The sequence below is a fragment of the Chinchilla lanigera genome, unplaced genomic scaffold, assembly GCF_000276665.1.
Source record: "Chinchilla lanigera isolate Chin_1 unplaced genomic scaffold, ChiLan1.0 scaffold00140, whole genome shotgun sequence".
Lineage (NCBI taxonomy): Eukaryota > Metazoa > Chordata > Mammalia > Rodentia > Chinchillidae > Chinchilla > Chinchilla lanigera.
In genome coordinates, this window is record NW_004955541.1 from 3,332,543 (window position 1) to 3,395,049 (window position 62,507).

The following is a 62,507-nucleotide window of genomic DNA, read 5'->3' on the forward strand; positions in this document are numbered from 1 at the left end:
GCGCACCGGGCCTTCCCTCCCCGGCCCTGCCTCAGCGGGGACCCCTGCCCGGCCGGTCCCTTGCGCAGCTCGACCGCGGCGCCGGCGCCCGCCCCCCTGACCCTGCGCGCGGACTGGGCTGGAGCACCGAGCGTCCCGCATTCTGCCTCTCTCAGCCTCAGCCCTGGACACCCGGCGCGAGGGCTCCTGGCGTGGCGTCTGCGGCCCTCAGAGTACAGTTCACGCAGGTCCGCGTCCGCCAGTGACACCGCAGGACCCGAAGCGGGGAAGGACACAGAAGTGTCTCCGGGCTGTGGGGGCAGGGTGTGCCCGGCCGGAATCCGGACTGAATTGAACTGACTCGGATTCCTGGGCATAGTGGAGAGGAGAGGAGAGCGTGATGTGGAGAGGACCACCTTGCCTTTTCTGGTGTAAACCATCAGCGAGGACCAGAGACGAAGCCCTCGGAGGTTTTGAAGTCTGTTCAGAGTACTGAGTTTCACCGTTTACTTTTTTCAGTTCTTCCCTAGAGAACTGGCGTGCTAGAGCGTGGCGCTCAGTGCTCTTACCCAGAAGTTGATACCCGGCTGGGAGTACAAAGGCAGTTGTGTGTTTCTGGGCAAAGCTGGCCTCTCTCCAGCCCCGCGGGCCGTGGGTTTAGAAATTCCCTTGAGCAGCGCCTGGACAGAGGGCAGGGCACTCAATTCTAACTCCTCCTCCCCTAAGCCTCCCACCTCCACCCCCTGCTGTGACCCTTGCAAGTTGCTGTGCTTTGCACAGAAAGCACTGGTATGGCAGTGGGGGAAATGCTAAGTGTAGGGCCTCATGGTGTTATTACCACTTTATGCTTGGGTAAGCTGAGGCACAGGCTTGACCAAAATGACTTAGAAAGTGGCAGGTGGAATGGTCTGAACCGCTCTGGTACCCTGTCTTTCCAAGGCTGGCAAGGGGAGGGGTAGGTCCCAGGGTGCAGCCCTGGGCAGGGACCAGGAATCAGCCTTTCCACTTGAGGCTGTGTCCTTGCTGGGCCACACCAGCCCTGGAGATGAAGAATCGGCAAGGCTGTCTTCCGGCCTGGGCACCCTTGTGGGTGTGGGTCATCCATCTCTCCAGTCCCCAACGTAATTTTTGTCTCTTCTTCCTGGTCAGTGTAGCCCAGCCCAGCAGCATTACCTGGCTGTCAGAGGCAAGGCGGGTACTTTGTTGACCTTTAGGGAGCGGTACCAGCCTGTGGCACCAAGGAGCCAAATTTCATTTTCTGTTCAACATGGCCATAGGCTTGGCTCATGGAGGTGTCTCAGATAAGCAAGGCTTGTGACCCTCGGCCTTCTTTTTTAGATGAGCTCTGTTTCCTAGGCTGGTCTTGAACAGCTAGGTTCAAGTCATCCTCCCACCTCAGCCTCCTGATGCTGGGACTGTAGGGACTTGCTGCCTCTTTGAGAATTAAGAAAAAAGTATATGGAGCTGAAATTGCTCTTCTGTCTTTGAACTTCTGAATCAGCTAAAACTTTAGCCCAACCACTTCCCAGAGGTGGCCTAGCATTCTCTGGGGCTTGAGTGATCAGTGAGAAATGCACGTTGTTGCTTCCTGTAAGTAGCAGTCAGGAAAAGGCACACATCACCCTTGTCAGCACTTCGGTCTGTCATTGATGCCAACTGGATTTCTGAATATGCTTCCCTGGGCATTGAGCCCTTTGTACCAGTCCTCTCCCACAAAGTCTGGTTGGCCTAGGCAGTGATAAATATTTAAAGCAACTGAAAAACAACAGCCAGCTGGGCATGGTGGTGCAGCCTGTCATCCCAGTGCTCTGGGAGGGTGAGGCAGAAGGATCACAAATTCCAGCCCAGCCTGGGCAACTTGGTGAACTGAGGTTGTAGGTCACTGTGAAAGGCTTGGGTTTAATGCTCAGTGGTGCAAAGAAGCAGCCTTCCTAGCTTCATAACCTGCTTGTAAGCTTTTGTCTGTTTGTTTATTTGTTTACTTATTTATTGTCTTTTTGAGACAGGGTTTCACTATGTAGTTCAGGCTGGCCTTGAAGTCACTATGTAACCCACGCTGGCCTCAAACTCACCACAATCCTTCTGCCTCAGCCTCCTGAGTGATGGGATTACAGCTGTGCAGGATCAGTTTTTGTTTATTTGTTTGTATTTTTGTTTTGTTGAAGTGGGGAAATGGAGAGCATGTTAAAACGTGGAATTGTCTTTAAGAGGCCATATTAGAATTTCATAATGGGGAAGCCTTTTTAAAAGTCCATCCATCAGACTGTGCTGTCCCACACAAGACTACATCCTCAGACTCAGCCCACTCAATTGTTAGGCCCTGCAGAGCTCTTGGGGTGTTGGGGTTGCCCAGCCACTCTCCTCCAGGGACTGCATGTGCTGGTGCTTGCTTCCCTCTGCGGTGTAGGGGTCTGCCATCCTTGTAAGGTGCAGTGGGGTCTTCACAGCTCTTCTCCTTTTGCCCCTTTAACTCTGCTCACACTCACTCACACACAGGTATATTTTAATTTTTCTCTCTGGACAACTTTGTCTTTTGGCCCTGCAGATGGACCAGGGCCTCGTGCATGCTAAACGTGGGCTGTGCCACTGAGCTCTGCCCCAGCCTGGCCATGAGACCCTGGCAACCTGTGTCTGGCTCCATGGGTGCCCCTTACTCCAGGCCCCAATTCCATCTTGTGCCATGTGGACTCCAGGCCTTCCCAACACTGCTCCTGTTGCACCCCAACACAGAAACACTTCCAGGAAGTCTGCCTGGAACTGGACTGAGCACCCATGGAAGCTGCAGTTGTCTTTCTCCTCCTGACTCGAGCTGTGCTGAATAGCTGTTGTGAGATCTCAGAGTGATGGTGGCCCAAAGCCAGGAGCCAGGAACAGCTAGGGGACCCTGGGGAGGAATGCACCATGCCTGGGATAGAGAGCACAGCTATGGTCCACTGCTGTTTCTGTGTTGCCGTTACTGTGATGTCTGCCCTAGACTTGGACGCCTGCACTTTGTTCCCAGACCTAGTGCCCACATGGGAGCAGGAGTGGGACCTGGCTTCTGAGGGTTGTGCTGTCCCCCACTGCTGGCTGCCTGTGTTGCTGAGGCCCTAGTCCACCAGTAGCCAGTCTGTCTGTTTCAGCTGCTGTTATTTTTGTTTGTTTTGCAATACTGGAGGTGGAAAACAGGCCTTAACACTGAACTGTATCTCCCACCTTTTTTTGTTTTTCTTTTGGTTTTTGAGACAGGGTCACTATGAAGCCCAGGTTGGTCTGGAGCTTGGCAGACTCCTCTATACCTGGCTTCCTCCCACATTTCTTGACGGTTACTGGGTCCTGTCCCAAGTGTTCCAGGTGGAAAAAGGGAGCCAAAGGTCAGGGTGAGGCCTATGAGGTGTGGCAGGTGCTGGCTGCTGTGTGTGTAGTATGGTTGTGAGCTGGGTGGATCTGTAGATGGCTTTCCTGATTTAGTCTCCCAGATCAAGGCTCACCACAGGAAGACAGTCCTTTTTGTGCTTCTTTCTAGGACGCTGGGTCTGGGTCGGTATCCCCGGACACTCCAGTGTATGTGTGGCCAGGGAAACTGCCCCAGCCTGCCTAGCCCTGCATGATATGTTTGGGAGGCTTTTACTATAATGGGTCAGGGGGTGGGGTCCCTGTGTGCCTTGTGCTACCTTTCAGCCCTGGTCCTTCCCTGCCACTGTCCTGGCATCCATGAAGAATGTCTCCTCTCCCCGCTCGGACAGACTTGACTGTCTTTCATTTCAGCATGGGGCCATTGGAGTGGCGGTTACAGCCACTGTGTCCTGCCATAGTCCAGTCCTGGGATGTGGCCCCTTTAAGCAAATCCACTGAGATGAGGCTGTGATCACTAACTGACCCCTCAGAGATCTGGCCCTGGGGAGGCTGATGAGGGAAGAGATCTGCCTGGAAGCAATGGCCTGTTAATTAGGTGTATGGTTGTGGGGTTCAGGGCACTAAAGCGGGTGGTAGCACTGCAGTCTTCACCTCCCTCCCCCTTTCTGAGGATCCATTTATTCTGATGCATTTGCCTCCTGACTTTCCTGAGAGGGGAGAGCAGGGTGTAGCTCAGTGTAGAGCACTTGCCCACAATGCACAAAGCCCTGGGTTTGATTCCCAGAACCCCCCAAAAGTGCATGGATTTTCTGTGGCTTCTACAACAGGTTGCCACAAACTTGCTTTCTAAGTAGTGTGCATTTATGATCTTCCAGTTGAAGTGTCTAGAAACTCGAGCCATCCTCAACTGTAGGTCAGCACCCGTCTGCTCGGCCGTAGATCCCCCACCCTGTAACATAACATTCGTAAGCTCTGGGGATTAGAGCAGGGACAGCTTGGGGGACGAGGAGAGAGGCCAGAGGGTGGCAGGAGTGCGTGGACATGGTCTCTCTCAGCTTCACCCGAAGCATCTGGCCTCCCCCGTCTTCCAGCTGAGAGCCCAGGAATCTATTCCAAAGCTGCCCAGAGCCACAGATCCTCAGGCAAGTTGGGGTGGTCTTTCCCCCAGTGCTGTCACCCTTGCGGGTAGGGTCAGGGTTCCCTGGATTGCAGCTCTAGGGACTGGTCCCCCAGCTCTTGCTTGAGCGAGCACTTTCAGTGCCAAATGACTCTTCCGTCAGAGAGGTTGAGAGGGGCAGAGGCGTGTTCTGGTGTCAGCCCGAGCAAGGCTGGGGGCTGTCTAGTCGAGGGCTGTCTCAGCTGGGTGGTGTTGGAAAGGTCACCACCCTTTCTGGGTCTGGTAGACTGGGGGTGCTCACAGGGGGCTGGCACATAAAGTCACGGGGGTTACTGCCATTCCCGGCCCGGCCAGGCTGGGTCTGGCTGTGCTCAGCAGAGGCAGGAAGCAGGCCTGTGAGGGATGCACAGCGAGTGTCATGGGGTTTTCAGCCCCGTATCTGGGTCTCTCTCAGGTCTCAGGCTGGTGTCTGGAGAGGGGACAGTGTCCCGTGTGGGTGGTGAGTGTTCCCGAGAAAGGCGCTAACCTCAGCTCAATTAGCTTCTGCCTGGCTGGCTGGTGAGAGGATGCGGAAATGAAACACGAACTAAACTGCGGAGGCGGAGGCGGAGGCAGAGGCGGACACACCTGGGTCACTTTGACCCAAAGAGCTCTCTGTTTGCTAAACAAATACGGGACTTCTGACTCCTGTGGTTTCTCAGGGTGACTCTCCTGCAGGCCGATGCTTGGCAAGGGCTCTACTGAGCTTTAAAATCGTTTCCATAGCGAGTGTTTATAGAGAGTTTACTATGTGTCAGACACTAGGTGTATTTTCATTGAAACCATGCAGTGACCTTGGGGGCATGGGTGTCTTTTGTCCAAGAGGGAACCAATTTGATGTGCAAAGCCATGCAGGGTGTTTGACTCCCAGGTGCCCCGGCTCTCAGAGCCCCTCTCCACCTATGGGGGTGCAGGCTCTCTCTTGTGCTCTCCTGTGCCCTCTTGACACCATCCAAGAATCCTGCGTCCCTGTCCCCTGGCCTCCTTTAGCCACCCACGGCCTAAGCGCTTCCTGTGTACCAGCTCTCTAGGGCTGCAGGTGGATGTTTGTTCCCAAGGTGGAGTCTTGGATTGACGCAGCATGAAGGACACCATGTTTGCTTTCGTGGCTCCCCAGTGTCCTCTGGTCAGATTGTTTCTACAAGTCTTTGGCAAGACAGCAGCACATGACTTTGCAGGCTTGGCCCCATATGCAGACCAGCGAGGAAGCAAGAGGCGGTGATTATGAGAGGCAGCGTGGGTATCTTCCTGGGGTTGTGGCAATTCACTTGTCCCCAGGAGTGAGTGCTTTGTCCCTCCAGCCTGCTATGGCTGCATGGGAGCTCCTGAGAGCCCTGGTCCTGAGACACAGGCTGGGGGAGTGTGTGTCCCTTTTGGTCGTCACTCAGAGCTGGGGGGCCAGGACTGAGGGAGCGCAGTGGGCTGTGGGCTCACAGGACAGGGACAGTTGTGTTCCCTACCACACGAACCGCAGGGCTTCCCCTTGGCACCTCTTGTGCCACACCAAATCCTCTCCATGTCCCCGAGTGTAACACCCTGGAGTGTCTGTGTGTGGTACCTCACTTCCTCTTTGAGGTGACAGGAAAGTTAGTCTGGCTTCCATCCTACAGGGGAGGAAGTGAGATCATAGAGAGACACCTGGGGCCTGATTACCCCAAGTAGCAGGTGATGACCATCCTCCTTCTATGCACCTGTGGGGCATCTCCCCTGGGAGTTGGTTAGAGGAGCTGGGGTGCAGGGCCCCCCAGGCAGCTCTCCTCCAAGTGGAGTTGTCTTCTGAAATTATCCTCTTGTACTTCGTGACTGATGCCATTTCTGAGAGAACGCTCTGGCTTTCTGATTGATCTTCACTTGTGTTTTTTGTTTTTTGAGATGGGTCTCACTCTGTAGCCCAGGCTGGCCTCAAACTCACAGCAGTCCTCCTGCCTCAGCCTCCTGAGTGCTGGGATTACAGGCGTGAGCCACCGTGCCCAGCTTCATTTGTTTTTTTTTTGTTTGTTTGTTTTTTTGGTTTTTCTCCGGTACCGGGAACCGAACTCACGACCTTGCGCATGCCAGGTAGGCGCTTTTGCCGCTGAGCTAAATCCCCAGCCCCCCCAGCTTCATTTGTATTTTGTGCAGAATGCCGAAGTGGTTTCCTCTTGCCCAGGCCAGGCTGAGCTGCTGCAGAGGTGGCACCAAGTGGAGTCCTAGCCCTTACTTAGCAGAGCTTGTGGGTGACGGTGAAGAGTACCTGCTCCCTGCAACGTCCGTGTGCTTCTGTCTGTGCCCTTCTGCTCTTCCCTGGAGAGAACGTTTCAAATGAGCAAAAGTAGTTTGCCCAGCCCTACATGGCAGCTCCTGGGTGGATTGGTGAAGCTGTGGTGGGATCTGCAGTCTCAGCGGGTCTCTACTGCTGTGTGCTCGCTTTGAGCTCACGGGTAACTTTCCCCTCTGCCTGAGCCCCAGCTCTGCACCTGTATTGGTGGAGTCATGGCTTCTGCCCGGAGGAGGTGACTGTCTAGGCTGAAGCCTTCCTACTCATTTGTCAATGGGGTAGTGTGCACACAGTTCTTGCTCATCAAACCCAAAGACCTAATTACAAACCCTTACAAATTACGACGTAATTAGATTATGAACACTTAATGATGGCACAATTTTGTTGTTAACATACACACTGTTTAAGCCAGTGACAAAAGCATTAATGATATTACAAGAGAACCTGGAGGTGGCAGTACATACCTACAGTCCCGGCTTCTTAGGACGTTAAGGCAGGAGGATCCCAAGTTGGAGGCAAAATGAGAAATAAAAAGGGTTGGGCATGCTGGTGGACATCTGTAGTCCCAGTACTCTGGGAGGCTGAGGCAGGACAGTTACAAGTTCCAGCCTGAGCGACTTAGCAAGATCCTATCTCAAAATAAAAAATCAAAAAAAAAGAACTGGGGTTATAATTCAGTGTGAAGGCCCTGGTTTCAATCCTAGGTACTGCAAAATAAATAACATTTTTAAGGGCTTTTGTTTGTTTTGGTACCAGGAGTCAAACACAGGACCTTTGGCTTGCCAGGCAGGCACTTGTGTCACTGAGCTATATCCCTGGCCCACAATAAATAGCATTTTTAAAGAAAATGAAAGGGGCCAGGGACACAGCTCAGGGGCATAAGTGCCTGCCTGGCAAGTGGGAGGTTCTGTGTTCAATTCCTGGTACAAAAAAAAAAGAAAAAAAAGAAAAAAGAAAAAAAAGAAAATGAAAAAGGCTGAGGATGTAGCTCAGTGGCACAGTGCTTGCCAACTAAACTCAGAGTCCTGGTTTCTGTCCCCAGTACTGGAAAGAAAAATCCAGCAGGAAGCTTTCTGGTACCCAAGCACTGGACAGGACCTGTGCTCAGCCTGCAGAGAACCCACCCTGTCCCCACCCTGTCCTGCCTGGCCTTGGCTGTGGCACTGCCTCTTCCAGGAAGCACCTTCACTCCAGGTCTCTTTCTTGCCTGACTGCCCAGTCATGGGTCAGATGCCGGCTCTCACTGAGTACCCAAGGTGGGCTAGGGACACTGTGTCCCCACGCTGCACTGCCTACCGCTCAGTTAGTGACCTCACTGGTGTGGGGACCAGATCATTTTCCATTATTCTAATGAGCTGCAGTCTCCCTTTATCTCTGGCAATCTTCCTGTCTCCTGATGGCATTCTGGAAGTATTTGTACAGTGCACAGGTTCACTTAGCAGACAGTGTTGTGGTTTGTTTCTTCTTTCTTGCTGCACTCCAGAGAGAACTTCAGGCTGCAGTGGTCCCTGCGCTCACACAGAGGCAGGGTTGTGACAAGGGCAGCTTTCTTTTTTTTTTTTTTTTTTTTGTCTCTTTGAGACAGGGTCTCACTTTGCAGTTCAGGCTGGCCTTGAGCTCATTTTGTAGCCCAGGCTGGTCTTGAACTCACAATGATCCTCCTGCCTCAGCCTCCTGAGTGCTGGGATTACAGGTGTGTGCCACCATGCCTGGCTCAAGGGCAGTTTTCTGTCTCACTCTCTGGCATCTGGGAGGTTTGGGGCGTGGTGGCAGAGCAGAGTTGGGTTCCTGGCCCACCTCACCCTGGCACCACCACTCAGTAACCTGACATGGTGCCACCCTCCAGGCCTCCGACTCTTCGTCTGTGTGATGAATGCCAAGTGGTTCCTCCTAGGCTGTGTTTGTGTTACCTGGGGAGCCCTGTAAAGTGGGCACTCACTGGCCAGTGCCCACTTTCTTAAATAAAGTACAAGGTCTGGCCTCCCCTCTATTCTGACCTAGGGACTTGCTCAGCCTGGGGAGATGCCCAGCCAAGGAGCTATTGCCAGGGTGGTTTCTCCCAGCAAAGCCTGCCTTGCCAGTGACGTGGGGGCCTGTGCCCTCAGCACCTGGTCCAGCCCTGCATCCCAGGGGACATCAGCCCTCTGTGGGGTGGCGCTTGTCATTCTCAGTCCCTAGACCCAGCTGTCCTGCCCAGAGCTGGTGTCATCTGAGTGAACCATGTTCCTTCCCTTTGGGCATGGGTGGGGGTACCAGAGATCCACCTTAGGGCTTTGTGTGGGCTCCACCTTGAGCTGCTCCCACCCCTTTGCCTTCCCTTTGGGGACATTGGGGTTCTGTGCTCTCTTGAGGGAAAGGAGCTGGGAGGGAGCAGACAGCTCTGTGTTCGGGGCCTAGGGCTGCCAGCCATCTGACTCACTGTCTTCTCTTGCAGACCCCACAACCATGGTGGTGCCGCTGGCCAGCTCAGAAGCCCAGGTACTTTAAAACCATTTATTTTATCTATTTATGTTTGAGACAGGGCCTCACTGTGTCATTCAGGCTGGCCTTCAACTTGCTGTGTACCCAGGCTGGCTTCAGACACAAGATAGACCCTCGGCTTCAGGCTTCCGTGTGCAGAGCTAGCTTTAAAGAGAGTCTTTGTTTTTTGGAGACAGGGTCTTGCTAGGTAGTCCAGAATGACACTGAATTCAGGCTGTAGCCCAGGCTGGCCTCCAACTCATGGTGACCCTCCTGCCTCAGCCTCCCCAGTGCTGGGAGTATAGGTGTGCCCCACCACGCCCACCCTCAAGAGCCTTGAAGATGTTTTGGTACATGTTAAAACACCTGGATTGCTTAAGGTGAACTGCAAAAGCATATAAAGTTACAGTTGTTTCACCGAGGGAAGACACAGATAAAACAGTAGAAGGGCTTAACAGAGGGACTTGTGGAAGAATCCATGTGCACAGGACAAGGGCAAAGGCCCTGCAAGCTTCCCTGGTCACCAACCCCTGTCCTAAACCCAGAGGTGAGGGCACAGTGCTGTTGGGCCCACTCTTCCTCCATGGTTGGCTTCGAAGGACACAGAGCTTGGGGCAGGGGGCGCTTTTAGGGGCAGACAGGAAAACCAGGCCCAGGCCCGCGTCCAGGCCCCCACCCAGCCCAGGCCTTCGACCTCAGTAGCATGTGTTCCTGCGCCTCCTCCTCTACCCATTCTCCCTCCAGGCACCACCCAGAGCCTGACGTTTGACCTCCACTGTCTGAAATTCATGGTTGTACTAGAAAACCTGCTTGTATATTAGATACCCATGCCAAGGGTGGAGTGGACACATGATTGTTGTTGGGGACACAGAAACTACAGCAAAGCCAGTTCCAGGCTCTGTGCTGCGTTTTATCACCATCCATACTGCACCGCTGTGTGGCTGTCAGTCACCCTTTTCTACTGTTGCATGCTATTCTAGGCAGCTTTTTCCCAAGTCCTGGACTCTAGGGCAGAGAAGTCAGCTGGCTCCTATTGTCCAGTTTCCAAATAGAGGTGCAGCTGCTGCCTGCCACATGACTTTTCCAAATCGTCCCTGTTGTTAAGCATCTTAAAAACATTTATAGGGAACTTTGTCTGGGGGGGGGAGTCTGGTCTGGACCATTCTTCAGAGGCCTACAGGTGGACCTGAGAGCCCACCCCTGGGAGACCGGGCAGGGGCTCTGCCTAGTTCCTAATCTTGACTCTGGCTGTGTGGGTTCCAGGAGATGCACCCAGGCTCTGGGCTCCAGCCGGCTCCCAGGCCAGCCACACCTGCAGACTGCCGAGGCCAGTGTAAGTAGAGCTGCAGCCTGTAGGCCGCACCAGAGTCCCGAGCCTGGCCAGCTGCCCAGACCTGTCCTTACGGGAAAGAAGCATTTTGTGCCTTTCAGAGTTCCCCGTGGCCAGGCAGAGGAGAGCTTTCACCAACAGAACTGTCAGCTGCCAGATAGCTGAGTGCAAGCCAGCCTTTGCCTCATAGCTGGCTCGGGCCAGTGGCAGGGAAGCGGGGCATGGCGCTCAGGCCCTGGCTGTACAGGGCAGTGGGCACCTTCCTGTTTGGTTTCTACCAGGGCACCCAGCAGCGCTACCACACACCTAGGGCCAGCGCGGAGCTGCAGCGGACCTTGAGGGTGTGAAATCCCCTCCCCATACCTAACCCTGACCTTGCTCTTTCCTGGAAGAAGAATGGACAGGGACGTGTGTGACCTGTGGCTTTTGGCATCCTTCCCGCCACTGTGGCACTCTGGAGAGGCACTGCCCCAGGGGACCCCGCCTTGGCAGGGCCTCTGACTCTCATTCTGGGTGTGAGAAGATCCGTTGCCCCTCTTGTCAGCCACACAGAGATCACCAGGCATGGCCTCTGGCCTTGGCTCCTGTGGCAGCCTCGCTCTTGCACCCTCCCAAGCCCAGGCTCCAGAGTCTTGCGGGGTGATTCCTAAGACATGGGCTGTGCTTAAGAGCCTGTTCCCCTGCTGGGCGCTGGCTCTCACCACCTGTGCTTGCTGTGCCCTGCTCAGGCCAGGTTCCTGGGCTCCTGGTGGGGACCCAGGAAATGGGAGGAGAGGCCACTCAGCAGGTGCACTCAGGAAGTGACAGTGCCCAGAAGAGGCTGTGGCTCCATCTGCCACACAGCGCTGCTGCCCTGGTTGCAGGGCACAAAGGTTAGGGGCGACACAGACAGGTCCCAGGCCTATCATTCATGGCCAGCTGTGGCCCAGGGATGGGTGTCCCCATGCCTGTGTTCTCTACCTAGGGAAGGGGCTGTGTCTGTGGGATGTTACCAACTAAGCAGATAAGTTATGAAGAGGCCTCTGCAGGTGGCTGGCAAAGAGAGCTGTTACCCTGTGTGCATGCATCTTTCCGACCCTTGTCATAAAAGGCAGGTATGAAGCCTAGCCTGGTGGTCCACCTGTACCTGTCATTCCAGCTCCCTGGGAAGCTGAGGCAGGAGGATTGGAAGTTTGAGCCCAGCCTGAGCAACTCAGCAACTTATTGAGACCCTGTCTCAAAACACACACACACACACACACACACACACACGCACACGCACACACACACACACGCACACACACACGCACACACACACACACACACACACGTATGTGTTCAAAAGTGCTGGGGATGTAACTCAGTAGAAAAGCCCTGGGTTCAATCTCCAGTACCCCCAAAGCGAAAGTATGAGAACCCTTGGAAATAAACAGCACCGCACTAATCAGGAGCGTGGCCTTGCCCTGCGCTCAGCTGGCCGTGGAGCAGAAAAGCCCGTGTTTCCAGCTGAGGAGACCTGTGCTTCTGAGGGAGCTGTGTGAGAGGGGCCGGGAAAGTTAGTGAAGGCAGCACTGGGGTGAACATGGTGCCATGGCCAGGGCCCTGATTGGGAAGTGTTGCCAAGCATGGTGGTGCACACATGTAATCCCAGCACTTGAGAGGCTGAGGCAGGAGGATTTCACGGGTTTGAGGCCAGACTGGGCTACATAGTGAGTTCAAGGCCAGCCTGAACTACACAGTGAGACCCTGTCTCAAAAAGGAAAGAAAGAAGTTGAGAAATACTGAGTGAAGGGACCTCTACTGTGGGACCTCACAGATTTTTTTGTTGTTGTTTTTGGTCTTTTTGAGATGGTCTCGCTATGCAGTTCAGGCTGGCCTTGAGCCCACTGTGTATCCCAGGCTGGCCTTGAACTCGCAACAACCCTCCTGCCTCAGTCTCCCGAGTGCTGGGATTATGGGTGTGTGCCACCACACTCAGGTCCTCATGGATTTTTTTTTCCTCATGAATTTTTAATTACTTAAAAAATACTTATTAAGGAGACCTTTAAGCACTTATAAAGTAAGCAGAATGGTACCATGGGCTCTCAGCACTAGTCCCATGGGTCACCAAGTCCTGACCTGTATGCTGAGTGCTTCTGAAATCCTTCTACCACCCATGCAGGTTAGGTTTATGAAAAGTTACATGCATTTAAAAAGATGTGAGATGTCTTTTTTTTAAAAGAAAAATTGGGGACTGAACCCAGAGCCCTCACAGTGAACCATATCCCCTGCCTTTTTAATTTTTTATTTGAGACAGTGTCTCTAAGTCACTACATTACCCAGGCTGGACTCAATCTTGTGATCCTTTTGCTTCAGCCTCCTATAGCGCTGGGACTAGAGGCACAGGCCATCATACCCAGCTGAGACATCTTTTTTTTTTTTTTTTTTTTTAGATAGGGTCTTACTGTATAGTTCAGGGTGGCCTCAAATTCATGGCTGTCCTCCTGACTCAGCCTCCCAACTGCTAGGATTACAGGTGTCTACCACCATACCCAGCAGCGAGATAGCAGTTTTTACAAGTGTCAAATTTAAGACTTACATGAGTTAGTTGGCTTTCTGTTACTATAACAAACACTTTAGATCATCAGAAAGAGGAAAGATTTATGTTGGTTCATGATTTTAGAGATTTCAGTCTGTTTCCAGGTGGCCCTGTTGCTGGACCTGTGGTGGAACAGGACATCGTGAACAGGGCCATGGTGGGGAGGAGAGAGGAGGAAGGCACGGGGTTCTGCTGTCCCTTACCACGTCCTGGCCACTGCCCCAGGGACCTGGAAATGGGCGCCATCTTAGCCTCCCCTTCCAGGGATGTTTGCAAGGCAGTGGAGTGAGGCTCAGAGACAGAGCCGTGTGGCATGTGTGAGGCCCTGACCCCACCCTAGCACCCCACAGAGGACCCAGACTCTAGTGGGAATGCAGCTGTGGTCTCTTGTCCTCCTCAGTTGGAGCTCATGGCTGTGACACAGTGAGGCTGCTGTTTGCTCAGTGTGTCTGTCTCTTCTACTCAGCTCTCCTGCAGCCTATACCACGCCACCGACCGCAGAGTCCAGGCAGAGCTGCCCGGCCACCAGAGTTGCCTTCCTGCCCCACCCAGCCCTCTCTGGGAGCTGCTGGCATCTTCCTGTCACTTTGGCTAGGTTTCTCTTGCTTGGAGGTTCATGTAAGGAGAGCCATGCAGGATGAAGGCGCTTTGTCTGCCTCTGTCTGGGTAGTGGTGTGACTCACGCCCTTGTTTGTCCCTTTTTCCTGCTCCATTCCATAGGCACCCGTCATGGTTACACCCACCAGCTGAAGAACGCCTGTACTGTTTCCAGGTTTGGGTGTTTCTCCCTGGTAAATACTGAGAGAATAGATGCTGAGTCAGGTGGAAGATGCATTTTTTCATTATAAGAATCTGCCAGGAGGGCTGGGCGTGGTGGTACATGCCTGTAATCCCAGCAATCAGGAAGCTGAAGCAAGAGGATCCTTGTGAGTTCGAGACCAGCCTGGGCTACAAAGTGAGCTCAAGGCCAGCCTGAACTGCATAGTGAGACCCTGTCTCAAAAGGACCAAAAATAAATAAATAAATAAATGAATAAAAGAATCTGTCAGGAGAGGGGCATGGTAGTACACACCTGTAATCCCAGTCCTTGGAAGAAAGACAAGAAGGCAAGAAGATCACTTTGAGTTTCAGGCCCGCCTGGGCTCCACAGTGAGACCCTAACTCAAAATACAAAAAAAAAAAAAAAAAAATCCTCCACATTGTTTTTCAAAGTGGCTGATAGTTTTGAGTGTCACCATGTGTCTGTTTCTGTGTCACTATGAGAAGCTGGGCCGCTGCCCCCTTCCAGCCTCTCCCCCCGAGCAACATGCCCCTGGCTGGATGCTCAGGCTTGACACCACCCCTGTCCCTCAGATGGTGCAGTCACTGGGCTTTGCCATCTACCGCGCCCTGGACTGGGGGCTGGACGAGAGTGAGGAGCGCGAGCTCAGCCCGCAGCTGGAGCAGCTCATCGACCTTATGGCCAACAGCGACTGCGATGATGGCGGCTGTGGGGCAGCAGATGAGGGCTACGGGGGCCCTGAGGAGGAGGAGGAAGCGGCCGAGGGTGTCCCCCGTGCTGTGCACACCTTTGCCCAGGCTATGCGGCTGTGCGCAGCGCGCCTCACTGACCCCCGGGGTGCACAGGCCCACTACCAGGCCGTGTGTCGTGCCCTCTTCGTGGAGACCCTGGAGCTGCGTGCCTTCCTGGCCCGGGTCCGTGAGGCCAAGGAGGTGAGTGACACGGGGTGAGGAGAGCAGAGGGCATCATGGGGCCCAGGGAGGGGTAGAGCCACTGCCGAGGTTTGTGTGGGTGCTAGCAACCGTGTCCATCTTTCCACCTGCCCACTGTGGGGAGGCCTCCATCATGAGATTCATTCTGTCATTCTGGGCAGCCCTGTGCTAAAGCCTCATGCACTAGCCTCATACCTCCTTTTTACCAGGTTTTCAGAGGAAGGGAATAGGGGCCCAGTGTCTATAACTAGTTCCCAGCCTCTGCCTCCCAACCAGCACTCCAAACCCCATAGGTTATTTATCCTCCCTAATCCCACTTTTAAGTCTGGAAGAGGGGAACACCAGGCTTCTGGCTTAGCACCCCAACCAACTAACCCCATCCTGAAAATACTGTGCTAGCAACTCTTGTGCCTGCCCCTGTCCTGACCACAGATGCTCCAAAGCATATGGGCCAGGCCCCCATGAAATCAGGATATAAGCCTCAGACCATACAAGTACCTAGTGTCAAATAGGCTCAGTGTCATGCATGCTCAGACCCTGACAGCACCAGACCCATGTGGGATCTGAATCACACAGGCTCAGATCCTCACAGGATGAGACCCATAGAAGCTTAGAATCACTGAGGCTCAGGGCTATAGAGGCCTGGACCCATGCAGGTCCTGCTCACACAGACCCTGATACACACAAACCTGGATCCAACAGGCCAAGGGCTATGCAGGCCCAAACCAAACAGGTACAGACCCACAGGCCCAGAGTCACACAGCCCCTGACCCACACAGGCTCAGAAATGCTAGGCTCTGGGCCACAGAGGCTTAGAACCACAGAGGTCTAAGTCCACACAGGCCCTGACCCATACTGTCCCTGATCCTGACAGGTAGAGGATACATAGGCCCAGATTCACACAGACCCACCCAGGACAACACAGGCCTTGACCCACCCATGCCCTGGCCCACAAGGCCCAGGGATGCACAGGTCCAGGTTCACAGAGGCTCAGATCACACAGGGCATTCTTATCTGGTCAGTGGGCCCGTTCCTTCAGCAGAACACATCATTCCCCAGACAGTGGGGCTCTTACTTTAGTGGGGAGGCATCCTCACACACACGACAAGGCTCTTACTGAACAGGGATTCTCAGCTGCTCTGCAACCATAGATGCTAATGTTCAGGGAGTTGGCATGAAAGCAGACAGAAGGGTCCCTTGGGGCACAGTGCTCACCCAGCAGGCATTTTACATGAAGCAGCCTGATCAGGTTAGATGTGGACTCAGGCAGGCTGGGAGTGTGCCCGTGCCTGTTGCCACAGGAGCTAGCTTGTCCCCACAGGGACTCTTACTAGAATCCCACACCTTCCGCAGCTCTGCGTTGCCAGGGTCACCAGGGCAGTTTGCCAGCGGTGTTGGGTGACTGCCAGAGCACCTGTCTTTGTGTTGGTGGGGGTGGCTGTGTGCTAAAGGGCAGGTGCCCTCTTGGGTGGGTTAGGGGAATAGGGGCCCCAGCACCCGAAGTAGTTCACCCAGTGTCTTCCTGATGTCAGCATAGAGCAGTCAGCGTCCCTGACACCTACCCTCTGACCCTGTCACTATGACTCCCAGGCCCTGCTGGTATCCCATGCCCACTCATCCTGCCTGTGCCTTGGGTCTGTGGACCTGGCACACGCTGGCCCAGACCTCCGCAGACCAGCTGTGGGCCGAGGCTGGATCGCTTGTTCCTGGCTGGGACCCTGCATGAAGGCACAGCAGGGCTATGGAGCGGGTGGGCAAGCCTGCCAGAGCTGAGAGCAGCAGGAAACGCGGCACTCTGCACAGAGGGTGCCTGCACCTGCGTGTGCCATGGGGACACAGCGCCTCCTGGTGGACGTGGGCCACTGGCACAGTGACCCCACGGGACTTGGCCTGTGGTAGGTCCCCTGCCCAGGACTAGCCACCAGAGAACAGTAGCCAGGCACCCTGTGTGGCTCCAAGGCAGACTGTGCTTTCCCTGGGGGCCTTCCTGAGCCCCCGTGCTGGGGTTGATTCACCTGCATGTCTGTGTGGCTGGCTGAGCAGCAGTGGAGTGGCGGGGGAATTCATCCTTGTTACCCTCCTGCCTCCCTGGACTAACCAGCTGTGTGGTCCCAGATGCTGCAGAGGCTGGGAGAGGATGAGCCGCAGATACAGAAGCCACTGGCTGAGCTCGACAACCTGGGACACACAGACTGGGTAAGACTCGGCCCACCTGCCACACCCAGGGTGAGCACCAGGCAGCTGTGGTGCCTGTGGGCTGACGGCCATTCCTTTTCCTCTGGGCCAGGCCCGGCTGTGGGTGCAGCTCATGCGGGAGCTTCGCCACGGGGTGAAGCTCAAGAAGGTGCAGGAGCAGGAGTTCAACCCCCTGCCCACCGAGTTCCAGCTCACACCCTTTGAGATGCTGATGCAGGACATCCGTGCCAGGAACTACAAGCTGCGCAAGGTCATGGTGAGCCTGCCCAGCCCTTGCCTCACTGAGGCTGGCAGGGGCTGTGGGGTAGGGACAGGCAGGTATGGTCCTGATCCTGCTGCTCTGTGTCCCACAGGGGACACAGTGACAAAGGCAGGGAGAAGGTTGTGGAAGGCTGGAGTGGCCCTGAGAGGGGACCATTCAAGGCAAGAGTGCGGCATCTTACATGTCTCACCTGCACCAGCTTTGTTCTTAGCATTTTATGTCTGTTTTTCTTCTGGAGACAGGGTCTTGCTATGTGGTTCAGCTGGCCTTGAACTCACTATGTAGTCCAGGCTGGCCCCAAACTTAAGATCCTCCTCCCTCAGCCTCCTGAGTGCTGGGATGACAGGTGTGCGCCACCATGCCCAGCTTCTTGGCGTTTTAGTGGGCCAGTCCCCCTCATTGTTATGACAGTCCTGTGAGATGGGCACCCCCAGCCACACTTCCCAGAAGAACCTGAGGTACAGGAGGCGTGGTGATTGGCTTGAGAATGCTGCAGGCATGCACCTGCCATGCACCTGTCCTGGAGCCATGACAGAGAGGATGGGTTTGAAGACCAGGACCTTGGAGCCCTTGGTCCTCAGCCTAGCTGCCCCCTCTGTGGTCCACCTGCAGGTGGATGGGGACATCCCTCCCAGGGTGAAGAAGGATGCACATGAGCTCATCCTGGACTTTATCCGTTCCCGGCCTCCCCTGAAACAGGTACTGGCTCTAAACATCCACCCCCAGGGGACCTGGATCCTGGTCCTGCCCTCTGCTTCCACAGGAGGCTACCCAGCTCTCTGGCTTGCAGGCTGGAAGACTGGCCTTGGCCTTGACCTGGCTTGGCACAGTGTGGCTGGGGTCTTCTCTGGGAAGAGCGGTGTTGGCACAGGTGCCCACCAAGCCCCAGGGCAGCACCTCCTCCCAGCAGGTGGGGGTGGCAGTGAGCACCCTGGACTCCAGGTAGGCCCCTGCTACCACCTGCATCCCCTTGCCCCTTGGCTCATCACTTCCTTGCAGGTCTCTGAGCGCCAGCTTCGCCCACTGCCGCAGAAGCAAAGGACCCTGCATGAGAGGATTCTGGAGGAGATCAAGCAGGAGCGCAGACTGCGGCCTGTAGGGGCCCAGCAGCTGGGCACTCGGGGTAAGCAAGGGGAGGGCATGACAGAGGGAGGAGATTCCTACTTCCCCTGGCCATGTCACAGACCAGGGGTGATGTCCGCCCCATAAGCCCCTGCAACCATGAAAGACCCGGGCATTGTGGTTTTTGCAGGGTAGACCAGGCCCTTGTAAGTGAGAGGCAGATGAGGAGGAAGGGATCTTGTATGCTGGCTTTGACCTGAGTTTGCTATTCTGCATTTTGCACAGCCTAATGACAAATCTAAGCATTTGGGAGAATAAAAAATAAAGCAGTGTTTTTAGGTGGGGAAAACCAGGCATTTATTCAGATGTCAAAGGCCTGATCTTCCTTGAAGAACAGAGGAAAAATTCCAGTCCCACTTCTGCTCTGCCTCTGGGAGGTGAGGTGGTTCCCTCCATCTGGCTGGAGTTCAGTGGCTGACTGGCCTCAGCTTCCCCTTCTGTCCCAATGGTGCATGTGGAGCTCTCACTCACTCTCTTGTCCACCGCAGGCTTTGGCTCTCTGCCCTGCATCCTCAACGCCTGCTCGGGGGACGTCAAGTCCACTTCCTGTATCAATCTGTCTGTCACGGATGTTGGGAGTGGCACTCAGCGCCCACGGCCGCGGGTCCTGCTCAAGGCACCCACACTGGCTGAGATGGAGGAGATGAGTACCTCTGAGGTCAGAGCCACGAAGACCCTGAGGAGGCAGAGCAGGGGCGGGTCAAGAAGGGCTGGCAAAGCCAGGGGCCAGGCAAGCTGGGAGGGGGCAGGTGGAACAACCCCTTCCCCATCTCAGCTGTCAGAAGTGACCATGGGATACTCAGCCAGCAGCCTGGAGCCAGCTCTTCTCACAGGTGTACCAAAGAAGGCTTCACATGGCTGTGATCCCTCATCCCACTGCCCAGCAAATGAGCAGTCCTTGGCTGGAGGGCAGGGTAGTCACATCGGGGTCCCTTGGCCACCATGGCTGCTGAGTACTGCCTTCGCCTCCTCTTGGTGGCAGCTATTTCTCGGCTTCCTCCTGCACCCGGTCTGTCCTCCCCTGGTCCTGGAAGGCCTCAGGATGGCTCGAGTATTGAGGCACTTGCCATAAACTGTCCCGGCACGGTAGGGCAGAGCCAGACATGGTGGTACACACCTATAATCCAAGCACTTTGTCAGGCTGAGGCAAGAGGATTACAAGTTTAAGCAAAGCCTGAGCAATTTAGCAAAGACCTTGTCTCAAAACTAAAAAAATAAGAGAATGGCTGGTGATATAGCTCAGTAGAAAGGCCCTGGGTTCCATCTCCAGGACCACCAAAAACAAAAAAAAGAAAAATGGGAGGACAGCCCAGGACTCTGTAGACCCAAAAGTGCCCCAAGTCCAGCCCTCAGTCCAGGGTGGCAGGAGGTGGGGGCAGCGTGGTCAGGGTGAGCTGTGTCTGGCTTGTCTGCAGGAAGAGGAGTCTCCATGTGGGGAGGTGACACTGAAACGGGATCGCTCCTTCTCAGAGCACGACCTGGCCCAGCTGCGGAGTGAGGTGGCCTCCGCCCTGCAGCCAGCTGCTCCACCCCGGGAAGGGCCAGGACTGCCCCGGCCGCGGGCAGGCAGTATGCACACCTGGAGGCCCAGCGCCTGGGACCAGGGCAAGTGCGCCTTGCATCCCTGCTGCCCTGCCCTCAGATCCTACCATGGCACTGTGTCCTCTGTGGGATTATGGGTCCCAGCCTGCAGCAGCACCTGGGGGTGGGAGGGGGTGTGGGCAAGCAGGGTATATGGTCATCTCGCCATCATAGGCAGGTGCCACCCCTTCCCAGTGGAGAACCTTTTTACTAAATAAGCATCTATGTTCATTGTAAACCATTCTCTGAGGAACTTACATCCCGTTCCCCTTACTCAGGGATCACTGTTGTTGCCATACTGGGAGGCCAGGTGCCAGACCCTGGCTGGGCCTCTCCTCTGTGTGGGCACTAGAATCCCTTGCAGGTGGGGTGTCCACGCCAGAACCCAAACCATCACCAGTGGCCATTCCATTGCTTCTTTCCCAGCAGGGAGCTAAGACCACATAGTGTCTGTGGCCATGCAGGAAGTGCCCCCAGACTGCCTGTAGGGCTGGCACCCACCCATCAGGCATCCAGGCCTCTGTCTGCCTGTGAGCTACCCTGAGCAACTTCTCTTCCAGTGCCATGGGCCAGACCAGGCCAACTCTAAATTTCACTGATGCCTCAGGTGCCCCCATCTGCGGCCTCCCAGAGATTCAAGACCTGGGATGGAAGCCCCTCCTCCCCCTACCGTGCAGCATCTGAGGAGGAGGGTGTTCCTGCGAGGTGCCTATGGTGTCCTTGGAGCTGGCTTTCCTTTGGGCCTCCAACATGGGCTCGAGGCAACAGGCAGTGAACTGTGCAGACCCCGTCGGGGACATGCTTTCCACCCTAAAGTACACACTGGCCCTTGTCCAGCGCTCTCCTCTCAGCACTCCTGCAGGGCTCCTCAGGCCTGTGCTCTTCCTCTAGGCTCCTGTCCTGTGGGTGTCCAGCCCCAGCCTGACCCTGGGACCCCCACGCTCAGCAGCCTGAGCTCTGCAGACAGACCTGAAGCCTCTGTGCCAGATGCCAGGCACCTGTGGCTGGTGAGTGGTGGCGGGGGCCTCCCCAGTGCCTTTGTTTCTCCCTCAGGTCTAAAGTCTGAGAAGGACCTTGCAAGTGCTGAAGCCCCAGGGTGGCTCTGGGGCAACATGGGCAGGAGGAGTGTGGCAGAGACTTGACTCTGGTCAAGACGACTCTGGTTGAGACTGCCACCAAAGTGCCAGTCCCCTTAGCTGTGAACTCTGTCTGCTCTGTGACTGAGAACTGACACCTGCTACCTCCTTGAGGTTCCACAGGGACTGAAGTCTGAGTATACGGCTCTCACCAGGCAGGTGACAGGAGGACCCATGGGTATGTGGGTGTCAGCGGTGGTTGGCATCACCGTTGCTCTGATGCTTCAGTAAGAGGCTCAGGGCAGACAGTGTTAGACACTTTGAAGAGCACAAGTTCTGTGTAAAGATGAGGTGGTGTTCATCTCAGACGGTGGGTGACTGTGCCTCTTTTAGCTCTGGATTAGTTATTTGTTCCTGCATTAAAGCCACCTCACGATTTGGCATCTTAAAGTAACAAACACTTATCTCACACGGTTCCTGAGAGTTAGGAGCCCTTCTGGGCTGTGAGGCTGCAGTGGGGTCAGTGGAGGCTGGTGGGCACTGGAGGTGGCTGCTGCCCCTCATGGCCATGGCAGAAGGCTCAGCCCCATCACATGGCTCTGTGGCGTTTGCTCGAGTGACCCCCTCATCTTGGCAGCTGGTGTCACTCAGAGCACAAGTGGAACAAAGTCGCAGGTGGACACGCATTACTGCTCATTCTGTCACCAAGTCTAGCCCACTCCCAAGGGGAGGGGGATGGGGAGCAGCTACTGGCTGAGGAACTGGTGGCAGGTTTTAAAATCTGCAAGTCTCCTAAGTGACTTCTCAGCTTAGACATCTTGGAAATGCTTTCTGAGAAGTTTGGCCACCAGTACCAGAGATTCCCACAGCCTTGTCCTGCCTCGACACGTGCTTACCAGACAGCAGTGTATTAGTGATTTATGTGTATGGCCTTGGTGGAGCTGAAACACAGAAGAGAAAAAAGAGGCTTAGGAAGATACAGCTTCAAGCTCTGTGCCAGTCCTGGGAGGTAAAACTCAACAGGAGGCCAGGCAGGTCTGGGAGCTCTGGTGTGAGGCCTCCTGCGTAGTCTAGTCCAGGGTCAGGTCTGCAAGGCAGAGCTCAGAGTTGAAGGCTTCCCAAGGGAGTGCAGATTGGAGATGGACTCTGTTCAGCTCTGATCAGCCATGGTGTGTGTTCAGGTGGGAATGCAGAAGGGGAGTTCGTGGCATGTGGCTAGTGGGGCTGGGGCAGATGGGGGCTGCATGGGTGGGGAACCCTCCTCAGAGAGCGCCGGATGATGCCAGGTGTCTGTCTGGGCTGGGATCTCTAGGGGACGAGGGGGCTTGCAGGGCAACCTGCCCGCCTCTGCCCCTGCCCCTGCTACCCAGGAGTTCAGCCATCCCGCGGAGAGTCTGGCCCTGACAGTGGAGGAGGTGGTGGATGTGCGCCGTGTGTTGGTGAAGGCTGAGATGGAGAAATTCGTCCAGGACAAGGAGCTGTTTAGCAGCCTGAAGCGGGGGAAGGTGAGGCACCTGGACAGGTAGGCCTGGGGTGCCAGCTGCACTTGGAGCACGCAGCACTCTAGCCAGGCCTTTCCTTCCAGGTTTGCTGCTGCTGCCGGGCCCGATTCTCACTCTTCTCCTGGCCACCCACCTGTCTCTTCTGCAAGAGGTGAGCCTCACATGGGCACTGTGGCCACAAGTGAGTGGGGGTGGGGAGGGGGCAGGAAGATGCAGCAGACCCCTATGACTGTGGGAATGTTTATCACACACCATTGCTGTGTGTGTTGAGTCTTTCAGTGCAGTGGAGGAATGAAATTTTTTTTCAGTCCAGAGGCCTCATATTTTATGCCTATTAAGTCATGAATTTAGACATTCCAGCATCAGGCTCCTTTTCCTTTTGAGATGGGGTCTCACTAAGCATTAAGTTGCCCAGGCTGTCCTCAAACTTGTGATCTTCCCACCTCAGCCTCCCAAGTAGCTGAGATTAAAGCCTATGAACCTGAAGCTTACTGTCAGATGGTTTTCTTAGGGATTTGGATCTGGCTGAGTGGCAGAGCACTTGGGCCCTGGGTTTGATCCACAGCACGATAACAACAGTGAAACATACACACACACACCACACAATGTCCTCACAAAGCACAGTTCTCTGGGTGGAGCAGGCTGCAGCTTCAGTTGAATCCAAGACCTTTTTGTTTGGTTTCCTTTTTCTGATCGTTGTTCTGGACACCACCTTGACTGCCGAGCTTGATATGCTCAGTACATGCATGCATTCTCTTGGGGAATCTCGCTGTTGACCCATTTGCTGACAGCAGTGGTGACACTGTTGATGCTCACAGCTTTGCCAGGGTGATGTGTGTAGGGCATTCCTTCTTCCCACTCCTTTGATTTCTCCAGTGTCTCCTTTCCTGGAGATCTGCATGTATGGGGATATTTTCTCAGATGTATGTTTTCTAAGAGGCCTGGAGGATGTGTGTCAGGGCCTCTCCACTTCCCCTTTGTGATAGCCATTCTGGAAAATTCCTAGAAGATGGGGGTGCCAGCCAAAATGAATGTTTACAGCTGGAATTTTAAGTGTTATTTAAATTAATTTAAATAGCTAAGGAACTCCCACTTTCAGCTAAATGGAGTAACAGGAACCTGCAGCTGAAATAGCCAAAAATCCAAAACCCAAAAGATATGAAACAATGGTTTTTAAGACACTGGCCATCAGCAGCTCTAGGAAGCAGACCAGGAGTCCATGCTGGCCTGGAGAGTGTCCAGGATATGTGCACAAGAGGCCAGGGTACTGGGGCTCTCTGTGAAAGTTCCAGGGGAGACTGAGGCAGAGGACCTAAGAGACTGGCTCAGAGGAGCCTGCTGATCACTCTGCAGCATGATGGAAGGAAGTTAGTGGTTGAGAAGCTACTGCCCATAGACACGTTGGTTCATGGCCCATTTTTTTTTCTTTGTTTTCTTTTTTGTTTTTTGAGACAGGGTCTCGCTATGCAGTTTAGGCTGGCTTTAAATTCACTCTGTAGCCCAGGCTGGCCTCAAACTCACAGTGATTCTCCTGTATCAGCCTCCTGAGTGCTGGGATTACAGATGTCACCGCCTGTTTTATAAATAAAATGTCACTGGAACACAGCCCTCCCACCCATTCATTTACTTGTTAACCCTTTTAGCTTCACCTAAAAAGTTTACTTCTTGCCTGCACAGAAAGTTTTCTTACCCCATCCAAAAGACTTAAAGAAACAGTGCTTACACCTAGGAATAGTATCTGTTTCTACTAGACATAGCCGGAAATGTCATAATTCACAGGGCACCAGTATAACACACAGGAAGGCCTTGCCTCCCTAGAGCAGAATCAGCCCCATTCCTAAGTAGCCCTAGGCTGAGCATCCATCCAAGGGAGATCTATGGATCAAAGCAAGACCTGAAACACCACGCTGTTCCAATTTGTGTGTGTGTCTACTACAAGGAAAAATAAATCCACAACTAGTTACTTAAGTGTTTATCTCAATAATTGATAAAACTGCCAGGTGGCAGGTGTCTGTAATCCCAGCACTTGGAGGCTGAGGCAGGATTTCAGTGAGTTCAAGACTAGCCTGGGCTAATAGGAGACTCTGTCTCAAAAAAACCAAAACCCCCAATAATGTAAAATAAGTAGTAGTTTGAACAATACCCCATTTCATTTGTAAAATATTATGTATCTTTTGTTAATAAATGCTTAGACTAGTCTAGAGGGTAGTGGTTGTATTGCCAACAGAGGTCATCCCTGTAGTTGGGCTGTCTAAATTGTAACTAATGTAACATTTGAAGTTTTACAGGAAGGCATTTACTTCTGAAATTGAGTGTAGGGTTAATGAATGTTCATTGATGCTGAGAATGGAGCACTCCTACAGGGCTTTCTTCTTCTGTAGTGAGAGGTGTCTGGCAACGCCAGGCCAGACTTTCACGGGACACTGAGAGGCAGAGGTAGATTGGATTGAAGCCAACACAAAAGAAAGATGCTGGGGTAGAATCAAGTCCTGAAGGAACAGAGCCAGGGCCGGCAGATGGGTGTGCCCAGCACCTGGGGCAGACAGAGGCCAGAGGCTGCCTTCTCCTCCCCTTCCCCACTGATACCAACTCTCTTCCCTTCTAGAGCCGTCTGCACTTCCTGTAGCGTAAAGGTGAGCTCGCGCAGGGCTTCAGTCTGTGAGTTGAGATGGGCATTCTCTGTCTCCTGCTGCATGTATTGCACAGTGCCACCCTCCCCAGGCCCCCCATGTGTGCCCTTCTCCAGAACCCTTTCTTACCCTTGCCAAGACTGTGATTTTTAAAGGCATTCCTAGCTGATGTCTTTTAAAAATGTTTTTTTTTCCTTCCTTTTTTTTTTTGAGACAGGCGCTTGTTATGTAGTTCAGGTTGTCCTTGAATTCACTATGGAGCCCAAGCTGGCTGTGAACTCACAGGGATCCTCCTGCCTCAGCTTCCCAAGTACTGGGATTACAGGCATGCACCACTATGCCCAGCTTTAAAAATGTTTTTAGTTGGGGCTTTTTTATAACCAATCCCAACAATGGAGAAACTTCTGTCATCAGTGTCAGATACTGGTTGTGTACAGGGCACAATGCTAGGCCTTGTATAGTATAAAAAGGCACTATTTCTTCCCCTAAAAGTCCTTAACTAGATGAACAGAAAACACAGCTGGGGTGTGAGGAGGACCACGGGGCCGGCATGGGTTTGTACCAGGTCCACCCTGGGTATGGTCCACGCCGGCACGGGTTTGTACCAGGTCCACCCTGAGTATGGTCCACACCACCCTCTGTATTGCAGATGAAGATGCCTTCTAAGAAGTGTGCACACATCCCCGTCTACACTCTGGGCTTTGAGAGTTCTCAGAGGCCACCCTCGGCCAAGGCCATGCCTACGCAGAGGAGAGAGGTCTTCCAGTGTGTTGCTCTGCCTTGTTGCGGGGTGTCTGGGTGGGTCTGGGCCAGGCATGTAGGAAAGGAGTCCTCTGGGCTGGGCCCCTTTAGGAGGGGGCGGGTAGGAGAGTGGCCCAGGACTCAGTTCCTATGGAGCAGCCTGCACGGGAGGAGCTCCTAGTGAGTTCCTTACCCAAGTCCCAGGAGTGGAGGGGGAGGTAAGGAGCAGCTGTGGACCCGAGGACTTGGGGATCTCTGTGATTCAGGAGGGGCAGGGGCAGGACTAGAGCAGGGGGGTCTCAGCCCTGATGGTCCTCTCCTGGCCCCTGCCCCCAGGTCCCTGCAAGGGCCACGGTGGCGAAGTGTGGAGGAGGAGTTCCCACACATCTATGCACATGGCTGTGTCCTGAAGGATGTCTGCAGTGACTGCACCAGCTTCGTGGCTGATGTCGTGCGCTCCAGCCGAAGAAGTGTGGACGCTCTCAACACCACACCGCACCGCACCCGCCAGACACAGTCCCTTTACCTCCCTGACACCAAGACTCTGAATTTCCAGTGACCACGGCCCAAGGCAGCCAGGCCTGCGCATGTACATATATACATAGACAGACGCCTTTCTATAATATATGCACACAACCTATATATTTATATGTTTTCTTGCCCCACTGCTCATTTGGGGGCAGGTCCACTGCAAGCCCCTTCCCTGGGAGGCTGTCCCCTCTCAGGACTCCTTGGGGTGTGGATGGAGGGTTTCTCCCTAAAGAGGGAGGGTAGGGGATTCCAGACTCTAGGTCTCCAGCAGATCCCGCCCAGGCCCCAGTTCTCTCCTACACAGCTCGGACCACATAGCTGCTTCCCTTTCCTGGGTACGAGTCCGGGTTGGGTTGGGGAGCCTGCCTACCTCTGCCTTCCTGTAGGGGCCCAAGGCACCAGGAAGCTGCTGGGTGGATGGGACCCTCTGCGAGGTGTCCTAGGCACCCCACATCTCCATATGAGGGCAGAGGCCGAGCTGGGACCCTGCCCCTGCCTAGCACCCCCACCCAGCACCCCCCTGCCACCCTGCCCCTTCAGGCCTTCCCATGCGCTGGTGCTATCCTCCTCACCCACTGCAGGCCAGAGGGCCTGGGGATGCCAGGTGGTCCTGGCACAGCTCTGTAAAGTCATGCCCATGGCCATGTGAGCCTAATAAAGATGATCTCATGGTGACCATCTGGGGACAAAGATGTGGCGGAAAGCTGAAGCAAGAGGATCCCAAGTTGTCTGAATCTGAAGCTCGGCTCTGAGGGGCTGCCTGCCCCCAGGGCCAGAAAAGGCCCATCCCAGAACATGGCATCCACGCCCACTCCCATCCATAAAGCCCTAGTCAGGGTACTCAGCAGGCTAAGGCAGGAAGAAGGCAAGTTTGAGGCCTGTCTGGGCAACTCACCAAGATCCTGTTGCAAAATAAAACTATAAGGAAGGTTGGAGATGTAGCTCAGCAGCAGAGCGTTTGCCTAGCACACAGGAGACCCTGAGTTCAATCTCCAGTGCCACACACACACAGAAGCCCTTGGCAGCCTCTCTGCCAGCTCCGTAGCCCCAGTTATCATTGTCAGGGCTGCATGCAAAACAGCTCAGGCCACTGCCTGTCACCTGCTCTGCCTGTGCTTGCTGGCCTGGGTCCCCTTTGGTCTGGTTTCTCAGCCCCTGAGTCCTGCTCTTCAGGGAGATGACCAAGCTGGTGTTCCAGAAGGCTGCAGGCTGTGGGTAGCCCCAGCACCAAGCACGCTACGGCTCACATGCACCACAAGGAGCGCTCTGTCATCACTCCTAGCAGATGAGGAAACAGAATCAGTATATGTGAAGGAATTTGGCAGTGCATTACAGGATGTGGACTCCAGACTGTACTCCCCACCTCGGCTGGAGAAGGCCTTGAAGGGAGAAGGCTTCTAACAGTTGGGCCTGTGGGAAAGAATACTCTTAGCAGCTGGAGTCTAGGAAATTCAAACACACAAAATTAGAACAGCTAATAAAAGTATCCAACTCCCACTGCTTGTTTGAACATAGACTGCTTATTCTTGTGTTTTTATTCCTATTTAAAAATAAGAACCAGGTGTGGAGGTGCACACCTGTCCTCCTAGCACTCTGGGAGGCTAAGGCAGGAGAACTACATGTTGAATACCTGCCTGTGCAATTTAGTGACTTAATGAGACCCTATCTCAAAAACTATTTTTAAAAGGGCTAGGGATATAGCACAGGGCTAGGGCCCTAGGTTCAATCCCAGGTACTGCACCAAAAATAAAGGAGGGTGATCAGGAATTGCCTGTCACGAACTCAGCAATAAAAAAGTTTTTGTGCGGCAGTCTCTTCGGCGTACACACCTGGATGCCAAGTGCCATTACCATTATCTACCCGCGTTTACAGAACAGAAGCTGGCACCGGGCAACACGTCCAGCTTACACTGCCAAAGTATGGAGAACCAGGTCTCCACACTTGGAAATCAGTGTTTACAGCAAACAGTAAAAACAGATCCTGGGGCAGCTGCTTCCTGAGGCTGCTTTGACAGGCACAGTCCACAGCCAACTCAAGAACTGTCTCTTCCATCTCCTGGGCTCTGAGGGATGCCCTCAGAGCATTTGAGAGGCTGAGGTGGGAGGATCAAGGCACCCTGGGCATCATAGCGAGACCCCACCTCAAAACGAAACAAAACAGGAATACCCCTAAATCGAGGACCCCTCCTCCAAGGTAGATGGGACCTAATCTCAAGAGTAGATCCTAGGAGTTGCTATTCCATAAAGGTATGGGAATTGGTGCCCTGAGATAGAGGTTTGCCACTGTTACCGTGCAACATAACCTTCTAGAGGGTATTTTACAATAAAGACGTAAGATCACCTCCCCCCAAAATTGCGTTGGACTTCAACTATTTTGGCCTCACCTCTTTCCCCAAGCTCCACACAGAAACTGCAGAATTGGTCACTGAAACAGCCTCAGCCTCATCTGGACAAACAGCTTTCCTTGTTAGGGACTCTGGCTGCAGCCACCTGGGAGAAACTTGCATGGAATTGCCTGTTTGTGTGTCCCTCGAAGTGAGTTCCTTACCCAAGTCCCAGGAGTAGAGGGTGAGGGGAAGGGAATATTTCCAGGCAGAGGCCTTAAGGACTCTGGATTGTCCTCAAACCAGGGAACAGGCCTGTGTAGACTGGTCAGACACCTACCAAGGGGGACACAGACACAGAAACCAACAACTAGCCCGCTTCTGAACAGGCCAGACACGTGAGTGGTGCTGAGTGTGAATGGGGCGGGGCACCTCATCTGGCCAGCCAAGCACATCGTTCCCTAAGGAGCAACACCGACTCCACCCATCTCAGTAGAGCTCAGGCTGCTGGGGAAGGAGGAGGAGTAGGGTTCAGGGACTAGAGCAGCCAGGAGACAGCCTATGACCTAGCCCTGCCCTGCCCCTCATCTCAGGTTTGGCCCGTGCTGGGCCTCACCTAGTTTGGGTTCACAGACCCAACTCAAACCCAGGTCCTCTGAGCCCCAAGGTCTGCCTTTGCCCCACAGGTGGCCTGCCTCTCCTCACCCCTCCACCAGTTCATCTTGCTTCTGCTCTCAGCCCTTGAGGTTGTCAATCCTGGCTGCCCCTGGAATGCGTTTCCAAAACAGTTGAAGTCCAATGCAGGGGGGGAGGCGATCTTACGTCTTTATTGTAAAATACCCTCTAGAAGGTTATGTTGCACGGTAACAGTGACAAACCTCTATCTCAGGGCACCGATTCCCATACCTTTATGGAAGAATAGCAACTCCTAGGATCTACTCTTGAGATTAGGTCCCATCTACCTTGGAGGAGGGGTCCTCGATTTAGGGGTGTGTATTCCTGTTTTGTTTCGTTTTGTTTTGAGGTAGGGTCTCGCTATGATGCCCAGGGTGCCTTGATCCTCCCGCCTCAGCCTCTCAAATGCGGAGATTACACACGTGTGCCACCGCGGCCCGCCAGATGCACTTGAGCACTCCGCTTCCTTCCCAGGCCCTAACCTGCAAGAACTCTGCGAACCAGGGTCTAGGGCATGGGTGCTGGTAGCTCTGAGCCTCTCCGCCCTCCACCCATATCACAGCTCATCATCTGTGCCCCGAACGCGCCGAAAAACCAAGAAAAACACGTCACTGCAGCCAGCCAGAGACGCTCAACTCTCGCGGGAGGCGCCCGAAGGCGCCTGGACCTTCTTTGACGCCACAGGAGACGGACAGGAAGTTCCGGCGAGCCGCTGCACGCAGACGCGACACGCCGGCCTAGGCCAGTGTGCCGTGAGTGCGCAGGCGCGCCAGCAGCTGGGTTGCTGCTCTTCCTTCTCGCTCGGGGCATCAGGCGTCGGGTCCTATGTCGCGCCGGGCCCTCCGGAGGTTGAGAGGGGAACAGCGTGGCCAGGAGCCCCTCGGGCCCGGCGCCCTGCAGTTTGTCCTCTGTGATGACGATGACGCGGAAGAAGAAGGACCAAAGCGGGGCCCAGGGGTCCGGCTCCCCGGAGGCACAGGGAAGGAGGGCGTCCAAGTCAACAACCGGTTCGAGCTGGTGAGGAGCGGCGTGACCGAGGGGGAGCGGCGTGACCGAGGGGGAGGGGCGTGCCGGGCCGCGACGACCGAGGACGGCCGGGTGGGCACGAAGCTGTGCCCGGACTGCGGGGGAGTGGGCGGGGTCGTGACGTCAGGGCAAGGCGCGAATGACGGGCCTAGCGGCGACGGGGCGGGGCCGTGCCGTCCTGGGCGGGGACTCGTGTGCGTGCGGCCGTGGCGTCCTGAGTCGGGGCTCAAGCGCCAGCCCTGTCGCCGAGTGCGGGCTGAGGTTTCGGCACTACGCTGCGGCGGGGCGGGCGGGGCCGCGGGGCCTTAGTAGTGTGGGTGGAGCTGGGCTTGCAGCCACAGGGCTAAGGCTCGAGTCTGCCCTGTCACCCGACTGGGTTTGGGGACTCCCCAGGGGGCAGGGCCAGGCCGTGACCTGGGCCAGCGGGGACCCCGTCTGTGGGCCTCGGGAGGGGCTTGTCCTGCAGTGGGGAGGCCATGACCTGGGCGAGGCGAAGGCGCGAGCCCAGGAGCGCTCAACCGGCTAGGTTGTGGGACCATGACATCCAGGGCGGAGTGTCAGTGGGGTGCGGCTTTGAAGTCTGAGAGTGGGGAGAGCGCTGTCCGGGGTCTAGGGAAGGGGGCCTGCCCTGCGGCGGGGAGGGTGGAGCCGTTTTCCGGGATGGGGCAGAGGGAGTGAGTGACGGAGCTGGGCTGCGGTGGGGAGGCGGGACCAAGAGCATCGAGGGGCGGGGCGAAGGGACTGCTCTGCAGTGAGGAGGGCAGGAAGTCTAGGAGCAGGGTACAGCGGTGGTTGGAGGACAGTTAAATTGGGCTAGGCTACAGCGGAGGGGCGGAGCCCCGCATCTCCAGGACTCAAGGGTCTTTCTTTGATTCCCTGGTTGAGCGTCTCCTAAGTCTAGAGCTTGGAGGGCCTCAAACACCCCCAGCTACCCAGGATATCGGGGTTTGTTCATCAGTCACAGCGGATGTCTGACAGGGAAATAACTTGTTAAATGTGAGATGCCTATCAGATGCCATGATGCTTTCTATTTAGCACGGGCCACCCCCTGTAGGTTCACATGCAGATTACCTGCATTTAGTTTCTCCGATCTCCCCGTGTGGCAGGTACCTCCTCTGTTCTGTTCACCTTGTATCCACAGCCAGTGCTGCACATAGTAAGCCTTTAGCAGTCATCTGCTAAATGAATGAAGAGAAACTAACATCCTTTGTAAGCTGTCACTCAATATTCCAGTTGCCACGGCACTATGTCAAGTTGTCAAGTTAAGTGATCTAAAGACATGTGAGTGTGGGAATTGTCCTAAGACACTTTGGTGTAGAGATTATTGATCTTCCCACTTAAGGTGAAAGACAGGTCTCATCCCTGAAGGTGGGACTGAAATTCCTTCTTGAAGGTCACCACACCTCCAGCCGTCTCTTCTGACTCTCAGCCTGCAAACTAACTCCTGTCTCCTACCTCATTTCTTTCTTTTTCACTTTTATTATGGAAGTTTTCAAAAACATACAAAAATAGGGTGGTACAAGTAACGCTTATGTGCCTATCACTGGGTTCCTACAATTATGGTTACTCGATGAGCTCATGTTTCTCTAATACTTTCAATCTTTTCCTTTTTTTTCCAATAGGGATTGAACTCAGGGCACTGTGCATGCTAAGCATGTCCTGCTGCTGGGCTATAATTCCAACTCCCTGTATTCTCATAGGGTATTACTGTTACCAGCTCAGGCCTTCTTCCTGCTACCATGTGGATTTGTGGATCAGCTCAGTACCAGTCTCCTCTTAGGTATCTCCATGTGTCCAGACACTAACTGACCTTACTGCCTCCGTCCTGAGCTGCTGCTGAAAGTCTTCCTTGTCTCTGTTAAAGGTTTCTTTGTTTTTCCTGTAGCCAAGGCCAGCCACTTGGAGGATATCTCTGGTTTCTTGACACTGGAGTGTAGACCATGGGGAAGACCTGCATGGCTCCGGGTGCATGGAGAATGTGACCATGTTCTTGGGTTCTGTCCCTGTGTGCTCCTCCACATTATGCTCTGAACACATGTTGGTTGCAGCCTTTCTTGCTGCCAACCTCCAGTGGCTCAGGTTTCCTCAGTCCTCCCATACATCTCTTCCCCTCTTGTCTTTCTAGGCTTGCCCACTCTGCTCCAGCTCTCCTGATTCCCCTGCCTGCAGTTCCCTTTGTGTGGGTGATGAACACAGGGCCCACTCAGCTCTACTCACCTCATTTTTTTGTGTTTTGTTTTGATTTTTTGTGGGGTTTTTTCCAGTAATGGGAATCGAACTCATGACCTTGCGCTTGCCAGGCAGGCGCTGTGCTGCTGAGCTAAATCCCCAGCCCCCATGTTTTTTGTTTTGAGACAGGGTCTTGCTGTGTAGTTCAGGTTGGCCTGGAACTCACTCACCTCATTAAAACTACAGTTGCCCCACAGTCCCATTGCTTTTATTCTTGTCTCTTTCCTTTTTCCTGGCAGTTACCACCAACTATTCTTATAAATAACTTATTAATTTTATTTTGTATCAATTAGGGTATAATCTTCCTGAAATAAGACTTTTTGTTCACTAATGTACCCTAGCAGTGCAGTTACTGTCTGTCTGCTTGCTTGCATGAGACAAATGGTTGCTGTCTGCTGTCTGAGTGTATGTGGGCGGGTGCTGCAGTCAGAGTAGCCTGACTTGAATCCTTGAGTCTCTTTGTACTTTGTATATGTGAGAGCTTGGACAACATACTGACTCTAAGCTTTGGGCAGGTTCTTGTTTACCTCACGGGTTGTCCTAAGGGTTAAATGAATTTGGGTGTGTAGCCTTTAGCAGAGGCCAACTTCTGACAAATGTAGATATTACATGATGTTGAAAACTAAAGGGAACAAAAGAATATCCCAGAAATATGCGATCCTATGTAATTTCTTTTTCTTGGTCTTTTTGAGACAGAGTCTTGCTGTGCAATTCAGGCTGGCCTTGAGCTCAGTTTGTAGCCCAGGCTGGTCTCAAACTCACAATGATCCTCCTGCCTCAGCCTCCCAATCCTCCTGCCTCAGCCTCCTGAGTGCTGGGATTACAGGTGTGCACCACCACCCCTGGCTACATTGAATTTTTTTCTCTAGTTTGTAGGGGGTTTTCTGTTTTGTTTTGTTTTGTTTTTGAGAAAGCATCTCATCATGTGTTCAGGCTGGTCTTGAATGCACTGTACCAGGCTGGCCTTGAACTCATGGTGATCCTCCTGCCTCAGCCTCTGAGTACTGGTATTACGGGTGTGTGCTACCATGCCTGGCTTCCTGTAGTATTTTTCAAAGATTCTCTCTCTCTCCCTCTCTCTCCCTCTCTCCCTTTCTCCCTTTCTCCCTCTCTGTCTCTCTGTCTCTCTGTCTCTGTCTCTGTCTCTCTCTCTCTCTGTCTCTTTCTCTCTCATTGTACTGGGGATTGAACCAAGGCTTTGCTGTGGGTATGCCCCTCAGCCTTTTCCCCTTTTTAGTTTTGAGGCAAGGTCTTGCTAAATTGTCTCAAACGCCTGCTTCAGCTTCCTGAGTATCTGAGGTTATAGACATTTACCATTGTACCAACTGAGGCCTTCTCATTCTTTTTTTTTTTTTAAGACAGGGTCTCACTATGCCGTTCAGGCTGGCCTTGGACTCACAGAAGTCTTTCCTGCCTCAGCCTCCTTTTATCACACCCAGCAGGCCTTGTCATTCTTGACTGTCAAATGTAGAAGCACTTTCTCCAGCAACTTAAGTTCTAATGACTTCTTTCTTCCAATGAAAAAGAACCTTTTAAAAATTATTTATTTAGGGATTGGGGATTTAGCTCAGCAGCACAGTGCCTGCCTGGCAAGCAAGAGGTTGTGAGTTCGATTCCTGGTACTGGAAATAAAAAGCAAAAACAAAAAAAAAATCATTTATTTAGCAGGACCCTTGTTGGTGATGGTGGTGCTTTAAATAGGAAATTTCTTTCTTGTAGAGTTAGAAATAACCTAAGGTCAGCACAGTGCTGCACACTTGTAACCCCAGCTACTGGGGAAGCTAAGGCAGGAAAATCACAGGTTTGAGGCCAGTCTGGGCAATTTGGTGAGAGAGAGACAGACAGACAGGGTTGGGGTGTATCTCATTGCAAGGCCCTGGGCTCAATCCCCAGTACCACATACACATGCACACAAACTATGTTAGTCCATTAGTCATGGTAGGAAAATGTACAATTTTCTAATAAAATGAAACCCCCCAGACTGAAGAAGTTCAACAACCCTAAAACAAAGTAAACATAAAGAAAACCTCAGCCAGACATAACAGATGCCTATAGTCCTAGAATTTTTGGAGTCTGAAGCAGGAGGATTGCAAGTTCAAGCCCAGCCTGGGCAATTTAGTGACTTAGTGAGACCTTGTCTCAAAGTCAAAAATTTAAAAAAGGGCTGATCATGCAGCTCAGTGTGAAGTCTCTAAGTACTGAAAAGAAAAGAAAATCTCAGCAAGGTAAGTTACTATCAGACTGAAAACCAACAGTGAAAAGAACCATTAAAACAACTGGAGATCCAGGCATGGTGGCATATGCTTGTAATCTCAGCACTTGGGAGGCTGAGGCAGGAGGATCGTTGTGAGTTTGAGACCAGCCTACAAAGTGAGCTCAAGGCCAGCCTGAACTGTACAACCCTATCTCAAAGAGACAAAACCAAAGCAAAACAAAACAAAACTAAACCAACTGGAGAAGAAAAACACTGACAGAAGTGACCACTGACGTCTCACTAGATGAGCTATGTGCCCAGAAGAGGAGACAGGATTGTCTTTGCAAAGCTCTGGAGGGAAAATTCAGCCCAGCATCTATCCACAAAGATAGTTTTTAAAAAATGAACATTGAGTGATGATATTTTCTTAGAGACAAATGCTTTAAAAAAAAACTCCTGCTAATCAGTGCTTCCACTAAAGACATGTAAAAGGAAATTCTCAGCCTAATGGAAAATGATGCCAGATAGAAACATGGGTCTATGGGAAGAAATAGCAGAACAGAACTATTAGGTTAAATATGCAGTCAAAGCTTGGCATAGCAGGGTACAAGTCCTGCCTGCACAATTTAGCAAGATCCTGTCTCAAAAAAATAAAAATGTCTGGGGATGTAATTTAGTGGTAAGAGTGCCCCCTGGCTTCTATCCCAGTACTAAAAAAAACAGAAAAGGAAAAAAACAGTTTTCATAGTTTTTAATTTCTTTAAAAGACAATTACTGGGACCAGGGATGTCGCTCAGTGGCATAACACCTGCCTGGCCAATGCTTGGCAAATCCTGAATTTGATTTTCAGTACCAAAAAAAAAAAGATAGTTTACTGTTTAAAGCAAAAATAATAGTATATTGGGAGCTGGACGTGGTGGCACATCCCTATAATCCCAGCACAAGGCTGAGACAAGAGGATTGCCATGAGTTCAAGGTCAGCCTAAGCTACGTAGTGAGTTCAGGGCCAGCCTGCACTGCAAAATAGGACCCTGTCTCAAGAAACAAACAAAATAACTGTATTTTGGGTTTACAACAGGTCATGAGGGACAGGAAAACCGCAGTACAATGTTATTGGTTCTCATGTTCTATGTGACTGATAAAATGGCAGAGTATAGACTGCATTAGTAAAAGAAGCTTTTTAGTTTGGTGTGGTAGCTCATCTAACCCAGCACTTGGGAGGCCTCCCAGAGAATCATTGAATTTGAGGCCAGCCTGGGCTACTTAGTGAGTTCAAGGGCAGCCTGGACCACGTAGTAAGATCTTGTTTTAAAGCACCAAGAACCAATAAAACCTTGTAAACCTAAAGCAATCACTAAAACTATGAAATAGACATAGGGCTGAAGTGTAGCTGCTCAGTGGTAGAATGCTTGCCTAGCATGGGGGAGGCCCTGGGTCAAGACCCATCACAGATCCACAAAGTATGTGGGAGGATTTCATAGGTTATATGTAAACGCTATACCATTTTACACCTGCACACCTGCAGGACCTGCAGGCTTTGGTGTCATGCAGCAGGCCCGAGAGCTGATCACCTGCAGAAGCTGAGAAGCAGTTTTTTTTCCCTTGGTACCAGGAATTGAACTCATGACCTCGCACTTGCCAGATAGGCACTGTGCCGTAGAGCTGTATCCCTAGTCCCGAGAAGCAATTATTAGAAAGACTGTCTAGAAGCATGGGTCCTTGGTGCCTTTGCTTTCCTCAGGCTTTTGTCCAGGTGCATCCAACCTGCAGCCCTCAGTATAGTAAGCTTCTGACATTATGTGGTTGTTAGCACAAGTCTGTTGCAGCAGGGCACAAGCGAGGCCAGGATAAGCAACAGTAGTATAGGGACGAGCTGTGGGGAGGGCCCAGGGCAGGCAGTACTGACTCTATGATGGTTGAAGCCAAACCCTCATGTGGCAGTTATGACACACACTTGTGCAACTTAAGTAGTAAAAGGCAAACAATGATTGGTACTAGCATTTTGGCCAACCTACATTTGTGTGTGCCTGTGAAGATAAGCACTTACTGATACTAAGCAGACATGCAAGTTTTATTATTAAACTTTGGCTTGTATTATTGCATAAAATAATTAAATAAGCTAAAGGATAATGGAGGTTTTCTTATGTACACTAACGATGTGTGCTTTTGGGGGAAGGAACTAGGGATTAAACCCAGGGCCCTGGCACTGAGATACATGCTGAGCCCTTTTATTGTATTTTATTTTGGGATAAGGTCTTACTAAATTGCCCAGGCTGGGCTCAAATTTGGTGATCTTTCTGCCCCAGCCTCCAAGCTGTGATGCCCAGCTGTATATTTTATATGTGCCCAAGACAATCCCTAGTCACTGAGTATGGCCCAGACAGCCAGAAGGTTGGACACCCATGCTCTCACCCACACGCTCATCCACACTCTCATCCTGCTGTGACTGTACGTGAAGTGAGGGTTAAGCAGGTCGTGGGAAGGAAGAATTGCAGTAATTGGCCACAGTGTATTTTATTTTATTTTTATTTTAAAGAGTAAAAGAAGGATATCATAATAATAGGGGGCGCTTACCAAATTACAGACAAAATGGTAGGAAATTATCAATGGTTATTGCTTTACATATTGTTATCTACAAGATGGTTTCTCAGGAAAACAAATACACAAATAATAGTTACAGACAAAAGAGGTAGGAGATTATCAATAGTTGTACTATACTTTGGTATCTTCAAAGTGGCTTCTAAAGAAAATAAATAGAGCTATCCATGAGTGACCTATTGAATAATCATTAACTATTCTCAATGGTTGTTCTAGGAAATACATAATAATAAACATACATCCATTTACAAAATAGGATAGGAACAATACAAACATTACAGAGTTATGGATAGATTAGTAGGAAAATGTCAGTGGCTGCTGTAATACATGGTGGTGTCTTCAAAGTGGTTTCTCAGGAAGACAGATACGCAAGAAGGATCTAACAAGTAGTTACAGCCTAAGGGTTGTCAAAAATAGCATATTACCTGCTCACCAGTGACTCCCTTCACTGAGGTATGACAACTGGAAGGAAGGCCAGGATTGAAAAGAAGGACCGAGAGACTTGCACCTGTGTCTAGCAACAGGCTGTTTTCTTGTTCCTCCATAGTCATGATTACCCGGGGCTCCTCCATGGAGATGACAGTCTGGCCAGAGGGAGAAGGCAGGGGCCACAGTGTATTTTAAATTTCTGCTTTGAGGATAGTTGGGAAGTAGGGATAAATTGTGACTTGGGGAATCCTTCATGATGCTATCTTTGAAGACAGAGATGCCTCCTCCCTGAGCCAGAACATCTTCAGAAACTTAGAACTGTGTCACTGTGAAGGTCCGACTCTCCATCCCTTCCACTGTTGGCCAGGCCATGCTGAGTCTCCATTTGTATTCATCTCAGCATTGCTGTCTACGCTGAAGCTGTGACCAGCAGTCCCTGTTCCCCCAACCTCTTTTCCAGATAAACATCGAGGACCTTGAGGATGACGCGGTGGTGAATGGGGAGAGGTCTGACTGTGCACTCGCATACACTGTAGCATCGGGGAACAAAGCAAGGGCCCAGCGCGGAGGCCCAGAGACCAAGCGAGATGGGGACGTGATCAAGGGAGTGTCCCCAGAGCAGGTATGGGGGCTGCTGGAGATACAATTTTCTGTGTTAGGTTTTTTAATTGCCTGATTGCCTGGTGTTGAAATCCATAAGACAGTGGTGACCTTAGGGTGCCACAGTCAGGGTACCCTCCCTGCACGCTGTGTTTTAGAAGCATCTGTGCCCTCCAGAACCACCAGGTCATAGGGCACAGGGGCTTCATGGAGGAGCCTTCATGATGTCATGGCAAGTGTTGGCCAGGTGCAGGTGTGGGGGCCATGGGGCAGGTACAGGGTTGGCAGTAGGCAGCCCACACACAGTGAGGCCCCCAATCTTCAGAGCAGCTGGAGCCTGACAGGGAATGAGGGGCAGAGCGAGATGGAAAGGCTTGAGCCCTGAGAGCTTTTCAGTTGGATGGAGCCTGAAGCTACAGGAAGCCCTGAAGTACACGCAGATGGGGAGGGGTGTGAGAGGCCCCATCGCCAGCCGTCATTCGGGGTATTCCATGTTCTGGCATCAGTAGGGGAGATGGGGACTGCTCAGACAAGGAGAGGTAAGCTTGCTGCTTTAGTTCTTAGTTTTTAAGATTTTGCTTTTCTTCACTGATGAAAATGTCTTCTTTTATTAGGCTAATGTAAGTGGCAAACTCCGAAAGAAGAAAAAGAAACAAAGAAACAAGAAAAACACCACAGCAGAGACCTTGGTATGTGGTTGCCACCTTTCTGGCTGTGGTGCTCCAGGTGGTGCTGGGAGAAGCTGGCTTCTGTTGGGTGTTGGATCCCTTCCCATAAGAGTATAACTAACCATGAATCAGGGGAAACCAAAGAGAAGATTTTTTACCATTGTTGCCTCCGGTATGCATCTTGTCCTTGAGGGATAGAGCCTACCTTTGGCTCCCCAGGCCCACAGGTCCCGCAGTCCTAGACCACAGAGATCTGGTGGTCCCTCTTTCCCGCCACGCATTGTTGCCCATGTGAAGCCCACTCTGCTCCCCACCTTTGTCATGTGCTAATGGGCTGGTGGGTAGCAGGTGAGGAAGCTGCTCACATGTCTGTCATCAGATGGATCCTCACTTTCACCCTCTGTCTGTCCTGGGAAGAGCTGTGGTGTTGCCTCTGCTCAGTGGTGGCTAAGCCCAGCCTGTCTCCTGAGGAGGACAGTGTCCTGGCACTGGGATGGCCCATCCCCCTGAGGTCCTCTCAGGAGACCACGCTTCTCTGCAAACCTGGGTCCAGCTCACAGCACTTGACTTATACTCTTCTAGGAAGGAAATGTGATACAGTAGTTCCTTTCCAAAATCAGTCATTCTGTTATCAGAAGTCAAATTGTCATGGTGATTAACAGGTAGCTCTGGGCTTGCAGGAGAATGGGTTAGAAGACATTGACCGAATCCTGGAGAGGATCGAGGATGGCAGGGGGCTCAGCCACCCCGGCCCCCCTCCACCCAGCTCCAAGAAGCACACCTTGCATGTGGAGCACAGGTATGACGGCCTATCCTGGGGAGGGAGAAAGGGTACTGTCTTTATTTAGATCCCAGAACTTGGGAGGCTGAGGGAGGAGGGTCACAGCAAGTTTGAGACCACCTTGAACTACATAGCAAGACCCTATTTCAACAACCCCCGAAAAAAAAAAGTAGTTAAGAGTTCATTATCAGCCGGTTGGCGCATGCCTGTAATCCCAGCATTCAGGACGCTGAGGCAGGAGGATCGTTGTGAGTTCGAGGCCAGCCTGGGCTACAAAGTGAGCTCAAGGCCAGCCTGAACTGCATAGTAAGAACCTGTCTCAAAGAAAGAAAAAAAACAAACAAACAAGAAAAAGAGTTCATTATTTAACATTTAGGAAGTAGAAACAAAAGAGGGAAAATGCATCTATTTCAGAGGACTTTTAGCTTTACTTTATATATCTTAGAAAAACTCTATTTGTGGCACTGAGGTTTGAATCCAGAGAGGACCAAGTCCTCAGGGTCCCCCCCTTTTTTGGTACTGGGAATTAAACTCAGGACCTCATGCTTGCCAGGTAGGCACTGTGAAGCTGAGCTATATCCCCTGCAGCCCCACCCCCTTTTTATGAAACAGGGTGTAGCTGTGTACTCCAGACTGTCCTCAAACTCATGGTGGTGCTCCTGCTTTAGTGGTTAGATTACAGGCATGTGTCACCATGTCCAGCGTTTTTACTTTTATTTTTTAGACAGTTGTGGTAAATTGTCCAGGCTGACCTTGAACTTGTATTACTTCTGCCTCAGCTTCCCAAGTCACTGAGACAGTAGGCATGCAGTATCATATTTGGCCTGGAAATTTTCTTGAACTATATAAAAGTACCATGTCACCCTTGGATGATTATTAATTTGGTTGTCTGGTAGATGATTAATGAAACCTGGTCCCTATGCCAGAGATTGTTGTCTGTTTCAGCTAAAAGAAAAAGCTACTTGAGTCTGTTGAGATTCTGGTCTAGTCTCAGGAGGTTTATGCCCCTGACTCAGCCTCACAAATAGATGGTTTGGGCTGAGTGTGGTGCTGCACATCTGTGATCCCAGCACTGGGGAGGCTGAGCCAGGAGGGTCACTGCAAGTTTGAGGTGAGCCTGGGCTACATAGTGAGTTTAAGGCCAGCTTGAATTACTGAGTGAGACCCTGTCTCAAAACAAAACAAAACAAAACACAACAAAACAAAACAAGAAAAACACCCAAAACAAACAAAAATCCGATGGTTTGATACATGAGAGTGCATCCCCAGGTGCTTTCCCAGTGCAGGGGCCAGCTGTGTCCTTTCAGTGCACTGGGGGGTTGGGCAGGGGGTGTATGTGGGGTGGTGGTTTTAAAGAAAGCAGGCCTGGAACTTGCCTTTCATGCCAAATCCAAGCTTTTTCTGCTGGATTCTTATGTGGCTCTCTAAAATTTCCAGTCATCATAGAACCCAGTTTAATTTTTCTTCAAAAATGTTCTATTCTCTAGACACTTGAATCCGGACACAGAACTGAAGAGGTATTTTGGTGCTCGAGCGGTCCTAGGGGAACAGAGGTAAGGTCATGCCATGCTGTGTTCTCAACACTTCATTCCTGTTCAGACTTTGAAGGCCATTGGGAACCCCTGGAGCTGAAGACCTAAACCATAGTGGACAGATGAAAGGCTTAGTATTAGGTCTGCAGTGGTCCAAGGACATGGTGTATGGATGTCTGAGAGGCCTGGGGTGGTTAGGCTCTATCCTTCACATTGCCTTCTCCGGTATGGCATCATGATTTTAGAAAGGTCTTGCTGGGTGTGGTGGTATACATCTGAGACAGGAGGGTTGCCATAAGTTTCAGACCAGCCTGGGCTACATAGTGAGTTCAAGGCCAGCCAGAACTACATAGTGAGACAGTATCTTAATTAAGGGATAAAAAGGTTTTAAAGGCTATTAAATTTTGAGTTCCTAGTATTGAAATCTTACCCATTTTTGCTCCACACTCAACACCAAGTTGAGCTTTTGGGTCACTTCCTTGCCCAAGTGCATAACAGCTGACCACAGTGATGGGTGGCTGCAGTGAAGAAGCAGGGAGTCCTAGGGAGGATGTGGAGTCCGGGGTTCCAGCCTTTCCGGGAGGTGTGGGTAGGCTAATCTCTGAGTCCATCAAAATGTCCAGGAGGCTTTGTCTTTCAACTACATGTTTTTCTGGTGAGGCTTCTTTTTTTTGTTGTTGTTTCTTGTTTTTTTTTCAGGTACCGGGAATTGAACTCACAACCTTGCCCTTGCCAGGCAGGCGCTGTGCCGCTGAGCTAAATCCCCAGCCCCCAACTACACGTTTTTCTGATTGTAGAACTAAATGCTTCTTATTTAAAAATTCAAGTAATTTAGAATTTCTTTCTTTAGTCCCACCTCCACTTCCCCAAAGATAACTATTAAAAAACTTGCTGCACCAGGTGTGGTGTGGTGACACATGCCTATAATCCTAGTCATTTGGTAGGCTGAGGTAGGAGGATTGCAGGTTTGAGCCCAGTCTGGGCAATTTAGCCACACCCTATTTCAAACATTTAGAAAAGGACTCAGTGCAGAGGCCCTGTGTGCAAAGGTGCTGTGTTCGGACCCCATCATCACAGCAGAGAAGCCTGTTGCATGGTCCAGGTCTTGCACACATGCCTGCACCTTGTTCATGTGGTCATGAGAGGCTTTTATTGGTTGTCACATAGCCTGCTTTTCTCTCGTTGCTGAGGCAAAATACCCAACGCCCAAAATGAAGGAAGGAAAGGTTTATTTAGCTTACAGTTTGTGGAGGTTTCAGTCCCTACTTGGCTGGCTCTGAGGCAGAAGACAGCAAAGCAACAAGAGCAAAGGGGGGAATGGCAGCGGAACAGCAAACAGCCAGAGCAAACCGGAAGAATGGCTGCAAGCTTCTTTCCCTGCCTTACTTTGTAAACAGGCTACCCCCACCTACGGGGAGTGTAGCTCTCACATAATCTCCATGCCCTCCTCTTCCACAGGCTCAGGATGTATACAAAGTAAGCACCCTGGCTTCCTGCTAAGTTACTTAGCCAAACCTCTAGACTCCCCAAGTTGACACAATGTATCAACCATAACAACATCTGAGTCCAGCACTTGGCCCAGATATCAGGCTGTGTCCAGTGCTGTCTGGAGCCCCCTGTGTCTTTGCCCCACATTTCTGAAACTTCCCAGGAATCCTCCAAGAGATGGAGGCAGCCAGGCCTGGGTCCCTGGGAGCCGTAGATGTATAGCCATGCCTGTGTCTTCTCCTTCCCAGGCCACGGCAGAGACAGCGTGTGTACCCCAAGTGTACGTGGCTGACGACCCCTAAGAGCACCTGGCCCCGGTACAGCAAACCAGGTGAGGTCTGCAGGTGCCTGGGGCTCTTGGGCTGGCCTCACCTCTCTGCAAAACTGTGCAGTTTGTGGCATTTTTGAGGGTTTGAGCACACTGGTGCTTGAGGAAAGAGACCTGGAGTCTCAGTGTGGAGCTCCAGGCACTGTTGGTGTTTTCCCTGCTGTTTGAATGGAGGTTTTTCTCCCTTCCTGCCATCCAGCTCTCTGTGGTACTGTACCACAGAAGCATTGAGGATTATTTAAAGCATGATCATTTGGTTTCATTGCAGCAGAGTAGGGTGGCATGGGGTGTCATGTTAATGCCTGTTGCAGGGCCAACATGGGGTGCAGAAACAAGTGCAACCCCTCCATGTAGTTTGATGAGAGACCCAGGCCTCCACAGCCAGGCAGGAACCCACCATGGGAAGAAGTGGGAGGGTGCACAGAGGTAACTGAAGAGGCCATGGCCCGTGCCCCACCTCTCTTGCTCCCACACCTGTGGGGTTCCAGCAAACCCAATGATGCTCAGAGAGGGCTCATGCTGGAGTCAGGGCCTGTGCTTTGAATGTACCCATGCTGGTGCCTCATGGGAATCTTTGTTCCCACCAGGCCCTGTGTCCTAGTAAAACCACCTGTGCACTGTGCAGATGGGCTTGTGGCCACATGTGTTACCAGCTTTCCTGTCTCTGCAACAAAATACCTGCTACCCACAAATTGAGGAAGGAGGTTTTTTGGATCACAGTTTCAGGGGGTTCAGTGCATGATTGGTTGGTGCCAGGGCAGGAACATCATAGTGGACCAATATGATGGGAGGGAAGTGTTCATTTCATGGTGGCTAGAAGCAGAGAGTAGGGAACAGCCAGAAAGAGAGGGAGAAAGAGGAAGAGAAAGGGAGGAGGAGAGAGAGACAGACTGACTGACTGACAGATAGATTGACCCTCTAGAGGCTGTGACCCACCTGTTGCAGTCAGGTCCCTTCAAACAGCATGGTCAGTTGTGAATACAGAGGGGATTAACCCTCCAGTGAGCACAGTGGCCCCTCTCCAGTCACCTTCCCAAAGCCCCATCTCAGAACACAGGAGGCTTTAGGACATTTTCAGGCTAAACCACAACGCCACATGTTGTGCAGGACCTGAGCCTTTAATAGGGTTGTCAGAAGGGCTAAGAGGGGGTTCGAGAACCCCTGCAGTACTTCATGCTATTCTGGGAGATAGCTTTTCAAGTTTATCAGAGGAAACTAGGACATAAGCACGCAAAGTCAGACAAAGATCAGAGAAGAAGAAACATAGGTCATAAGTCCATTGCCTTTGAGGTGAGACCTGGTGCTGTGCCTGCCACACTGCTCCTGCCCCAACCCTCATGGCCACCCTGCATGTTTATCCCAACCAACATGAGCTGAGCACAGTATTTCCACACCCAGGGATTGGGATTAGGATGTCAGGGTCAGGGGAAACCAAATTAGATGGGGTACAGGCTCCTAGTGTCAGGCAGTGATGGGAATTAGGCCCAGCTGTTCTGGGAGAGTGTCTGACAGATGTCAGCTGGTAGCCTAGAGACAGCCTGGGTCACTTGTGTCAGAGCCACGGTCCTTGCCAAGGACAATAGGAGTGTATGTGACCAGAACACTTTGCCCTGAAGTGATGCTGCCACCTGGCCCCCAGCTTGCCCTCTCTGGGCACTCTCACCCCCAGGTCTGTCAATGCGGCTGCTGGAATCGAAAAAAGGTCTCTCCTTCTTTGCCTTTGAGCACAGTGAGGATTACCAGCAGGCACAGCACAAGTTCCTGGTAGCCGTGGAGTCTATGGAGCCCAACAACATTGTGGTTTGTGCTTCCTGCACCTGGGGAGGAATGGATGGAGCAGTCACCCTGTGCTAGGCCCTGTCCTGCACCTGGGGGGACGGGTATTCGTGGGTGGAGGGTCCCCCAGCAGAGGGATGCCTGCACGCAGGGCAGATAGATCCTAGCACCAGAGTGGGCCACATGGAGTCTGATGGGTGCTGCTTTAGTGGCCTCTCAGGAGCTGTGTGCAGTGGCCACTGCCTTTGTCTCTGGCTTAGCTGGCACACTGGAGGCAGCACTCAGATTCTCTGCTCCTGGCTAGCCTAACTCTCCTATATCATTAAGGGCTACATCCTCTGGCCTGGGATCCCAAGAGACTGGCAGGCCCCATCCTCTGAGGACCAAAAGAGGATCATTTTCTGTGCCCTCATGTGTACTCTGACCCCACTGACCTTGCAGTCATGCTCTTGTAGTGTAGTACTGGGATTAATCCCAAGGCTTTGCACTAAGCTACTTCCCCAGGTCCTTTTTTATTTTCATTTTGAGATAGGGTCTTGCTAAGTATTTAAGTTACCCAGGCTGGACTTGATCCTCTTGCCTCAGCCTCCAATGTGCTGAGATACTAGACCTGTGCCTCCATATCCGGCTCCATCCCTGCTTCTTGAGGTATGGAGAACTAAGAGCCACAGCCTGGGAAGGCAGAGTTCTGAGCTCCCACCCTAAACCAGACCAGTAGTCTGGCTGAGCAGCAGTAGTACAGAGTCAGAGAGACAATGTGACCATCATCCTGGTGACACTTTCTCCCCAGTGCTCAGGGCCACATGCCATGTGGGGTGCCCCATGTGGGACTTGGCTAACGCCTCTTCAGAGCTGCCTTCCTTTCCGGCAGGTTCTGCTCCAGACAAGCCCCTACCATGTAGATTCACTCCTGCAGCTCAGCGATGCCTGCCGCTTTCAGGATGACCAAGAGATGGCACGAGACCTGACAGGTGAGACAGAGTCCCCTTAGTGGTGCTGCCGCTCCTGGACAGAGATGGGGCTTGTAAGGTGGTGAAGGTTTCAGTGGGCCTGCCAGGCCATTCTAACAGAGGCTTTGAGGAGATGGAATTCCTCCACTGTAAGGTGCAGCCATCTAACATGTGATTCATTGGTTTTCAGTATGCCAGAGCTGTACAGTCATGACCACAGCCCATCTTAGAGCATTTTCATCTTCTGTGAAAGAAACCTGACCCACTACCTGCCCTGCCTTGTCCCCTAGAACCACTAATGTGTCCTCTGTCTCTACGGATCTCTCTGTTGTGAAAATTTTGTGGGGGCAGGAATGAATCCTGTTGTATAAGTACTTTGTGTGTGGCTTTCATGTACCAGAACGTTTTTATGATCCATGTTGTATGTATCAGATCTTCACCCCTGTTCTTGGGGGAATAATGTCCCACCTGTGGATCAGCTGTACTTTTGTGTATCCATCATGAGACACTTGAGGTGTTTTTGGCTGTTGTAAGTAGTGCTGTTGTGAATATGCGGGTCAGGTGTGTGTGACATGTGTAGACCCTTAGTCACCAGGACATAGCATCAGTGGTTCAGCAGGATGTCTACAGGGTTTCCATCTCAGGCCTCACAGTACTGTGGCTGCAGTGAATTCAGGGTGACTTTGGGGTACCTGGCAGGTCCTGACTGTTGCCCTCCATTTCAGGATCCTAGTTTTATGACTTCCTTCCTTCCAGAACTTGCCTGGTTTTGAGTCATCAGAGGGGGGTTGCAGTCACTGTGTGGTGGCCTGACACCCTCTTCTGTGTCTCGGTGGCCCGCAGAGAGAGCACTGTACAGCATGGAGTGTGCTTTCCATCCTTTGTTCAGCCTCACCAGCGGGACTTGCCGGCTAGATTACCGCAGACCTGAGAACAGGTGAATGTGACGCCCTGGGGCAACTTCTGGGGGTGTCTTATGACAGCAGCACCTACCTGCCTTTTTCCTAGAAGCAAAGTGATGGGAGGTCGCCACAGTTCACACAGGTTCCCACCGCAGGCCCAGTGGGGAGCAGGTAGCAGGACACTGTCCTCAGAGACAGACCATACCATAAGGTCCAAGACACCGTGGCACCCCAGCCTGTGCAGAGCTGCAGTGCTGGAGGGTGGGTGTGACGCCATCAGCATGACCTTGGCTCAGGGTTGATCTGTGCAAACCTGACAAGCCGCCTCCAATGATGGCATGGGTCACAATCTTTCCATGCCAGTTTGGATGAAAGAGTCCGTGCCCAGTCAGTTTTGAGTGTCTCCGAGTGTTCTCAGGGCCTGACTCCTGAGCTAATAGATCCAGCCCGGCCTGAGTGGTCACACAGGCACTGTGCTCCTCTTCCTCACACTGCTGCTCTTACTGCCCTATGGCATCAGCCACTGCTCAGACCTGGCCAGCTACCACAATCCTTGGACCCCTTCTAGGGGACCTGTTTTCCCTGGATATCTCTCCCTCTCCTGAGCAGTACCTTGCTTCTCTGGCCCTCCCTGGGATGTGTCTGTCACGTGGCCATGGCCACTGTCCAGCAGTAGGGCTCAGCTGCCCTGTGTGCTGGGCCTGGCTTTTCTTCACTGGTTTCCTCTGTTGCTTTTGTCACTTTCAGTTAAACCCTTAGTTCTTTGAAACAAGTTCTAAAGATAAGTCACTAGGATGACAAAAATCGTACAGCTTTATTTATCTAGCAGTAGTACCACTGACAACCATTAAAATTAGAGAATAAATTAAGGTCATAATTATCATAGGTTTTAGTTTTCCTCCCATAAATGACAAACAGTAAACAAAAAGCAAGAAGCTGTGGTTCCAGCTAATCTTGATTTTGCATATATGAGTGCATTTAGAGCTCTACCAAGGAGTGTGTGCCCCTTGTCTGCAGACATAGGGATGATCCTGCCTCTCACTGTATCTGGTAGTGTAGGCAAAGCCGGCAGAATCCAGAGGCAGGGACAGTGACAGGGCTCGTGGGTGACTGCACTGCTGCTTTGCTGTGGCTCTGACTCACACAGGCTCTCTTGGACCTAGGAGCTTCTACCTGGCCCTCTATAAGCAGATGAGCTTCCTGGAGAAGCGAGGCTGCCCACGTACTGCGCTAGAGTACTGCAAGCTTATCCTCAGGTGAGTGTCCATCCTGCCTGTTTTTGAGCAGCAGCCATAGGCCAGGGCCCTTGGCCATGACATCGCCCTCTGTTTCCCTTTGTGGTTTGCTCACCATGCTGTATTCCGAAGCCTGGAGCCAGACGAGGACCCCCTCTGCATGCTGCTGCTTATTGACCACCTGGCCTTGCGGGCCCGGAACTATGAGTACTTGATCCGCCTCTTCCAGGAGTGGGAGGTAGGTGCAAGCTGCTCTGTGTCCCTTGGGGGCACATGTGTCCCTTGCCTTTTGTGGTTCTGTATCCACAACACCTGCCCAGGTGCCTGAGCGCAGGGTGCATATCACTTTCCAGGCTCAGTGACAGAGAAGAGTGTACATGGACTGGCCGATAGCCTTCCATGGGCACATACTGAGACATCAGGTGTATTGGGTAGATACAGTGTCTAAAATTGCTTTCACCCTTCTCTTTTTTTTTTTTTGGTTTTTGGTTTTTCTCCAGTACCAGGAACCGAACTCATGACCTTGCGCTTGCCAGCCAGACGCTTTGCCACTGAGCTAAATCCCCAGCCCCCTTTCACCCTTCTCTTTATGCAGCTGCTAGAAAGTGTAAATGACAAGTGGTGCCCAGTGCGGTCCTGCAGCATCCGTGCTAGTTGCCTCTTGCAGGCCCTAGGAAGGGGCAGGAGAAGAGGGATAAGCCTTTACTTTCTCATTTCTCTGCTTGAATTTTTTCACAGCATACTTTTGATGTGTAACAGAGAATAGGTAAATCACCTTAAATTACATAACCGTTGGCAAAGTTGACCAAGGAGTCTCACCTCCAGGCATCGAGTTTACAGAAATTGTGGAGCTCATGAAACATAGCTGCAGGAAACCCCAGGGAGTCCCCTATCTTAGAAAAGCCAACAAAAACAAAAGCAAAACGAAGAGCTGTGCTCCTGAGAGGGCCATGGACCAGCTGGTCTGCTCATCTCAAAGCACCCACCCATCTTCAAACTTTACATCCTACGCTTTTGTGACCTGGATGCCCAGACTGTTTTTCCTTCCCTTGTAGGTGCATCGGAACCTGTCACAGCTCCCAAATTTTGCCTTCTCTGTGTCGTTAGCATATTTCCTGTTGAGTCAGCAGACAGACCTCCCCCAGGAGGAACTCAGCTCCATGAGGGAAAAGGCCTCGACCCTCATCCAGCAGGCGCTCATCATGTTCCCTGGTGGTGGGTGCAGTACCTAGCCAAGTGGTAACACTCACAGGGCCTCCTCCTACTTGTAGAAAGCAGCATTTTCTAACCAGCTAGAGCCATCTCACCTCTGCAAGCCTTCTGCATGCCTGACCAGACATGGAGGGTGGGGTGGGCACACAGTACCCTGAGCCTTTGTCCACACCGGGGCAGAGGTGGAGAATCAGCCCTTCCCTTGTGAGTGTGGAGGTGAGTGTTTATGCACAGTGGTGCTTGCACACCAGGCACCTGCTGTTCTATAGGAAAGGCCTGGGACTGGCCCTGTCCTGCTGATCAAGCTCGGGGAGGATCACTTCGCAGGGTTAGAGTCACTCTCAGTCCAGGCAGAGTGGTGCCCCCACAGGGCTTTGTCAGGCTTAGGCCAGAATAGGGCCTGCTCACTTAGACCCGGAAGGGCCTCCTCATGCCCCAGGGAAAGGTGGAGCAGGGGCAGCCTCACTGCTGTGGACCTGCTGTCTCGGGCCTGGTGCTGCACAGGAGATCAACCTGTGCCCCTCATAAATGGGAAGTCACTGCGAAGGCCGGCCTCTCCCAGCAGCTCCACTGCAGATTCCCAAAATGCAGTCTGTCCAGGGGACCGTGGCCGTGGCTCTGACCTAGAGGGGTTGGTTCCCTGAGGCCCCTACATGTCAGTCACTGACTGACCCCAGGCTCTGCAGCAGTACCTTTTGCAGCACAAGCAGCCCCGTCCTACCAATCTGTTGTGGGTCCAGTCTCTGTCACTAGCACATTCAGCACACACCCATCACCCCCATGCCTGTTGAATGTGTGCATCCCATTTCCCTTGGAGGCAGATGAGACCCCTCCAGGCTCAGAGGCACTCAGCTGGGTGTGACAAGACCCAGCTGCAGACCTGGCCCTTGGCAACAGTAGGAAGAGCGCTGGGCTAGTACTCTCTTCACAGCACCAAGCTGTGTTCCTGTCATCTGCCTGGGGATGGGTGCGGGTGCACCCCAGGCACTGGGCACATGGTGCCTTTGCTTCTTCTGCAGTTCTCATGCCCCTGCTGGAGTATTGCAGTGTGCGGCCTGATGCCACCGTCTCAGGTCACCGATTCTTTGGCCCTGACGCTGAGATAAGGTAAGGTCCCCTGTACAGACTGCCTTTTGGGAATCTGCAGTGGAGCTGCTGGGAGAGGCTGGCCTTCGCAGTGACTTCCCATTTATGAGGGGCACAGATTCCCAGATGTCGTCTCACAGGTCGTTGTTCTTAGAGACAGGGGCCAGCCTGAGGGTCGGGGGCCGCCATGCTTCCACGACTGCAGGATTGGGGTGACCGTGGGGCCATTGCTCCTGCCCTTGCCCCTATCATGGTGACCTGGAAGAAGAAAGCCCCCGGTCACTGAGGAGGATCCCTCAAGTCCAAGAGAAAGGGCTGGTTGAGCAAAGGAGTACCCAGCCTAAAGAATGAAGCCTGTAGAGATATCTGATGAGTGTGGGCACAGGGTCCCACATGGGTATCTGCCTGGGGTGGGAGCTGCGTGGGTGAGCTCATGACTTCCACATTTATTTTAAAAAATTAAGGGGGTTCTGAGTGCAGTAGTGTATGCCTCTCATCCTAGCACTTTGGGAGGCTGAGGCAGGAGGATTACAAGTTTGAGCCCGGCTTGGGCAACTCAGCTACTTAACAAGACTGTCTCGAAAGTAAAAGGGGCTGGGAATGTAGCTCAGTGCAAAGTCCCTAGATTCTATCCCAGTACCACAAAGACAGAAAAAAACAAAACAAAACACCACAGGGTCACAGGAGCAGACCTTAGTGTCCCACCCTGCTAGAAATGGTGTGTCTTTCCATCTGCCCTGCCCTGGACAACCCCTTGCCTACCAGTTCCACTCTCCCCCAGCCAGCCACCTGCCCTGAGCCAGCTGGTGAGCCTGTACCTTGGGAGGTCGCACTTTCTGTGGAAAGAGCCTGCTACCATGAGCTGGCTGGAGGAGAATGTCCGTGAGGTGCTGCAGGCCGTGGACGCAGGGGACCCTGCTGTGGAGGCCTGTGAGGGCAGGTAAGCTGGTGTGGGCAGTAATCATGTGGCCCACAGGTGTGCGTGGGACGGAACATCAGCCTGTCCTACCCTCTCCTGGGGACCCTCATGGTGAGGGAGCCAGCAGGATTATTCCCGGAGGCCTCCTAAGGGATGGCAGCTGTTGCCATCCTCGTAGATTACAAATGTGGGACTTGGCCACTGTGTGTTCAGCTTCCTCCCAGCCTGTGTTTCATTTCCACATTTGCTGTGGTGATTGCCAGTCCTTACCCCTCTGGCAGCAGAGCAAGGTGACTGCCATCTGCTGGCTTCTCCTTCTCCACCTGTGGGGGCTGGCTTATCTTGTGACTGGCTGCGCTGGAGAGTTGCTCCTTGCCTGCTCTACTGGCAAGAACCTATGGCTCTGGGGACAGCTGTGCTGGGAGCCTGAGTGTCTGCAGAGACGGGAAGGTGCAGTGCCTGCAGTGTTTGCTGCTGGACTGGATGCTGCTCATGAGCAGGAACACAGTTTATTCTGTGCTGCATTGCTGGATTGATGTCATTAGGAAGCAGTCCCCGTGTAGTAGCAGGAATGACATACCCAGGGCCCCTATGTGGACAAAATGACATCAGCCACAGCTGTCGTCCTGTTCCCTGGACGAGGAGGTTGAGTGGAGGTCAAGTGGCTGGTGCCCTTGTCCAGAGCCTGCTCCTGCTGCAAGGCCAGGGACCCCTCATGCAGCCTCTGGATAGGGGGGCGGGGTGGGTACAGGGATCCTGGGCTCTTTCCAGGGCGTAGGCAGGGGCCTGGGGCTGCTGGCTCATATGCTGCTTTGTGCTCACATGGCCTCAGGCGGAAGGTGCTATACCAGCGTGCACCCCGGAACATCCACCGCCATGTGATCCTCTCGGAGATCAAGGAGGCTGTGGCCGCGCTGCCCCCGGTAAGGGTCTGAGAGGGGCTGTGGCAGGTGATTCGGGTTTCTTGGTGGATGTAGAGTCCAGTCACAGGCTTGGAGCACAGCCTGTCACCTGGACCTGTGTCCCAGCGCTGTGGCTGTGTGCTCTGGCTGCTGTGGTCCAGAAGCCCAGGGGAGGAGAGCAGATCAAGGCAGCTGTGTGGCCAGGTGTTTTGAGGGCCTAAGCCTAAATGACTCTGCTGGTCCACAGGACAGGCACTACCAGCCCGGACTGCTCTGGTCAGCAAAAGAACAGCCTCAGGGCTGCTGAGGGCTAGGACGGGGTGTCCAGGGCTTGGGTCTCCAGTGAGTGGCCTAAGGCTCTTTTCCCCCAGTGCATGAATACTAAGCTGAGTGGGAGCTTGAGCCTGTGGCCACCTGAGAGGCCCTGCACCCCTGTAGCTTCCTTCTGACCCATCAATCCGGGAAGCCACAGCTGCTGGGGGAGGCAGAGGCTCCCAGCCACACTCCAGCCTCTGCTTGTGTCCCTTTCCCAAGGAGGTGACCACGCAGTCTGTGATGGGGTTTGACCCGCTGCCTCCCCCGGACACCATCTATTCCTACGTTCGACCCGAGAGGTACCTGCCCCTGCTTTGCCCCGCGCTTGTGCACACCCAGAAGGCAAGAGATCCACACAGGCCCAGAGTCTGCCACGCCCTGGTGGGAGGTGTTGGGGTGTGATCTGGGGACAGCACTGCCCTGCCCATGTCCATCTCATAGCAGCACTGCTCTGGTGGGTTCTGTAGCTGGTGCTAAAAATAGTATGGAAGTAAAATAGGAAACCTCTGCCCTTGTGGCGTGGTCCATGAAGTGAGGAGCAGATGTTAATTATAGAACCTAGAAATTAGTATAGAACCCTAACTGCACAGCCAGCCCTGGGGGTGCACGCTCGTCATCCCAGCACCCTTGGAGGCTGAGGCAAGAGGGTTGCATAGTTTGAACACAACATGAGCAAGTTAATAAGACCCTGTCTCAAAATAAAAAATTTTAAAAAGCGCTGGGGGTGTAGCTCAGTGCAAAGGCCCTCAGTTCAGTCCCTAGTACTGTAAAAGAAAAACCTGCAATAAGAACCTGCTAGGTCAAAGTGCATGGTGTGGAAGGAAAGAACTCTTTGACCAGATGAGGGTGAAGCACAGCTTAAGGGCTGCTGGGAGATGGGCCAGGAGAGCCGGGCAGTGGGGTGCAGGGAGGGGACCCATCAGAGCTCCAGTCCTGGGCTGCCCCTGTGCAGATCAGTCACAGAAACTTCTTTCACCCCTCTTCTGGCCTTTAGAGCTGAGTAGCTGCCTGGCCTGGACCCTCAGCTACAGTAGGTCTCAGTCGCTGGCAGATTCTCCCTGTAAAGTACTTGACACTCAGTAGAACGGTATCCTTTTCTTCCCACCGAATTCTGTTACAGAGCTTGGACTTCATGTTCATGGGAAAACCAGTCCTGTCGAATTCTTCATTAGGTTAAAGTGAAAATTGTTCATGTCAGTGGATATCAGAAACATATCCAACAGGCTACGATAGCACGGCCACTTGGCACCTCACTCTGGCTATGCCCCAAAGGCAAAGCTGGGCTATAGTGGCCAGCAGTAGCCTCCGTGTAACCCCCAGATCTGCTGCCCTTGTGACATGGCTCCTCCTTCCAGTTCCTTTTTAAATTTGGAAAAATTTTTTGAGACAGGGTCTTGCTCTGTAGTTCCACCTGGCTTTAAACTCACTATGTAGCCCAGGCAAGCCTCAAACTTGTGGCAGTGAGTCCTCCTGCCTCAGTCTCCTGAATGCTGGGATTACAGGCATGTGCCACCACACCTGGCTCCCTCAAGTTTTAAGGGAGAAGGAAATGTAGGCCACAGCCACAGCCCAGCTGAGATCACCTCCACTTTTTCCCTTTGTGGCTCCATAACATCTGTTCTTTCCTCCCTGGTCACCCTCCTAGGAATATCCACAGCCCCACCCCACACTGATTATCCCCACCCCTGGCCCTGATTGGCATAGGGGAGCCAGGGCCTCAATGGCTGCCTGGGACTGCTTCTGGTTGCAGGTGGGAGGACTGACAAAGGCCCTGTGAGCTGGCGGGAATCCCTTCAGGTTCCTCTTCTGACTTTCTTGACTTCATCTCACAGGCTAAGTCCCGTCAGCCACGGAAACACAGTTGCACTCTTCTTCCGGTCATTATTGCCAAACTACACTATGGAGGTATGTCGGGCATGCCCTGGCCAGAGGCAGCATGACACCATCGAGGAGGAAGTGGGGCCTCCTCACTGTCAGCCAGGCCACTCTGGGGCTGGCCGCGTCGCGTGTCCTCTTCCTCCCTCCCTGCCTGGACCAAGGCCTTAGGGCCCAGCCAGCTCAGACCTATCTCCCTGTGGCAGGGGGAGAGGCCAGAGGAAGGAGTGGCTCGGGGTCTGAACCGCAACCAGGGCTTGAACCGGCTGATGCTGGCTGTGCGAGACATGATGGCCAACTTCCACTTCAACGACATGGAGGTGCCACGCGAGGAAAACCCCGAGGGAGAGGGTGACTGGGACTGACCCTGTGCAATTATGTTCCTGATTTCTGTTCTGGCTGGGAGTGAGGAGCTCCCTGAAGTAGAGATGCTGAATATACAGTCGCCCCACATCTTCTGTTTCCCGATAAATGTCAGTGGTTATGCCCTCCTGTGGGTGAGCCATTCTTGCAGCCGCGGTTCCACATCAGCATCCATCTCTGCTGGAACAGGTCCCCTCAGCAACATGGAACACACTGTCACCCCCCATGCCCAGAACCAGATGGGGTGGCACAGCAGGGCTGCCACCAGGTTCTCAGTGTGGGTCCCTGCCAACTGCTGGAGGGTGTAGGGGCTCGGGGCTCACATTGAGCAGAGCTGTTTCCCAAGCAGTGGGGATGTGATGTCCAGAGCTGCAGCTGCCATCTGTAACCATGAGGCAATGAAGAGCAAGCCCTGGGAATACTGCTCATCTGCAGGCCTGTTCCTAAAGGGCTGTGAAGTCAGCATTGCTCAAGCAGGGTGATTGGGTTGAGGCAGTTTCAAGCAAACAGTTGTAAGTGAACGCAGCCAGGTTACTATCATCCTAGCCACTACAAGGCTTGGCCTGCCAGGCCCAGGGCTACAGTGAGTCCTGGCTCCCCCTGATGCCCTCAGCCTCAATGGAGGCTCTGTGCTGCTCCACTGTGCCCTTTCCCACTGAGCCAGTGGGGTAGGCATGAGGAAACCTGTCTGCCAGCCCTCGACAGGGAGCTCTGACCAAGGCCTCAGACCCCAGCCTCCTGGCAGAGGTTGGGTTCATGGCTGCATGGGGTCACTGGGGCCTTCACGAAGGAAGCAGAGCCGGGGGCCAGCCAGGGCTTGGTGATCAGGCAGGCCCCCCCACCCTGGCACAGGTGCACCCAACCCTCCCACAGGTCCAGAGCACAGTCACCCACCAAGTCAGCTCCCTTGCAGTACTGTGTTGGGTGGAATGGTGCCACGGCCAAGGGAGGGGTGTGTGTCCTCAGTGTCCCCCACTGAGTAGGTGGTGGCTTGTGCCTTTCTGTTGGGGGCCAGCATGTATAAACTCAGTTCCTCTCAGCTCTAGGGCACCCGATTCATCTGATCACACGGTCCCAGGACTGATTTGCTACCTCCGCACTTCCTCTTGACCGCAGCAAATCACAACACTGACTTCTCCCAGCTCAGCTGCCCTTGGCTTCTTCCCAGGAAGCTCCTGCAGATACACCCAGTGTGATCCACACTGGGGTCGGAGGATGGGTCACCCCCTTTCTGGTGTGTTAGCTGGGCTGCGGGGGGAAGGATGTGGTCGCCCTGCCCAAGGCCTGGGTGCTCGTGCCTTTTGAAGTGCAGGCTTGGGAGGGGCTGGGCAGCCACAGCTGTCTCAAAGGTCTCATTGATGAAGCTAGTGCTGATCCCTGCAGTGTGATGGCAGAGGCCCTAGGGGCAGGTGGTCTGTGGGGAGAGGTGCCCCTCCTGCTGTGACGGCCTTGCCTCCTTGTCACACTTACCCTTCACTCCCCCGGGCAGCTCCTCTCTGGAGCATGGTGAGAGCAGAGCTGCACTGACAGACAGGAAGGGAGTATGCAGCTCTGGTTGCCATGTTGCCCCCATCTTCCTCTCAGTGAGTTGCATGAGGGCAAGAAAGGGCTGCTGCACTCACGTGGAAGACAGTTTGACTGTCTGCTAAGCTGAAGAGAATTCTCGCACTGCACAGGTCCATGGCCAGCGGTCAGCTGGCAGCACACGTGACCAGAGGAGGCGCCAGGCCATCCAGCAGGAGCAGTCCATTGTCGTCCATGATGCTGTGAACAGAATGCCAGCGGGTTGCGGGTGGGCTTCGGGCAGTGGCGCAGCAGGCAAGAGCTCAGTGTGAGCAGAGTGTGCAGCCAGCAGGCTCCACTCAGGACCATCCATGGGAGGCCAGGGAGCTGCTCTGGGCGGGGCAGCTGCACTCCAGGCCGTGCTGGGTGGACACCTGCCTGTGCAGATCCCTCATTTGTGCAGCTGGATGCCTGTCGTGCTGCACAGTACTGTACAAAGCAGAAGGGTGGAAAGCTTTGCAAGTCGTGCAGAAGCAGGGACAACTGGTCTATCCTAGTGGCTGCTGCCCCTGCTCTTGCATGGTGGTGGTGTGGGTGGTCAGGGCCTTGCAGAGCCAGAGGCTGGCTGGCACTTGGGTAGGAGAGAGAGAACTGTTTTTATTTCCCTGGGGGAGTGGTGGTACTGGGATTGAACCCAGAGCCTTCACACTGGGCTACAACCGCAGCTGTTGTGTTCTGGGACAGGGTCTCTAAATCAGTAAGTTGCCCTAGCTGGGCTGGAACATGCAGTCCTCTTGCCTTGGCCTCCCAGAGTGCTGGGATTGAAGGTGTGTGGCGTCATGCCTGGCTCAGAATGGATTTTAACATCAATATCACAGATACAAATACCTTGAAAATGCTGAAGCCTCCCTCAAGCCTGGGTTATGTCTTTCTTTGCTTCAATTTACCCACCTGTGTGTGAGGCTCCCCCTGCCGCTCCACCAGGAGGATGCTTGCCATCAACACAGACACCTCCCGTGAGAAAGTATGGGACTGCTTCTCCCGACTGCTGACCGCTGACCACAGGAGTGGCGGCGAGAAGTCTGCCTACTGCATTCTTGGCTCCAGGGGCTGGATGTTCTCCCTACACAGGAAATGGGGGCACTGCTGATAAGGGGCGGGCAGCTGTGCTCCGCTGCCCCGTGATAGACAAGAACAATGGGACTGCAGGGTCCTGCTGGACGTCACCAGGATGCCCTCTGGCTGTCCGCTCCCAGGAAGTGGCAACCCTCCCAGTACTAGAAGGGCTTGCTGCTTATCTGTGGTGGGGCTGGGCAGCGGAGGCTCTGCAGGGTGGCACCGGGGCACAGCCCCTCCAGAGCCCACCCAGCCCTTCTGAGAAGTGGCAGGGCCCTGTTGCCTTCACCCCTGCTGGGTCTTTTGCAGTGCCCACTGTGTGAAATTTTAATTAGTTTTTTAAATTCTCAAGCCAGATGTTATGGCACACACCTCTAATCCCAGCACTTGGGAGGCTGAGGCAGGAGGATTGCTACAAGTTCGAGGCTCCTAGCCTGTGCTACAAAATGAGTTCAAGGCCAGCCTAAACTGCGTAACGAGACCCTGTCTCAAAATGATAAAACAAAAAATTAAATTCTCACTGGCCCGGCCCCCAAATCCACCTTGAAGTTCAGTACCTGTGTTGCTGTGATACACGTTGCCCTGGCTGAAAGTGGTTGGGGCCGCCTTGAGCTTATACAAGCACTCAGCAGTGAGGTGCTGGGAGCTGGGCCAGCCAAGGGGAGCAGTGTGGGGAGGCAGGGACCCAAGACCCTAGTGAGAAGGGGCTGATGAGAGGAGTCACACTGAATTCATGAGCAAATGATGGGGAGGTCGGGTCCTCTGCAGAGGCTTTGGATGTGAAGGGATGCCAGCCTAGGTCCAGGAGTCCCGGCCTCAAGGGGCGCTGCCTGCATGCCCTCAAATAGGCGGGAATGCTGAGGCAGGGAACACCCTCCCTAACACACATCCCACACACGCCCATCATGTGGTCGCCCGCAGGAGGAGGAGCTCAGGGACGACTTTAAAGATGCAGAGAAAGGCTCCATTCTTGCTGGACCCTCAGCCTAGCCCTGGCTCAGGGAGGCAGGTGACAGAGAGGCTCTGAAATGTCTGGTCCTGATGGGCCTTCTGGGAAGAGGGGCAGATGGCGGCCAAGGACCAGGTTTGCACACACTGGGAGTGAGACTCTGTGAGCAGAGGGCATCCTGGCAAAGTTCAGGGGCCTGGCCAGGGAGTGTCGGATCTGTCTGAGCCATACCTGGGCCAACCTTTGTCCCACTATGCAGAGGGTGAGTGATGGCCACTCTGGGGGACCCTGGAAGGATGGAGGCAGGTATGCAAGACATCAAGCCTTCCTTCCAGCACCATGAGCTGAGTGGGAAGCCTGGAGTGATGCCAGCTGGAATTCAGGACTCTGCTCGCCCTTTCCTGTCCCAGAACAGGACTATTCCCAGGCAGGAGCCCTCGAGGAGGATGCTGGGCTCCTTCAATGCCACCCCCTCAGCCACGCTGCTCCTTGGACTGCCTGCCAACTACACAGGACCAGGGTGCCTGCATGTGTCCATCCCCGAAGGGCTCTTCCTTGTCCTGGGGCTGATCAGCTTGGTGGAGAATGTACTGGTGGTGGCTGCCATCATCAAGAACCGTAACCTGCACTCGCCCATGTACTGCTTCATCGGCTGCCTGGCCCTGTCCGACCTGCTGGTGAGCTGCAGCATCGTGCTGGAGACGGCCATCATCCTGCTGCTGGAGGCAGGCACCCTGGTGACGGCACCCACCGTGGTGCAGCGGCTGGACAATGTCATCGATGTGCTCATCTGTAGCTCCATGGTGTCCAGTCTCTGCTTTCTGGGTGCCATCGCTGTGGACCGCTACATCTCCATCTTCTACACACTGCGGTATCACAGCATCGTGACCCTGTCACGGTCCCAGTGGGCCATCGCAGCCATCTGGGTGGCCAGTGTCCTCTCCAGCACCCTCTTCATCACCTACTACAAGCACACTGCCGTGCTGCTGTGCCTGGTCGCCTTCTTCCTGGCCATGGTGGTCCTCATGGCCGTTCTGTATGTGCACATGCTCGCTCGAGCCTGCCAGCACGCCCAGGGCATCGCCCAACTCCACAAGAGGCAGCGCCCAGTCCCCCAAGGGTTCTGCCTCAAGGGTGCTGCTACCCTCACCATCCTCCTGGGTATTTTCTTCCTGTGCTGGGGCCCCTTCTTCCTGCACCTCACCCTTGTCATCCTCTGTCCCCAACACCCTGTGTGCAGCTGTGTCTTCCAGAACTTCAACCTCTTCCTGGTGCTCATCATCTGCAACTCTATCGTGGACCCCCTCATCTACGCCTTCCGCAGCCCGGAGCTCCGCACAACACTCAGGGAGGTGCTGCTGTGCTGCTCCTGAGCAGAGGGCAATCTTAGTCTCAGACCAGGGTGCTTGGCAGAGATGGTGATATTTGGTTGTGGTCCTTTCCTTCCTGGTGGACAGGTTGATCTCAGGTGTGGGACCAGGGAGAGGGTGAGTGCAACCCTGAAAGCAGGAGCCTCAGCAGCAACCATAGGGAAGGGAGGAAGCTGGGCATGTTGGGACTTGGGTACCAGGCACCTGGGCAGAGGCCAGGCGCCTGGGGAGACGTTCTTCCTTCTGGAGAGTGCCTGCTCCATCCCAGGTTGAGGCAACACCCAACCCACTCAGTTTGTTTTGTTTTGTTTGTGCTAGAGATTGAAACCAGGGCTTTTGTGCTGAGCTATGTCTCTAACCGCCCCCCGCCTTTTTTTTTTTTTTTTTTACTTCTTTGAGACAGGGTCTTGCTAAGTTGCTAAATTGCCCAGGCTGGGCTCAAACATTTTATCCTCCTGCCTCAGCTTCCCAGGGTGCTGGGATTATAGGCATGCCTCTCCATATCTGCCTCCTTGTCTAATTTTTGCTGCCAACTCTTGGGGCTTGTGACAAGCCAGTGGGATGAGAAGTGTGAGTTGGAAGAACAGTCAGAGCAGGGTGGAGCATGGCTCCTGGCAAGGGATGTCTCCAGGAAGATCCAGCCACAGCCAGGCAGCAGATGCTTCAGGGAGTGCCCTGCCTCTGTAGAGGGACAGGATTTACAGGACACATGCTTTTCGGGCTGACCCTTCCAGGGCAGCAAGCTGGAGATCTCCTGCCCCCTGTGCTGTGCCCATTCTTGCAGAGGCTGGCTCTGGCTGTATGGAGACTGTGGGCTCTTCAGGGATCAGGGCTTGGGGGAATGGGCCAGAAGAGTTGGTAATAAATACTGTGCTCCTGGAAGCTGCCTCACTGTCCTCTGGCTTCTTCCAGAAATTGCTTGAGGTGTGGGTGAGAGAAAGATGAGAGGAAATCATGAGGGGAGAAGGGGATCCTACCAGCTGTGGCCACGTGCCCAGGTGAGGAGCCACAATCCCAAAGGATCCTAGCATCTATGGGCAGAGTGTGGAGGCCCCAGTCAAGCTCACTCAGGTCCTGCTCCTTGTCTTCCTCTCTGGCTCCCCCAACTCCAGCACAGAGCCAGGAGCAGCAAGGTCAGGGCCCCCTCCTCAGTCATCTCTGCACTCACAAGGCCCTAATGCTGCTGCTTCCAGCCAGAGTGCACACTAGGAGGGGAGCAGGACCACAATTCCCCCTCCATGGCCCGTACAGCCCATGTGGGACCTTGGCTGGAGAGGTCCTTTTTCTGACCCCGCCCATGGCCCAGGGTGGGCCAGAGGCCCTGGTCTGCTTTGTCCTGCACCACCTTCCTAGGAGCAGGGTCTGGCCTGTGCCTGCCTGGGAAGCATTCAGGCCACACTGCTGAGGATGGGAGAAGGCTGTGTGTGTGTGTGTGTGGGGTGAGCACATGTACAGGGGAGGGGGCAGCAAGGATGAACTGTGCCACCTGGTGCTGGGGACAGGCACCCTGCCCTTCCTCTGCCCAACCCCAACTTCTCTCTGCAGAGCCCACCTCAGTTTGCTCCACAGATGCTGAGCACTTAGTCAGCCTGTGCCCTGGGCAGGGTCAGTAGAGGCTGAGGCAGTGCTATCTCTAGTAGGCAGCTTTTTGCCAGCCCCACCCCGAGCTGTGCTGTCAGCGGCAGCCGTGATTGCTGGCCCCAGGGCTAGGAGCTTATTCCCAGCAGGGCTGGGGGAGACAGAGCAATGAGTCAGCCTTCAGCCTGGCACCGGAGCTCTGGGGATGAGAAGGACCGAGCTTGGCCCAGTGCCACCCTGGCAGGGAGGAGTCCCAGGCCTAAGGATGCTTCCTAGCCTCTACCCTCGCTCAGACGGGGAGGCACAGCCAAATTCTCGCCCCGACTCCTTGAAAGGGACAGCTGGAAGCCAGGCGAGGAAAACTCGTAAGGCCACCTCGCCACACATTGCGGGGGGCGGGGCAGTGCTGCGGACAAAAGACTCCGTTCTAGAGGCGCAAACGGGAGCTTCTCCCCAGAGAAGACTGCGGCCCATCCTGCGCAGACCCCAGTCTTGCGCAGACCCCAGTCTTGCGCAGACCGGGCTCCGGCTTGCTCTCGGCGGCCTCCTGTGAGTGAGGCCGTGAGTCCCGTCCCCCTGATGGAGAGCTGTCGGTGGAAGCCAAGGCCTGCACTGCACGACTCACCCGTCCGGGCGTGCGCCGCACACGTCCGCACCGCACTCACCCGGCCCCCACCGGCTGCTCCGCGCCCCCCGCAGTCCCCGCTAGGGTGGCGCGCTCGCTAGCACCAGTGGCCACGGGGCAGGTGACATCAGGGATGAGTCAGGCGGAAACCTCCTCCCCCACCCGTCAGGCCACTGCCTGGCTCTGGTCCGAGGACAATCGTGAAGCTGCGTTTTCAGAGCCAGGCTGCGTCCTCTCGCACCCCAGGCCCCCACCCTCTGGCAGCCCCTGGGGGGAAGGGCAGGTGACTGCAGCGCTCGCTCAGCGCCGCAGCCCTCCTGACTCGGGCTTCCGGGCCCTGCCCGAGGTCTGCGTTCCCGTGGATCCGGCTCGGTTCCAGGTTTCCCCGAGCCCCCACCCGACAGGGTCCGGCGGGCGTGGGGCGAGATCCCCGAGTCCCATTGTCCTCCGAGGAGCCCACGCCCACCGAGGACCCCGGCCCTCCCAGGCGCGCGGGAGGAGCGGTGCGGCGCTGCGGGGCCGCGCGGGGCG

At 53.5% G+C, this 62,507-nt stretch overlaps 3 protein-coding genes across 6 annotated transcripts in view; all 3 read left to right on the forward strand.

Annotated features, from left to right (window-relative positions):
• Positions 1-9,162: 9,162 nt before the first annotated feature.
• Positions 9,163-27,104, forward strand: Spire2 (spire-type actin nucleation factor 2; the record flags this gene model as incomplete). Of its 3 annotated transcripts, none has more annotated exon segments than XM_013507994.1 (14): positions 9,163-9,206; positions 14,429-14,788; positions 16,904-16,984; positions 17,076-17,240; positions 17,859-17,945; positions 18,246-18,369; positions 18,857-19,026; positions 19,784-19,973; positions 20,841-20,956; positions 22,396-22,530; positions 22,611-22,678; positions 25,133-25,160; positions 25,807-25,955; positions 26,235-27,104. In XM_013507994.1, coding segments are annotated over 14 exon segments (1,940 nt in total), but the record flags the coding sequence as incomplete, so codon positions are not given.
• A 3,018-nt stretch (positions 27,105-30,122) lies between these two features.
• Positions 30,123-54,964, forward strand: Tcf25 (transcription factor 25 (basic helix-loop-helix)). 2 transcript variants are annotated; one of them, XM_005411068.2, is made up of 18 exons: positions 30,123-30,444; positions 38,364-38,525; positions 39,118-39,192; positions 39,852-39,970; positions 41,440-41,505; positions 43,221-43,303; positions 44,970-45,100; positions 45,948-46,047; positions 46,870-46,963; positions 48,092-48,184; positions 48,296-48,401; positions 49,219-49,378; positions 50,395-50,482; positions 51,243-51,401; positions 52,213-52,303; positions 52,817-52,939; positions 54,430-54,502; positions 54,679-54,964. In XM_005411068.2, the coding sequence occupies exons 1-18, from the start codon at positions 30,253-30,255 to the stop codon at positions 54,825-54,827; spliced, it is 2,064 nt and encodes a 687-aa protein (XP_005411125.1). In that variant the 5' UTR covers positions 30,123-30,252; the 3' UTR covers positions 54,828-54,964. The 2 variants fall into 2 exon arrangements, with proteins under 2 accessions (XP_005411125.1, XP_005411126.1); XM_005411069.2 differs by having other exon boundaries at positions 30,124-30,444; positions 52,817-52,896.
• A 2,945-nt stretch (positions 54,965-57,909) lies between these two features.
• Positions 57,910-62,507, forward strand: part of LOC102019324 (tubulin beta-3 chain) — an 11,323-nt gene continuing 6,725 nt past the window's right edge. The window contains 1 exon segment of the mRNA XM_005411071.2: positions 57,910-59,852. Within this exon segment, the coding sequence (XP_005411128.1) occupies positions 58,673-59,852 (1,180 nt within the window). The 5' untranslated portion in view covers positions 57,910-58,672.

Excerpts from the sequence above, each read along its gene's own strand:
- Tcf25 (XM_005411068.2), top strand. The coding sequence starts at position 30,253 with ATGTCGCGCCGGGCCCTCCGGAGGTTGAGAGGGGAACAGCGTGGCCAG. Across the intron at positions 52,304-52,816 it reads CTGTGGCCGCGCTGCCCCCG|GAGGTGACCACGCAGTCTGT; the intron begins GTAAGGGTCTGA and ends CCCTTTCCCAAG. Across the intron at positions 52,940-54,429 it reads CGCTTGTGCACACCCAGAAG|GCTAAGTCCCGTCAGCCACG; the intron begins GCAAGAGATCCA and ends TTCATCTCACAG.